The following is a 72089-nucleotide window of genomic DNA, read 5'->3' as shown; positions in this document are numbered from 1 at the left end:
TTTGTGTATTGTTTTATTCAGTATGAGAGAATCAGAACCGGATCCAGAACAGGGAAAGGAAACTCCAGTGGGAAACTTTGTCTGTCTACTACATTGCTGCCACAGCTAAACCACAAAAAGCAGCATCAAACCATACCATCATATTTTAATGGTTGACTAAGAAAAACCCTTTAGACCATGACCTTTACCCTTTGAAATCATGCCATTTGTCTGTTTGCACCTGAATTTTGATGGTGTGATTTTCTGGAGCCTGGGGTAGGGTCACAAAAATAATTTGGTGAGGTACATTCATCAAAGACTTAAATATTGCTGCTTTGGAAATGTATCACCATAAAAATCAGGATTCTGCAGGCCAATTATAGGTTGGTATATATTGATACATTATATATGTATTTATTTAGATGTTATTTAGAGGTCACTTGGACTCACAGCTAAATAAGTGTGCGTAGGGATTGTAGCTTTGATATCATGGTTAAATGTCTTGGAACACTTGGCACTACCTTGTTAAAGACTAGTGTCTAAGCAGGGTTCTTCCAAAAGGAGTCTGGGTTATGTGTCATTAAGAAAACATATTTCCTGCTAGTAGGTCAGATATCTTTGTATGAGCAGCATATAGCTATACTGGCTTAGGAAGAAAGGTACATTGCAAACTAAAGAAACATCTCCACACCTTCCAATGCTATCCAAAGGTGAGATGACAGTTAGGCTGAACAGAACACATTGTCACAGTAATTAAGAAGAGCCCAATATGTTCCCTAAAAACTCAATTCACAACCTCTATGGCATTCATTGGAAAGCTCTCAGTGTCCTATTCACCAAGAAGTGAATAAAAGCTTAAACTGCACTGATTCAGGTGGCAGTATTAATGTCATTAAGTTCAAGAAAAAGACAAGATGAGTGAATTGACATTCTACACAGCATATCAATGGGTTGCAGAAGAATGAAAAAAAGTGCAATTATGAGAAATGTGCCTAGAGAGGTCATTTAGTGGTGACACTTTCAATGCTGTGATCAGAATGAACAAGAAAGGGTGATAACCAAGCCCTTCTAAAACATTCATTAATCCAGAGGTTATCTCCTCTCTTGCTATTGCACTTAAGCAGAGTCGGTGTCTGAATTTTAAATACAGACCTTCTTAACTACTTGTTCACTAGGCAGTATTCAATGAATAAATCATAACATTGATACAAATATGTGAATTAAATAAAAAACAAGAGGTTAAACAAAACAGGAGAAGGAGAAAAGGGGAGGTAGCAGATTCTGCTGTCAAATATATGTCTCAAGAGTTTAATTTATCTTTCAGGATAAATACTATCAAAGACTCAATATCTTCAACTATTGAGATCATCTCTGGAGGCAGTGGGCATTACCAAAGCTCCACTGTATTTGAAACGCAGGTCACTGACCAGTCAGAAGCATAAAAACAGTATGTTTCTTCCATTGATGTATAACAGAAACTGCTGCTTCTTTGAAGCAGATATAAGAAAATCTCTTGCTCTTGATGCCATCATACTGTTGTTTCCTGAATTCTGTCTCATTTTCACCCGATTCTTGATTCCTATTAGGCTTTGGACCTTTTTTGGCAATCTCACCTGTAAGTTTTCATTTGATTTCGGTCTATTTTTAAGAATCTTTGAGACCAACTGAAAGAAAGAAATTGTCAGCATGAGCTTTTGTAGACTTCAGTCTACTTCCTCAGATGCATTTAAATGCATCCGAGGAAGTAGACTGAAGTCTATGAAATCTCATACTGATAATTTCTTTCTTTCAGTTAGTCTCAAAGGTGCTACAAGATCTCTGTATGTACTGATTCTACAGATGAACATGGCTATATCTTTGAATTCTATTTTTAAGAATGTATTCTTTCTTTATTTGTTTTTAAGTTGCGTATTTTGATATTACTCTTCCACACTTCTTTGACTAAATGCTGTTTTCACACATTTCTCTTTTTTTTAAAAAAAAAAATCTTTTTAATTTCACATTTTTAAATCAAGTACATGATTTTGTGCAGACTTCATCTCTCCAGCATCCACTGCAAGTGTCACAACTGCATGTATATTGCCTTCAAATTAAGTGCACTTAATCACTCACCTTCATCGTTGTCTCAGGAGGTGTGAAACTGATGCTTTTGCCCAAATCATTTACCATTCCATTTGTCATCACAACTAGTTCCTTAAGCATCAACTGTGAGTAGTAGTGAAAGTGGAAGGGATTAATTGTTGGTTTACATGACATATATATTCTCAGATTCATCCACTCACATCAGCAGCATGAGGAGCATGTATGTTACAAAACAGGTGAAAAAAGCTTTTACCATAAGCATGTGCCTGCACAGCAGTTTCTCCCAGTTCAGTCAAAGAAGTCCCCTGTTGCAAAGATAAGATACAATGTGTAGCTGACAGCTTTTGATGTGGAAAGCACAGCCTCTCTCATCAAACTAAATATCCATAACTACTTCACAAGATTGTGTTCCAGGGCAGGGGATTATTTGACATATGAACAAAGGATGAAGATTGGTAAATTCACCTGAATCTTTACATGTCTTGCTTCCCACCTTGAGAGTTCATCTTCCTCTGAAGATAAAGCAAACTTACCTCAGCTGAACAGATGTCTGATAGTTCTCCTTGCATTCAGTGAGGGCTAGAAGAAAGATCCCCTCAGCCTCAGAGAAAGGCAACAACTCCAGTGTCTTGGACAGATCCTTCCCTGCCAGCACAGTGAAAGGCTACATGCTCATAGCTGTGAAACAATCTCCTTAAATGCTATCTGCTATGTAGTCATTGGCTGAACTGGCTGTTTTTTAAAACGAAGCATCTCTTCAACTCTGGAAAAACTATAAAACTGCACATCCCAGTATTCTGGGGGATGGAGTCATGAAAACTAAAGTGGTGTCAAACTGCATTATTTATTCTGTGTATGTGTGCTGACTTTAGGGGAAATGATCAGAGCACAGTATTATTTTTCATACCATATAAAGAACCCTGTAAAATAACATTTTTTCCTGTACTAGGAAAAGTTAACAAGGCTTGTTGCAGAATTTATTGTATTCTTCCTGTTCTATCCTGCCTTATTTATTTATTTATTTATTTATTTATTTATTTATTTTCTATATTGAAAGGTCAAATAAAAGCTAAAACATTTGTTCCGAAGTTTTGTTGGCAGAGGCAACATTAACATTCTTGCAGAAAATAAGGAATACCTTTTTGAGTACTCATACACATTTCTCCTCCTTTCTGTTATTCAACCCAGATTTCTCAAACCAGGATAATTGGTCTAGGGAAAAAAGTGTGACTTCTGCTGTCAGAGAGGGGAAAGAAATTGTTGTTCTGCATGAACAAATATGCACAAAAGTGCCAAGGTGCGTATAACTGTACTAGAAAAACTAAAAGACAGAATCAGAAGGGAACAAAATGAGTTGCAGACAGGCTGAGATGCTGTACCTGAATTGCTGAACTGTGATTACTAAAATAGCTTGCATTATAGATAACAAGAAATTCAGATGCCCTTCATCTCTTCATTTCAGGTGAGGTTCCAATGTGTTTTTAACATCATTCAGTGGTGTTAGAGGATCTTCCTTTCTCGTACAAATTGTCATTTCAGTGAAGGTACTTTTTAAGATGAGGACCACTGAGCTAGGTGGAGGGTAATCCACTACACATCATGCTTGATGCAAGTTAGGCCATATGTGATATGAATCATTGCAGGAATGTGAGAAACAAGGTGCCAGATGTCAGCACATCAGAGGAGAGGAAGATGAGGCAATACCACCACTATTGGGAAGAGAAAGGGCCTTTTGGCTTCTGTTGTCTCTATCTCCCAGGATCTCTGGTAATCATTCCCAGGACTGGTGCTAGGAAATTGTCCAGAGTAGCACATGTCCCATCTTTGAAAGGCAGTATAAGCTGGCCTACTGAAGCAGTGGACATGCCTCCATAAAGGAGTTTATCACATGAAGGAAATCAGAAGTTTATCCCATGAATATCCTGGAAAAATGGAGTAATTACGCATAACGATTTCATATGAGCCACCATTAAAGTGGTCATAAAGAAGCATTAATGTGTAGCTTTTTTCTTTGGGGATTTCAACAACAATGCATTTCCAATATCACTTTATTTGTGCAATTACATGTGATAATCATTCATACAACTACTCACCATTTCCGCTTCATTTGTCGGACATTAAAAGACCTATACCTTCATCTCAGACCCCGACTCCAAGGTTGCTAATCTATTCACACTAGATTTAACTCTACCTTCTCCGTATGGGATATACTGTTACCACATGCTCCCAGAATCTTAATAACCTGCATTCATTACCTGCAGTTTTCTCCTACCTATGATAGTGCCAATAAAGCATTGAGCATCAGCCATACAACCCTGTACACATACAGTTTTGACCAAGTTGAGTTGGGTTTAATAGGACTTTGATGGAAGATCATCAAGGATTACCACAGATCTCTTGAAAGTGCTGAAAAGAAAAAATACTGATAGTCTGTGCTAAAATACTGAGTGAGAGGAACCTATGGTCCAACTCAGTATAAGAACATTTTCTGTGTTCCTAATATTACCAGATTTCCCAGGCAGAGCACTGCAGAAACGTTTACATGAACATTAGACTAACAACAAAGACATATGAGGAGGTAGATTTAACTCTACAAAAGCTCATGCTGAACTCATGCTCACCCCATCAGTTTGAAGCAGAAGCAGTGTCACTTCCTAGGTGCTGGTGTGGAAGGAAGACACAGAACTTGCAACCATCTGCCTGCTTGATATATTATCTTAGCCATTATCTCAGACTTTTGAATCCATTTATGTTACTGTGATCTCACTGCTAGCCTATCATCAAAAGTGAGAATAATATTGAAGAATCGGAACTATTTAATTAATAGCTTGGTACAAGAGGGAACTCCACTGACTCTTGGGAGCCTTTCTTGCATCTGCTTATGCCAGTTCTAGCCTCAGATAAGTCACACAATACAGCAACATGAAATCATAACAATTAATAGAGCTAATCTTTAGTTTTTGATCAGGGAGGAAGAACACCAATGAAAAGTTCCAGTCCATAGAACACTGTAGAAAATAAATATGTCTACCCATTTGCAGGGAGATCCTGTAGTTCTTTCAGTGCCCTCAGTAACACATTTATTTTATTTTCTCCTCTTGGCTCAGCTTCATGGGAGCACAACAAATAAGATGGGCTAATCTGAGAGGATAATAAATGGATGTTGGAGAGATATTTGGCTCTGGCTGTGCATTGAAATTCAACAGGGAAAGATACAGAAAGTTTATCCGCTGTCTGTATGCCTTTCAATTATCAGAGCTGAGTCCAGCTGCTACTTTGTATCAGATCAGACAGAGTAATGCTAATATCTAGATACAATCATTCCATATTCTTGCAGTGTCCCCCTTCTCCAAAATGAAAATTGTGTAGATGATGGGCTCTTTTTTTGTTGCTGAAGGTTTTTTATTGCTTCTTTCTGTTTATGATAACACTGTATGTTAACCTCTTCATAGCTTCTTGAACATAAAGACAGCATGAAATAACATTAGAGATATCTAAACTGTTACTGTATGTATTCATGCAAACACACTCTGCACCATTTATCTACTGAATATTTTACATTTTTTGCCCACGTACATTTAAGGCAAATTTATAGAAACACACACCTCCATGGACATCTATGCTAATTCACAATAGTAATAGTACACATGAAAACTGCTCTTACAGTAGTCTATAAAGATATTCACCAAATAAGCATATTTCAAATTGCTGAATATTTTAAAAATGCAAGGTTAATGAATGCCTCACTGTTTCCTTAGTTGAAATGAATGGTGCTTTCAGAGATTTAAATGGTCTTTTAGCCTTCAAAGAAACTTCTTCTTTTTCTCTTAACACATCTCTGTTCCAAGAAATTACAGGTCAGTTAACATAATGTCTATGTCAGGTAAATTGTTAAAAAGCTTTTTAAAGATAAAATTATCAAACAGAATAATAGAATAATAAGTATTGCTGAATAGGGAACTGAAGAGTACTTGTTAATATATTTTTTTTCGTCAATGAACAAAGATACTTCAGACACCACATTGGGGAAAAGGAGAATGTACAATTTTGGTCACTGTTCTTCAAAAGTTCATAGTGTGAAGAGAGTAGACAGAGAGATTCCTCCCTACTCCCAACCCACCACTATGGGTTGCAATGTTGGGAGATTGGGTAGATAGAAAATTCAAACTATTACATAGTTTTGTTCCATGATTAAGCTATTTGTGACTTCAAATGAAGGCTATCAATTTAGATAGTTTTAAATAGGATTAGACAAATTCATGTAAGATAAAACTGTTAATGGATGCTAGTCATGCTATCTTCATGGGTTTATGCTACTTCCAGAATCAGAGGCTATATGTGTCTCAATAGAATTGCTAAGAAACAATACAGAACAGCAAAACAACAATGGCCCTCATTTGCTGCTTTAGGACAAATCATAAATATCAGGTTGCCAAGCACCTACTACACCAGACAGCATTTAGGGTGACCTAGCAAGGCTTGTATGCTTATGTTGCGAAACAATTAAGATGAGTAACCTACAATATGTGGCTACTGGAGATAACATTTACCAAGTGCTGACTTGCTATGTAGGTTCTGGACATCTGTTGAAAATAGTTTTTTGCAATTTCTCTGAAGATGCCAGCCACAGCTGCTGGTGAAACATCAGGAAAAACTCTTCTAGAACATGGTCACATAGCCTGAAAACCCCACAAAAAACTATGGATGCCAGCCATGAAATTAGTAACTTACATTGACACAGTGTGGGGAAGTAAAAGATGAGAGATGCAATAGTACCATTAAAAAAAGAAAGAAAGAGAAAATAATTATATTTATATCTTACTGGAGTAGCAATTTTCAATATAATATTGAATTATTCACTTTATTCTGCCTTTTGTAAGAGAAAATTGAATAACAATAAATTGACAGTGACAAATGGGAGATGAGTTTCTTGTCTCATTCTGACTATATAGGAAAACAGCAAATTCTCAATAGATGTGCTGGCATATGCTAGTATGCACTGAAAAAATACTGACACAGATAGTTAGCTAGGATTGACAGCATGTTAAAAGTGGGTCATCAGCAAGAAATCTCTTCCTCTAGCGTTTATATTATCTTCATGAAATCTGTCCATCTTTGTGTGCCCAACGATTGTAGAAAATGGGCATGAGACAGGAGTCAGGAAGAACACAAAAGGTTGTTTCCTGCCAGGAGAAACTTCTGTTCTTCTTAAATAATAAACCAAATCCCCATTTTGTTCTCCCCACTTTCAAAAGGGGTCCTTGAATTAAGTACTCCCAAGACATTGTAGGAAGATAGCAAGGGTCAGTGATCTTTGGCCCTCTAGATTATTTGACTTGCAACCCTGTCAGATCACAGAGCACTCTGGTCAAGAAAATGTCATAGATGTGGCCACAGGAGGGACTGGGACAAGGTTACCAGGGTTCAAGTGGCAGCCATCATGAGACAGCAGTTGGGAATCCCTTAGTCATAGAAAGCTGATGACACAGAGACAGAAGGTGAAACCAGCAGGCTTCAGTTTTGCAGTCACAGCTGTCAGGTGACAGGAAACTGGATGACATCCCAGGAGGGGGAAGGGCTGAAATCCCAAGAGGGAATAAGGGAGAGGGATGAATGCTCTGTGTGGTGGAGTTTGTATATGGGCATCTGGCGGAGCTGTTTGATGGTATATCTTGTTAATATTGAGCCTGACAAATAAAAGCCTCTTCATGAGAAAACTGGCTGTCCAGCAGCGTCTTTATCAAGGCAGCAGCAGTCTCTGCGTAGGAGGAAGTTTCCTGTGCAGCCTGGAGCTGTTCTTCACAGCAGAACCTTCGGTTGGCATTTCCTGGTCTATGTACATGTCTTCTGCATGTTTGCATGTTAGATTCCTGATTCTACATGCCCCAACAAACTCTCTGATGCCCCATCTAGCATGGCAAGTAGAAAGTGATATATGCAGTTGCAGTCCAATACTTCTGAAGTGTGAAGTGCCAAAGATTTTTCACTTCTGCCTTATAGATAAACTAGGGAAGGTTTCAGTATTTGCTGGATTGTTCTAACTCCTAGGGTAAATAAGTTATGTAAGGCTCGAGACAGATGGGCTTACAGTGGCATGGCGGCAGCGATACTAGGGCTCTGGACCACACAGCAACTGCCCGGTCTGGAACCCCAATGTGTAATAGCAGTGGACTAATGGCGGCATCCTGTCCACACGGGTGCCACCATATTGACGTAAGGGACGTGCAGCGTCTGCACATCGCTGCACATTGCTTATGTCATGAGTGTGCCAGTCACACACTCACGATGTAACCCGGGTGCCACAAAAAGAATCTGGAAGAACCTGGTTCTTTTTACTCCGGAGGAACATCATGCGGTTTGGTGGCTGTGGCATCCCTCCACCCTCCGGTGGCCTGCAGACCACCATTTTTGGGTGGTCTGTCTCAGCCCTAAGTTAAATATTTCGAGACAAAGAAAGACAGAAAGAGAGACTCAGCCAACTGAGATCTGCCTTTATTACATTCTTCCTAACTCAGTACATTATCATAGTACTTGGATTTGTTTGTTTTTCCTTTTTCCTCCTGTCTGTTTCCTCTTTCATGTCATCTTTACTATAGGCCATTACATTCAGTTGGCAATTGCTTTAGATGTATTGTTATAGACACAAGATAAAAACGCTGTTAATAACTGCATGCATATGTACATTTCGAAACTGAAATATGCACCTGATAGCAAAGAAAGAGAAAACATTTACAGGTGGGGTGGAAATGTTACCACGAGGGGAGGCAAATAACGGGGAGGAATATCCTGGTTGCTAGACACATCTGGAAATTAATAGTAAAGTTAACTATCATGCATAAATGGTTTGGGCATTTTTAAAAAATGCATTTCTTTTTAACTTCAATAAAAATTAAAAAAATATGCATTTCTTTTAGCAGCTAAGGTGGTTTATTACTGTTTAGGTAAAAGCTGATAATTCATGTCAGCACCAGTTCAGCAACCTCAAATGTTGCATCATAATGTTTCAGGCCATCATATATCCAAATGTACTGAACAGGACTACTTCTCACTGGTAAAAACTGCTTTGTGTCAGAGTACATAATATAATGCAGTAACAAGGGAAATTTGTCAAGTAGTTTTGTGAGACTTGGATTGCAGGTAAAATTTCTCCTACCTTTTAAATAGCAAGTCTTCTGGGAATATTTATTTTGCTTTGAGAATCTGTTCGAAGGCAATTTATGTTCATTAGTGTCCTGGGAAATCCTATTCATTTTCAAAAGCCATGCATAAGAATTGAATGGCTTGCATGAATTTTATTGCAAACATTTTTAATCAATGGAATTGCAGATCCTTTATATGATAATGTGCAGCTAAAGCCTTTTCCCCAAAGCAGAAAAGATCCATTGATACAAAGAAATAGGCTTATGTAAGTAAGAAGAAACGCAATATGGAAGTCTTTGTACATTGAACATTTTGGGCCTACCTGGAAATGGATTAGACTGTCTATAGAGGATTAAGAACAGTCCTCTGAAAGAAAAGACAAAAATTCATAGTAAAGGGAGGAAATATGCAAAATGTAGGGAGATGAAAAAGGAAATACAAAACCTCTGTAACTTAACTTTGTGGGTGAAAACACCAAGTTAGTAGAATGATCAATTTGCTTCAAATGATTATGGCATTTTTAATAGTTTCTCTCTCTCTCTCTCTCTCTCTCTCTCTCTCTCACACACACACACACACACACACGCTTGAAATTGCAGTGCTATAAGTATTAAGTCTGACTCATGACTAAAAGTCAATGGTTGTAGTTTATGTTGCATTTTTGTTAAGTTTGACACAGATGCTGGAGTGTTTCTGAGAGGCTGTACAGTCCACCCCCAAGGGGCTGCCTGTAGCCATCTCTTTCTTCACCAGATCAGAGCTACAGCAACCACACATCATGGCCCCAATCTGGCCTTTCCAGTGCAAAAAAGAACACTGTGACACCGCCTGCCATGTGGTGGAGCACGTGGCTTCACATCAGCATGGGGACGGAGTTGGAGCATGTGTTGTGTGGATGCCACCCCCCACTCCACCCCCAGTATCTTAAAAACTAACAAATTTATTATAGTATAAGGCAAAGGAGGGCCAGTGCATCAGGTCTGGCATCACACTTGCTCAATTTGCCACTCTCTTATTTTGTAATAGGCCACAGTCACCCTTTGTTCTGAACAGGAAGTAAGTAGTAGTTCCCTAAATAATTGGGAGTTTAGGGGGATCTGACCTGGAATTGCTCAAATGACCTCTAGGGCTGAAATGATATTTATGGGTCATCCCTACTATAAAATATGATGGATTGCTATCCAATTCACCAGTTATTCTCAAATATTATGCATAGGTGCTGCTGTATGGAAAGTGATAGCAGTGGAATTAGAAAGAAATTAAATGCAAGCAGGACAATTCACCTAAAGCTTAAATGTATGCAAAATAAGCATAATTATAGTTCACAGTAGCAGTAATTAATGACAAACCACCAACCTTAAATTGCTAAAATGGTAGGATCAGCAGGCAGATAGAAATCCATTAAAATAACCCTAAAATGTTTTCAAATTCAAAATTAAAAGTGGTATCAAAATTTGATCCAACATTAAATCCAGAGACAACAAAAATGAATTTATTGATAAATTGCAATTTAGCAGTTTTGTGTACAACATTTGATCAAGAATGGCCACTTCCATATCAGCAATTAGACCTAAAGAAAGAGTTTGATCCTACTGATTAGTGAATATTGCAGTTTCCAGTATCATATACATGAATTGTTTCTATTTAAAAAGTTGAGCCATTAACAACTAATGTCATGGATTCTGTTTCTTAGGATTCCTCCAAATGAGTGCAGAAGAGATAAATTTAAAAAAAGAGATAAATAAAACTCCTACTTTTTCTATCTTATAGAATTTTTACATGAGAAAATAAATCTTCTCATGGAAAGCACCTTTGACATTTTACAGAAAACAGCTCATTATCTGCAAACAGAAATAATGAGAGAGAATGAGAGTGAGAAATCAAAAGTGAGAGGCATGTGGACATAGCCACGGAAGAACACAGCAGAACTAATAAGACACAGTCATGATCCAGAAACAAACATTGAAAGACAGAACATACCCCAGAGAGTGCTAGACTTCCTAACAGATGTTGCTTTGTTACTTATTTAGGTTATATGCATCGTGAAACAAGGGAGCACAGATTTTGGTTATGTTCAGCAGCTGTACAGCCATTACCATGGCTGTCGTTTAAAGTGCATTTGTGAACCTGGCAACCTTGCAATATGTTCACCACAGATGCTCAACCATAAGGCACACGGCAATCATGGAGGAGACAAGAACCATAAAACCAATGAAGACAAGATTATCCTTCCCAAAATACACAAGGAGAAGTACTTGTAAATTCTGTGAGGGGAAAGAACACATCATACTGCAAGTCTGGATAAACTTATCAATTTGTATGTGAAAGTACTATCAATGTTGATGCAAATGAAATAAGACATCTTGATTTTCTTTTAACACCCATTATCACAACAGACATTGAAAATATCACCCGCTGTATATTTCACAACATCTTAGCTTTCATACCCTTGCCTTCACTTCAAGAGTTTGTATCCTAGATTATATGATGTAAAAGAAAATCTTTCATGGTTAAGTCTTGTAAACAGTTACAAACAAAACAAGAGACAAATGCTCCACTAATATAGTGTTAGACTTACATATGCAATAAGGCAAATAAGGAGCTACAAAGAAGTCAATATGGTGATGTAGTTGGAGTGTTGGACTGCAGGAGACCAGAGTTAATTTCCCAGCCTAGCCATGAAACCCACCAGGTCACATACTCTCAGCCTCAGGAGAAGGCAATGAAAAACCTCCTCTGAACAAATTTTGCCAAGAAACCCCTATGATACATCCACCTTGGGGTTGCTATAAGTTGGAAATGACTTGAAGGCACATGACAGAAACAATAAGCAGCTACCAAAGTCTGGGGCTGCATTGGCCTCCTGCAGGAATATGGAAGCCTGCACATACAAAGCATTGTGCACTGTGCCTCCACTCCACCCTTCTCTCTCAGGATTCTAAAAAACATGAATAAAAAAGAAACCCATAAAAACCAAGAAATCACCCCTATGCCTCCTAATGCTTTTTTTTTGGGGGGGGGGGGGAGGATTTTATTAAAGGTTTAAAAGAGTACATCAATGAAACATAGGTTGTAAAATTACTAAAAGATATTGGCATAAAAATTATGATCTGGTAAAGAAGATTTTGAAATGCCTCCTAATGAATTTGAGAGTGATTTCACTGTGTTTCACCCTTCTTTGGCTATTTTAAACCCAGAAGAGGCCTTTATTTAGCCAGGAAGTAAACTACTGATTTCTTGGGGGGGGGGGAGTAGAAAAACTGTATTTTCCTGTCTTTTTTGTGTGGAGGGGACTATGGAAGTTTTTGGAGTACTGTGAGTCATAATTTTCCTTAACTTCACAGGAAGGCATATTAACAACGAAAGTTTCAGCATGCATAATTACTAGCTTCTGATCCAAGATGCTAAAGTGCCTGCAGTGTTCTCATGCAGAGGCTGCCAATTACCCACATGCCAGCTCTTCCAGGGCTCCCAAGTCAATCAGTGCCCATTCGGGTCTGGGAAGATGCAGAGCTGTACCAGGAATAGTCCAGATGGCAATGCACATCCCGGATTTTAAAAAGCTGCAGAAGGAGGTACTGATACCTCCTTGCTCACCATCTGTAAAAGTACATGCTGTGGTGTAACTGCCAATCACTTACACGTGTATATGTCTTGAATAATTTATCAGTATTATTTATTCCATATCCTTATGGATTTTTATACATTCTTATCAATAATAAGCCAAAAAAAAAGGGAGTACAGCTATGTCTAGCATAGGAAAAGTCCCCTGCTTGTCCAGTTAAAGTGAGGACTCTTTAAGGGGGGGAAACTGCAACCTTAAATCAGCAATATAAACCTTATGGGGCACACAAGGATTCAAACCAGACTTTTAACAGCTAAGCAATTAAAGTCCACCACTTTTGGTTGGTTGGTTTTGATTTAGACTTCAAACTCAATTATTTTCATCAAAGGAATTTGAAAATGTTGCAAAATTACTATTTTTTTTAAAAAAAGGACAAAATTTTCATCTATCTCTACATAGATAGATGAAACATACAGACCTTCCATTCCATCCATGTAAGCCCAGTTCTCCACCTGTAATGAAAGTACCATGCATAATATATGACTGACAAGCTGAATTTTGCTTGGTACTATGGGCTTGTCTACAATGGGGAAAATGCCACAGTCAACCTGAAGTCAGTGCTAGCAGTCCCCACAGTGTATGGCTACTTCTGGGGCGATATCATGATTTTGGGCCCTTATGATTTTGCCCTTAACTAAGCAAAATTGAGAAGAACTCTGATGTTTCTCAGAAATCCTGTGGACCAGCTCTGCCCTGTATCGTGTATGTTTGTATATACACAGTAACAGTGACATAGGGGTTGTGCAGACCGGCCATTAAGGCCGGCCTGGGGGTGGTGTTGGAGCATGGCGTCCACACGATACATGCCCTGACTCTGTCCCCATGGTGGCATGATGCCAGGCACCACGCCACATGGCGTGCAGCATTAGGGCGCTTCTCTCCTGCTGCATTTACATGACACAATACCAAAGGAGCACCTTAAAGCCACGGCTCTGGAAAGGCCAGATTGGGACTGCAGCCCCGATCTGGTGCACTTGAAGGAGGATGCAGGCCACCCCTTAGGGGCAGTCTGCACAGCCTCATAATCTCTCTACTAAATCATAACCTCACTTTCACACCAAGCCTCTTCTCCCATGGAGGGATGTCTTACTTGGTTTGTTCCTATTTTTAAAATATATTAGTTGTGAAACCTGCATCTTTGTTTATTACATTTAAATCCTACCTTTCCTCCAATGATCTTAAAACAGCATACATGGCTTCCCTCACCCCCTTTAAACCTACACCTAAACTTAGGAGGCTAAGGGAGAGAGAGAGAGTTACTAGCTTGGAGACACTATTTATGTTTAACCGTTTAGTGGGAATCTGAATTTGTTCTCCTTGGTCTCAGCCAAAACTCTAACCTTTGCCTCACAAGTGTCTCTCAAAGCATTCAAGGTCAGTAGTAACAACTAAGAAGCTTTATGATTTATAAACTCATATTTGGTAAATTCTAGCTGTACTTTTCACTCGATTTCTGTTTTTCATACCAGACTTTGATGCTTCTTGATTTTGTTCATCTAGTCATCTTAAGCAAAGATGGTTTGTTGTGGTGTCACACTTGTGATAGAATAGAAACCTTTGCCTTTACATTTGCTTCATTGCACATTTTGCTTCTTTTGATCGTTAATTTAGTAAAGCTTTTCTCTAGTGCATTTGCACTGACTGTTTCCTTGGCTGTGATCAACAAACTAGTCAGTATATATACACTGCAAATTTAAGTGTGTTGTGTCCCAGGTGAACCTAAAATTGTTTTAAAATCAAGGTCTATAGCTGTTTGAAGACTGACTGTAGAGTTTGGCTTTTGTTTGTTTCTGCTTTAAATGGTTCTGTCAACTTGTCACTGGCTGTAATTCTCACTGAAGGAAATCAAAGGCACACAGGGGAGCAGGCTTAATATTTTCCTAGAAGACCATCAGAGATAGGATTTATGTTCTGAACTTCTTTCTGCCTATACAGCCACCTAGCTAGTTTCACAGCTGAATGGGGATCTAAACAGGGACAGAGTTTTCCATTCTCCTTTCTCTCATGCAGAGACTCCCAAAATGGCATTTTTAAAATGGTACTTAGAACTTCTGTGACTAACATTTTCATTTTATAACAATTTTTCTCCTGGATGATTTTCAACAACTTTGTCTAATGAAGAATTCAGGGGAGCTTTGAAAGCCAGCTACATGTACAATGTGTATTTGGGTTGGCCAAATAAAGTTATCATTAGCTCCATACAGACAGGCCAAAATAAAGCTGCTTCTAGTCACTTTGGAGTAAATGATGCATGCGTCCTAAGAGTCCAGAAGCTGCACCAAAGCTGCACTCCAGACCTTAGGACTGGAGCGTGCCTTTGGCACGGCTTCTGGCCTCTTAGGAAGCATGCATCTTTAAACATCATACTTCCAAAGTGACCCAAAGCAGCTTTCTTTTGGCCTGTTTGCATGGGGCCATTGTTTTGAATGTTATTGTATTAGAACAGAATCTTTACTATAGTCATAGTTCAGCACAGTATTTTGGTGTAGGGCCTACATGGCAACCTGAATATTTTTCATGAACCATTTGTAAGTCACCTTGGATGCCTTCACTGAATTGAGACACGGAGTTATTAAGTAAGGGTTCGTATAATAATGAAATGCCAGTCCCTTTTAGGTTAGTAAGGCCCCACCTCTGTCAACTAAATACTAATTTGGAATTGCCTTCTTTTCATGATTTCACAGGTAATTTTGCCTTGTTTTAATTTGTTATGTTTTTTAAATGTTCAGATGTTTGTAATCGTATTGTAATCAGCTATCATATACTGGCCTATTACCACAATAAAACATTTACTTACTTACTAGGAGACACATAAATCAAATAATTATTTCAAGGTGTGGGTGGTTTCAGGGTTGGACTAGGATGCTGGTGGCCAGAATTCAAATCCAGCTTGGCCATGGAAACCCACTGGGTTCCTCTCAGCCTCAGAGGATGGCCGTGCCAAACCCAGTCTGAACAAATTTTGCCAAGAAAACCCCATGATTTGCCTTAGGGTTGCCATAAGTCAGAAACACTTTGAAGGCACACAACAACAATAACAAACAAGGTGACACATAAATAAAATAATTATTTCGGTAGGCATGTGTGTAGAAACCACTATTTCTGAACTCTCCAGGTGCCTGTTCCCAGGAGAAGTAAACCTAAGCTTGCAGCTGAGCCGCACCATCCTAATACTTGGATGCCAGTCCCAGCCAGTTGAAGGCAAGCACACCTGCAGAGTGGGAAGTCAGCCCTGCTTTCTCTACATGCTTTTTGAGTGCCGTAGTGGTTGAGTGTTGGCCTATGACTCTGGAGACCAGGGTTCAGTTCCCCCCTTGGTCTTGGATTCAATGGGTGACCTTGGACAAGTCACACTCTCTCAGCCTCGGGGGAGGGCCATGGCAAACCTATTCTGAACAAATCTCATAGAAGCATAGAGCTGGAAGAGACCTCAAGGGCCATTATTACATCTAGTCCAACCCCCTGCCATGCAGGAAGACATGAACAAAGCACTCCTGACTGATGGCCATCCAACGTCTGGTTAACAAGGCTGTTAGAAAAAAAGATTATTCACACTAAAGATGATGTGGATCTTTTTTTAAAACTCGGGGGTTATTCACACTGTGAAAATAATCCAGGAGGAATCTGAGTTGAATCTCCATTGTTCACTCGCATCCTGAACACACTAGATTAAGTTGGGCTGGGGCTACCAAAACCCCCACTTTATCCAGATAATGAATATTGGGTTTCCCTCTGAGGATTTTTTCCTAAAGCTCCACATCATCATTAGTGTGAATAACTGATGCAAACGGACCTGAACAGACCTGGGATAAAACTCTGCATCACTGTTTGGTGGATTGTTTGAATTTACTACCCCTGTGAGTCATATGGATGGAGATCTTGTGGCACCGTTTGAGACTGACTGAAAGAAAGCAGTTGGCAGCATGAGCTTTCCCAGGCTTTCCTTTGGATGTATTTGGTGGAGTGGAAAACCAGGGATAGGCCTATACAACACCGCGTGGGGGAAAGCAATGGCATGCGTGCTCATGGCATGTGCACTGCACCACACCGTGAGCTCACGCCCCATTATTTTCAATGGGGCTTCAGCACACACACTTTTTCTCTTACTCAGGGGACCGGAACAGATCCCCCATGTAAGAGAAGGCCCCCCTAATAATAATAATAATAATAACAACAACTGGAACTCCATTTTAACAGACCAGTCTGTTTCTGTAACAGAAAGGGTGGTAAACAAAGACGAAAATTAGTAAATAAACATGTCCTTTAAAAGTCTTCACTGATGTTAATATCCATCCATTTATGTTTTTGGCGATGAATGACTGTGCTTATAAAAATTAAAAATTTGGTATATCAGCAGTAATAGTTCATTAGACCCATCAGTGCAGTTGTGGCAAATCGGATGTCTATATCAGGCCTGCACAACATACGGCCCCTAAGGGTCCTATAGGCCGGCCCTTTTTGGCCATGCAGGAATCCATAGGATCTGAGAGCTGGAAGTTACTACTAAGGGTCATATAGACCAACCCTCTTCGGTCGTACAGGAATACATAGGATCCAAGAGCTGGAAGTTACTACTAAGGGTTATATAGGCCATCCCTCTATGGCTGTGTAGGAATACATAGGGTCGGAGAACTGGAAGTTACTACTAAGGGCCATATAGGGCGACCCTCTTCAGCTGTGCAGGTATACATAGGATCCTAGACCTGGAAGTTACTACTAAGGGGCATATAGGCTGACCCTCTTAGGCCGTGCAAGGAATACATAGGATCCTAGAGCTGAAAGTTACTACTAAGGGCCATATAGGCCGACTCTCTTCGGCTGTGCAGGAATACATAGGATCCTAGAGCTGGAAGTTACTACTAAGAGGCATATAGGCCAACCCTCTTTGGCTGTGCAGGAATACATAGGATCCTACAGCTGAAAATTACTACTAAGGGTGATATAAGCCAACCCTCTTTGGCCATGCAGGAATACAGATAATTCAAGACAGTGGGAAAGGAAAGGATTAATTGGGATAATTGGGGAGTTTGCAATGGAAGGAAGCTGAGGATGAAGGGGAAAAGGGAAAGAGAAACTGGCACATTATTAAAAGCAGCTGAGAAATTGGGAGGTCAGAAGGTCTGAAGAAAAAACACAGCAAAGTGCATGAACACACAAATCACTATTTAACATAACCATTTTTTATTATAAAATAACCATACTAGAACTGTCTTTCGCCAGCCTTTTTGGACTCTCTGCTGCTGGTTTTGCCTCTTTGGCCTGCTGCTGGGCTCATCAACAGGGAGCTGGTTCATCATCACCCTCCCATTCTCAGCTGCAGATGGCAGGCAGACAGACAGACGGAAGGAAGGGAAAAAGGAGATTTCCCCCTGAGACTGGAGCTGCCTCCTGGACAGAGAGGAGGATGGCAGCAGCAGAAGGGCTATGCCAGTCTCAGGCACCAGCAGAGATCCATCATCATCCTCTGCCTCTGGCTCCCAGAGTCTAGTTCTGGGTTATTGGGAGCCCTGCTCTTTCATGGGAAGGGAGGGAGGGGGAGGGGAAGGGGAAAAGGGGAAGAAGGGAAGGAAGGAGGGGAAGGGAAAGTAGGGAAGGAAGGAGGTATGAGGGAAGGAAGGAAGGAAGGAAGGAAGGAAGGAAGGAAGGACAAAAAGAAGTGAGGGAGGGAAAGAGGGAGGGAGCAGAAAGAGAGGAAGTAGAAAAAAGAAAAGAAAGAAAGAGGGAAGGAGGTAGAAAGAAAGGGAAGGGAAGGGGGAGGAAAGAAGAGAGGAAGAAAGGGTGGGAGGAAAGAAAGAAAGAAAGAACAAAAGAAAGAAAGGAAGGAAGGAAGGAAGGAAGGAAGGAAGGAAGGAAGGAAGGAAGGGATTAAAGAAGGAGAAATGAAAGGAGAGAGGGAGGGAGTAGAAAAGGAGGAAAGGAGGGAGGGAGGGAGGGAGGAGGGAAGGAAGGAAGGAAGGAAGGAAGGAAGGGAGTAGAACTTCTTTTTGGATGGTATGGATATCTATTTTATACTAAATTAAATTCTAAGAAGCAATTAAGAGTATTGGTTGAATATTAAACCTAAATGTAGCCTAGTCCTTCCGAAATGGGCATCCATAAAGGAAGCGTTTTGTAACTGGGTCCAGATAAGCCAAGAAAAATGGGTAAGGTATGAAGATCTGATTGATCAAAAAGGCAAAAGGCATACAAATAAAGTCACAAAGCAATTGATATCAGAAGGTCTTAGCTGTACCTGGTTTACTTATAGACAGATTAGGGAAAGGTTTATAATGGATGTTAAGATTTTAGCAATTGGCAAAGCGGATATGGAATAGGAAAAAAATGTTCAATAAGAAGATAATGATAGAATCAACATTTTTAATAAAATGTTATTAAAAATTGAATTAGAGAATGAACGTGTCAAAACCCAGATGGTGAAATGGGAGCAAAATTTCGGACAAAATATAGATTTTGATCAGTGGGAGAAACCAGGAGTGAAGAGATTAAAGTATACTTTAAGTGTTAATGACAAAGAAAATTATTGTAAGATATATTTACGTTGGTATAGCCCCTTTGAAAAGGCAAAAATGTTGAAAAACACAAAGAAAATTTGTTGGAAATGTGAGAAAAAAACACGGTACGCTATTTCATATGTTCTGGGAATGTGCTGAAACTAAAAAATACTGGATGAAATACATAAGTCAATACAAATTATATTAGAAGAAAAGATAGAAAAAGACCCCAAAATGTATTTACTTAAAATTATCTCTGATGATAAATTAGAACAAAAATATGGGAAACTACTATTTTATATGATTTCAGCTGGCAGAATGGTTTACACTCAGAAATGGAAAATGAAGACAATACCTAATATAAAGGACCGGTTGATAAAATTGTATGATGTTATAGAAACTGATGAATTAAGACATTTATTAAAGAAGAATTCAATGAATACGTCTGAAAAGCAATGGGAGCCTTTGATAAAAATTTTAAAAACAGAATGAGGAAAAGACTTTACTTTTGGAAAGGAGTGATAAAAATATTTGTGAAATAGTTACTGTACTTTAAAGCAACCCCAAATAGATGGACTTTACAATCATGTATGCGATTGTAGATACTTCTTGAAAATGGAGTATGTTTACTTTTAGATTGTAAGTAATATATTTCACTGTTAATAATGTCTGGAGACCTCATTTAATACTAGAAGGCAGGAGATCTCAAGTAAAAAGAAGGAAGAGTTGATATGGTTTAGACATATAATTAGATTTCTCTGTGGTTTGTTATAAAAGAAAATGAATTGTATGTGTGTGTTTAAATTTTATATATTATTTCTTTTTAAAATTTTAATAACGAATATATTTTTAAAAAAGAAAGGAAGGAAGAAGATGATGAAGGAGAAGAAGAAAGAGGAGGAAGGAAAGCAAGAGGAGGAAGAAGAGGAAGGAGGAGGAAGGAGAGAAAAGAAGATAAAATAGAGGAAAGAGGAGGAAGGAGATGAAGGGAAGGAAAGAGGGAGAGGAAAGAGGAAAAGGAAAGAGGGAGAGGAAAGAGGGAGAGGAAGGAGGGAGAGGAAAGAGGGAGAGGAAAGAGGGAGAGGAAAGAGGGAGAGGAAAGAGGAGGAAGGGGTGGAAGGAAGGAAGGAAAGAAGAGAGAACTGTATCTCCCAGCAGCCCCTGCCCACCATGCCCTTCCATCCTGCCACTGCTGGTCAGTTGGCTGGGCTCCACTAAGCGCCAGCCAACTGATCAGCAGTGGCAGGATGGAAGGGCATAGTGGGCAGGGGCTGCTGGGAGATACAGTTCTCTCTTCCTTCCTTCCTTCCACCCCTTCCTCCTCTTCATTACTTACTTCGTTGGTTAAGCTGAGGTTTGAATCCAGCCAGCGCTCAAAGCACCTGGCTGGACTCTGAGAGTTGAAGCCCCAGAGTTCAATCCAGACCTGGGTTTCGGTGCTAGCCCTCCCCTCGTCTTTCCCATTGGTGCAGAGCTGCATCCGGTCACTTGAACCCAGCAAAGGCAGCTCGACCTGGATGGCACATTTTAAGCTTAGGTGGAACCAGTGGGATTGTCCTGCCCCAAATGGAGAAATGTCCACACCCAATGTCCGAGTGGCACAGCTTGGAAAGGCATGATAGCATCCTTCTCCTGACATGCTCTCCTGCTGTTGCCTGGCCTCTGCTGCCTTCTGTGCCCCTGGTGGAGTTGGGGGAAGAGGGAAGGCTTGCTTCTGGCTTGGCTGCAGGTCTTCCTGAGGGCTGGAGGAGTGGCCTTTAAAGCTTACCAATTCTGCCAGGCATCCTGCTGCTGCCTGGCCTCTTCTGCCTTCTGTGCCCCTGGTGGAGTTGGGGGAAAAGGGAAGGCTTGCTTCTGGCTTGGCTGCTGGTCTTCCAGAGGGATGGAGGAGTGGCTTTTCAAGCTTACCACTCCTGCCATGCCCTCCCGCTGCTGCCTGGCCTCTGATGCCTTCTGTACCCTTGGTGGAGTTGGGGGAAGAGGGAAGGCATGCTTCTGGCTTGGCTGCTGGTCTTCCTGAGGGCTGGAGGAGTGGCTTTTGAAGCTTACCACTCCTGCCACACCCTCCTGCTGCTCCCTGGCTTCTGCTGCACTCTATGCCCCTGTTGAAGTTGGGGGAAGAGGGAAGGCTTGCTTCTGGCTTGGCTGCAGGTCTTCCTGAGGGCTGGAGGAGTGGCCTTTAAAGCTTACCAATTCTGCCAGGCTCTCCTGCTGCTGCCTGGCCTCTTCTGCCTTCTGTGCCCCTGGTGGAGTTGGGGGAAGAGGGAAGACTTGCTTCTGGCTTGGCTGCTGGTCTTCTTGAGGGCTGCTGGAGTGACTTTTGAAGCTTCCCACTCCTGCGATGCCCTCCTGCTGCTGCCTGGCCTCTGCTGCCTTCTGTGCCCCTGGTGGAGTTGCCAGAAGAGAGAAGGCTTGCTTCTGGCTTGGCTGCTGGTCTTCCTGAAGGCTGGAGGAATGGCTTTTGAAGCTTACCACTCCTGCCATGTCCTCCTGCTGCTGCCTGGCCTCTGCTGCCTTCTTTTCCCTTGGTGGAGTTGGGAGAAGAGGGAAGGATTGCCTCTTGATTGGCTGCTGGTCTTCCTGAGGGATGGAGGAGTTTTGAAGCTTCCCTCTCCTGCCATGCCCTCCTGCTGCTGCTTGGCCTCTGCTGCCTTCTGTGCCCCTTGTGGAGTTGGGGGAAGAGGGAAGGCTTGCTTCTGGCTTGGCTGCTGATCTTCCTGAGGGCTGGAGCAGTGGCTTTTGAAGCTTCCCACTCCTGCCATGCCCTCCTGCTGCTGCCTGCCCTCTGCTGCCTTTTATGCCCTTGGTGGAGTTGGGGGAAGAGGGAAGGCTTGCCTCTTGATGGGCTGCTGGTCTTCCTGAGGGATGGAGGAATGGCTTTTAAAGCTTACCACTCCTGCTATGCCCTCCTGCTGCTGCCTGGCCTCTGCTGCCTTCTGGATTATTGGGAGCCCTCTTCTTTCATGGGAAGTGAGGGAGGGAGAGGGGAAGGGGAAGAAGGGAAGGAATGAGGGTAAGGGGAAGAAAGGAAGGAAAGCGGGGAAGGGGGAAGGAGTGCAGGTAGGAGGGGAAGTGGGAAGGAGGGAAGGAAGGAAGGAAAGGGATGTAGGAAAGGAAGGAAAGAAAAAAGAGGGAAGAAGGAAGGAAGGAAGGACAGAGGGAATGAATGACAGAAAGAAAAACTGAAGGAGGGAATGAATAGGAAGAAAGGAAGGAAGAAGGAAATAAAGAAAGAAGGAATAATAGATGTTAAGACTTTAGCAATTGGCGAAGCAGATATGGAATAGGAAAAACATTCAATCAGAAGATAATCATAGAATCAATATTTTTTATAAAATGTTATTAAAAATTGAATTAGAGAATGAACAAGTCAAAACCCAGATGGTGAAATGGGTGCAAAATTTGGGACCAAATATAGATTTTGATCAGTGGGAGAAAACAGGAGTGAAGAGATTAAAGTATACTTTAAGTGTTAATGACAAAGAAAATTATTGTAAGATATATTTACGTTGGTATAGCCCCTTTGAAAAGGCAAAAATGTTGAAAAACACAAAGAAAATTTGTTGGAAATGTGAGAAGAAAAAAACGGTACGCTATTTCATATGTGCTGGGAATGTGCTGAAACTAAAAAATACTGGGATGAAATACAGAAGTCAATACAAATTATATTAGAAGAAAAGATAGAAAAAGACCCTAAAATGTATTTACTTAAAATTATCTCTGATGATAAATTAGAACAAAAATATGGGAAACTACTATTTTATATGATTTCAGCTGGCAGAATGGTTTACACTCAGAAATGGAAAATGAAGACAATACCTAATGTAAAGGACCGGTTGATAAAATTGTATGATGTTATAGAAACTGATGAATTAAGACATTTATTAAAGAAGAATTCAATGAATACGTCTGAAAAGCAATGGGAGCCTTTGATAAAAAATTAAAAAACAGAATGAGGAAAAGACTTTACTTTTGGACTGGAGTGATAAAAATATTTGTAAAATAGTTACTGTAGTTTAAAGCAACCCCAAATAGATGGACTTTACAATCATGTATGCGATTGTAGATACTTCTTGAAAATGGAGTATGTTTACTTTTAGATTGTAAGTAATATATTTCAATGTTAATAATGTCTGGAGACCTCATTTAATACTAGGAGGCAGGAAATCGCAAGCAAAAAGAAGGAAGAGTTGATATGGTTTAGACATAGAATTAGATTTCTCTGTGGTTTGTAATGAAAGAAAATGAATTGTATGTGTGTGTTTAAATTTTATATATTATTTCTTTTTAAAAATTTAATAACGAATATATTTTTAAAAAAGAAAGGAAGGAAGAAGATGATGAAGGAGAAGAGGAAAGAGGAGGAAGGAAAGCAAGAGGAAGAAGATGATGAAGGAGGAGTAAGGAGAGAAAAGAGGAGAAAGAAGAGGAAAGAGGAGGAAGGAGATGAAGGGAAGGAAAGAGGGAGAGGAAAGAGGAAAAGGAAAGAGGGAGAGGAAAGAGGGAGAGGAAAGAGGGAGAGGAAGGAGGGAGAGGAAAGAGGGAGAGGAAAGAGGGAGAGGAAAGAGGAGGAAGGGGTGGAAGGAAGGAAGGAAAGAAGAGAGAACTATATCTCCCAGCAGCCCCTGCCCACCATGCCCTTCCATCCTGCCACTGCTGGTCAGTTGGCTGGGCTCCCCTAAGCGCCAGCCAACTGACCAGCAGTGGCAGGATGGAAGGACATAGTAGGCAGGAGCTGCTGGGAGATATAGTTCTCTCTTCCTTCCTTCCTTCCACCGCTTCCTCCTCTTCGTTACTTCCTTCTTTGGTTAAGCTAAGGTTTGAATCCAGCCAGCGCTCAAAGCACCCGGATGGACTCTGAGAGTTGAAGCCCCAGAGTTCAATCCAGACCCGGGTTTCGGTGCTAGCCCTCCCCTCGTCTTTCCCATTGGTGCAGAGCTGCATCCGGTCACTTGAACCCGACAAAGGAAGCTCGACGTGGATGGCACATTTTAAGCTTATTTGGAACCAGTGGGATTGTCTTGCCAGAAATGGAGAAATGTTCACACCCAAAGTCCGAGTGGAACAGCTTGGAAAGGAATGATGGCATCCTTCTCCTGCCACGCTATCCTGCTGCTGCCTGGTCTCTGCTGCCTTCTGTGCCCCTGGTGTAGTTGGGGGAAGAGGGAAGGCTTGCTTCTGGCTTGGCTGCTGGTTGGCTGCTGGTCTTTCTAAGAGGTGGAGGATTGGCTTTTCAAGCTTACCACTCCTGCCATGCCCTCCTGCTCCTGCCTGGCGTCTGCTGCCTTCTGTGCCCCTGGTGGAGTTCAGGGAAGAGGGAAGGCTTGCTTCTGGCTTTGCTGCTGGTCTTCCCGAGGGATGGAGGGATGGCCTTTGAAGCTTACCACTCCTGCCATGCCCTGCTGCTGCTGCCTGGCCTCTGCTGCCTTCTGTGCCTCCGGTGGAGTTCAGGGAAGAGGGAAGGCTTGCTTCTGGCTTGGCTCCTGGTCTTCCTGAGGGATGGAGGAATGGCTTTTGAAACTTACCACTCCTGCCATGCCCACCTGCTGTTGCATGGCCTCTGCTGCCTTCTGTGCCTTTGGTGGATTTGTTGGAAGAGGGAAGGCTTGCTTCTGACTTGGCTGCTGGTCTTCCAGAGGGATGGAGGGCTTTTAAAGCTTCCCACTCCTGCCATGCCCTCCTGCTGTTGCCTGGCCTCTGCTGCCTTCTGTGCCTCTGCTGGAGATGGGGGAAGAGGGAAGGCTTGCTTCTGGCTTGGCTTTTCGTCTTCCTGAGGGATGGAGGAGTGGCTTTTGAAGCTTACCACTCCTCCCACACCCTCCTGCTTCTCCCTGGCTTCTTCTGCCTTCTGTGCCCATGATGGAGTTCGGGGAAGAGGGTAGGCTTACTTCTGGCTTGGCTGCTGGTCTTCCAGATGGATGGAGGGCTTTTGAAGCTTCTGTCTCCTGCCATGCCCTCCTGATGTTGCCTGGCCTCTGCTGCCTTCTGTGCCTCTGTGGAGATGGGGAAAGAGGGAAGGCTTGCTTCTGGCTTGGCTTCTCGTCTTCCTGAGGGCTGGAGGAGTGGCTTTTGAAGCTTACCACTCCTCCCACACCCTCCTGCTTCTCCCTGGCTTCTTCTGCCTTCTGTGCCCATGATGGAGTTGGGGGAAGAGGGAAGGCTTGCTTCTGGCTTGGCTGCTGGTCTTCCAGAGGGATGGAGGGCTTTTGAAGCTTCCCTCTCCTGCCATGCCCTCCTGCTGTTGCCTGGCCTCTGCTGCCTTCTGTGCCTCTGCTGGAGTTGGGGGAAGAGGGAAGGCTTGCTTCTGACTTGGCTGCTGGTCTTTCTGAGGGCTGGAGCAGTGGCTTTTAAAGCTTACAACTCCTGCCATGCCCTCCTGACCCTTCCTGGCCTCTGCTGCTTTCTTTGCCACTGTTGGAGTTGGGGGAAGAGGGTAGGCTTGCTTCTGGCTTGGCTGCTCGTCTTCTTGAGGGCCGGAGGAGTGGCTTTTGAAGCTTCTCACTCCTGCTATGCCCTCCTGCTGCTGCCTGGCCTCTGCTGCCCTCCCTGCCTCTGGTGGATTTGGGGGAAGAGGGAAGGCTTGCTTCTGGCTTGGCTGCTGGTCTTCCTGAGGGATGGAGGGATGGCCTTTGAAGCTTACCACTCCTCCCACGCCCTCCTGCTTCTGCCTGGCTTCTGCTGCCTTCTGTGCCCATGATGGAGTTGGGGGAAGAGGGTAGGCTTGCTTCTGGCTTGGCTGCTCGTCTTCTTGAGGGCCGGAGGAGTGGCTTTTGAAACTTCCCACTCCTGCTATGCTCTCCTGCTGCTGCCTGGCCTCTGCTGCCCTCCCTGCCTCTGGTGGATTTGGGGGAAGAGGGAAGGCTTGCTTCTGGCTTGGCTGCTGGTCTTCCAGAGGGATGGAGAGCTTTTGAAGCTTCCATCTCTTGCCATGCCCTCCTGCTGTTGCCTGGCCTCTGCTGCCTTCTGTGCCTCTACGTGAGATGGGGGAAGAGGGAAGGCTTGCTTCTGGCTTGGCTTCTCGTCCTCCTGAGGGCTGGAGGAGTGGCTTTTGAAGCTTACCACTCCTTCCATGCCCTCCTGCTTCTGCCTGGCTTCTGCTGCCTTCTGTGCCCATGATGGAGTTGGGGGAAGAGGGTAGGCTTGCTTCTGGCTTGGCTGCTGGTCTTCCTGAGGGATGGAGGAATGGCCTTTGAAGCTTACCACTCCTGCCATACCCTACTGATGCTGCCTGGCCTCTGCTGCCTTCTGTTCCTTGGGTCGAGTTCGGGGAAGAGGGAAGGCTTGCTTCAGCCTTCGCTCCTGGTCTTCCTGAGGGATGGAGGAATGGCTTTTGAATCTTCCCACTCCTTCCATGCCCTCCTGCTGTTGCCTGGCCTCTGTGCCTCTGCTGGAGTTGGGGGAAGAGGGAAGGCTTGCTTCTGACTTGGCTGCTGGTCTTCCTGAGGCCTGGAGAAGTGGCTTTTAACGCTTCCCACTCCTGCCATGCCCTCCTGCTGCTTCCTGCCCTCTGCTGCCTTCTGTGCCTCTGCTGGAGTTGGCAGAAGAGGGAAGGCTTGCTTCTGGCTTGGCTGCTCGTCTTCCTGAGGGATGGAGGAGTGGCTTTTGAAGCTTACCACTCCTGCAATGCCCTCCCGATCCTGACTGGCCTATGCTGTTTTCTTTGCCCCTGTTGGAGATGGTGGAATAGGGAAGGCTGGCTTCTGGCTTGGCTGCTGGTCTTCCTGAGGGCTGGAGGAATGGCTTTTGAAGCTTACCACTCCTTCCACGCCCTCCTGCACTGCCTGGTGTCTGCTGTCTTCTGTGCCCCTGGTGGAGCTGGCGGACGAGGGAAGGCTTGCTTCTGGCATGGCTCCTGGTCTTCCTGAGAGCTGAAGACTCAAGGGCCCTATGGCAGATCTGTAGATGGAAAGATTCTTCTAATACACTGGGGTCTTCTTGACCTCTCATGCTGAAGACCAACAACAGAAGAATCAGGAGAGGAAGCAGACTGGATCCAGCCATGTTGAGTTCTCAAACCCAAGTGGCCAAGTGGATGCATTCTGGAATCTTTTCAGCCATGTAGCTGAGCTCCCATTGTGACTTCATAAGACCTCAGGGTTCTGCTGTGGTGTCATGGTTGACTCAAAGATATATGCCCTTGTTACTCTGTAAAATCAGTGTCTCGCATTACCTTTGAGACTGAAAGAGAGAATTTGGCAGGAGGAGCTTTCCTAAAGTCCAATTACATGAGGCCACTAGGACCACAATGTGGATATCTGGTCTTACAGTATAAGACCGTAACGTCTGTTTTATTGTATTGATAAAATCAGTTCCCCCTCCTTCTCCATGGATTCTCCCAAACAAACTAACTTATTTTTATTTTTATGTGTTTACGGTATTTCTAGCCTGCTTTTCTCCTGGGTCAGGCTATTGGTTACAAAGGGCTGATCGGAGTCAGAGAATATGGGAAACTCTCTTTCTCTGCATCCATCGGGGTCACAAGATGGGAGCCCCTTGCCATTTATCGGGATTTGTGGTATTATCAACAGCATCCTTCCTCCAGAGTTTAAAGCAGAGCACTCCTTAACACTGTGTCTACATCACACGACATCCCATTATTAGATCAGTTTCATACCAGCTGAGCCTCCATCCTATGGAATCCTGGGATTTGCAGTTTTGTATGATAATTTAGGCTTCTCTCTCAGAGAGTTCTGGTGCCACAGCAAACTACTGCACATCCCAGGATTTCTATCAGATGGAGCCACAGAACTGTCAAGCTGCATTATTTCTACAGAGCAGACGCACCCAAAGTTAAACCTACACTGGAAACGTGGGCTGTATCTACACTGTGGAAATGAATGCAGTTTGACGCTGCTTCAAGCACCGTGGCTCAGCAGGTAACAGGACCCATAATAATAATAATAATAATAATAATAATAATAATAATAATACCAACCCCATTGTATTTAATTGGACTTGAGCATCCAAAGCAGGCCATGTTTTGTATTAGCTGAAGTTTCCAGGCTTGGTACAAGGGTTGCCCATGTAGAGCGCATTACAGAAAGCTAAGCGAGAGGTTACCAGAGCATGTACCACAGTTTCAAGGTCCCTTTGGCCCAGGTAGGGTCGCAGCTGGCGTATCAACCAAAGTTGATAGCAAGCACTTCTGACCGTTGCATCTACTTGAGATGTCAATTGCATAGACGAGTCCAGAAGTACTCCTAGACTGTGAACTTCGTCCTTCAGGGGAAGTGTGACCCCCATTCAGGACAGGTGGATAAACTTCCTTCCCCGGGCCTGGGGAACCTATCACTAGCACTTCCGTTTTCTCTGGATTCAAACTGACATGCTGACATAATTGTAATGCCATTCTTATCATTTGTTCTTGTTTTCTCCACATCTTGGGCTCTTCTCACAGGAGTTATGAGACTTTTCAATCAGAGAATAGTCCAATGATTAGACTCATATAATTTTATTGAGAAGTGCTCTTTCATCCTAAGTGCACACACTTTAACAAGATAATACAAATCCAGCTAGGAGCAAACATGGATAAACCTCTTAAGTTTTGCTTTATTTCAGCCCTGAATTTTAAATAAAATTACTTTTTTTTATTCTAAGAAAGAAAGAATAAATGTTTATAATTTGGTTAGTAGTCATTTATTCACTGAACTACAAGACAATATAAAAATATTTGTAGATGATGAAAAAACATTTTGCGGGGGGGAGGCACACAAAGATTTGTAAAATTAACATGCCCAATCAGATAGCGTCATAAGAATAGTCAGTCCATGTGTGAAACCAATGAATGGAGAGGGCCTTATGTGCCCAGAATAAACACCTTTTTGGGGAGTGAACTGTGTTACTTTCTTCATGTTTTTAAGATATGGAAGAGAGGCTACTAATATTCATCAAACTATCTTCAATGCTCTCCTGCTATTTATGTGGGCACAAATAAATACATAGACAATGGAATTGTTAATGCTTCCCCAGAGAACATGAAATTGTGGCTAGGAAAATGGAAGAGACAGAGTCACAAGTGTCATCTTCATCCATCTTGTCAAATGCTTTCAGAAGGGTTTCTATAGTCAGAATCATAAATATCAATATAGGATGTACATTATATACTATGTCATGGAGACAAACAGATATGCTATTCCTTTGCATTTGTTCTTAGGGTTTTGCTGATGAAAGCACAATTCATAGTTGCATTCTAAAAATGATCCCAGGGATGAGGAAGCAAGAGCCAATTATCCCAGGTACAATCAACCTTTATTTTCCTCAAGTTCTACTTCTCTTTCCGCTTCTCTTTCAATTATAAGTATACATTGGCTGGGGCAACATTCAGCCTGGAATCATTGTATACTGGTTCCAAACACAGAATTCCAGAGGCAATTCCAAATAAAGTTTCTTAGGGGCTGTACAGACTGGCATGAAAGGGGCAGGTCTGTGCCACCCATGGAAGCACAGGATTGGGGCCACAGTCACCGCATGCACAGCTCTGTTGCCCCAATCCGGCATTTTTCTGGGCCAAAGAGAAGCAACAAAATGCTGCTTCTCTTCATCCCGGAAAAGGCTTGCCTTTGCGGCTTCATGCCCACCTGCACCCCGATCCTAAAGAGGAGAAAAGGGCAACCCCTTTCTCCTCTGTATCATTGGTGCGGCTGTGTGGTTGCCATGCAGCTCCTTTCCACACCATTGGTAAGGCGCCATAAGCACCCTTCAGCAGCGTCGTGACATGTCCTGTGTGACATGCCATTTGGACGCATCACACAAAACATGTCATAGATGAGTGCCCCGTTTGTGCGGGGCCACGCAATCATGGTGGCGCCCACACATACGAGGGTTAGGGAGCGTGCGGTTACCGCACGCTCTCTAACCCTAGTATTGGCTGCGGCACACCACTTTCTGCCCATGTGTACCAGCCCTTAGTTTTATTTGTGAAATAATCAACATGCGCATGTACACAGACTCTCTTGTGCACACACAAGAAATAGCAAGCAAAGGCAGAAAAAATAGTGCCTTTGAGGGTTGCTAAGAGGCGATCTGGGGCATCTGAAATAGAAATGGCTCAATAGCCACCATGGCAAGTGAGAGTGGCTGACCTATTAAAGAATCTGATAGAAGTTAGACAGAGGCTCTGGCCTTCAAACTAGACCAAATTGCTAGTGCCAAAGCAACCTAATTTATTCTCAAAATCATATCCCAGGGCAGTATTCTCAGGGTGAATAGATGACCTCATTGCCAAATGGGTTTCCCAGAGGAGAAGAATGGTTGGGCTATGCAATAACAATTGGACAATTAGTGTATATGTTCTCAGATTAAAAGAGTTTCATTCCCAGGAGGAAACTCCCTTGTCTGGGATATTACAGCAATCTTCCAGTATAGCTCAATATCACTTCTCCATGGTCTGAGGATTATGCTGATTCTGTTGTTGAGAAATCCCATCATGTCCTGAGTGTCTTGGGCTTCTCCAAAGCTGGGCTTTCCAGTTCATCCTGGCATAACTGGCTTCCTATGCAAAGAAGCCTCAGTTTAGGCAACTTGCCTAAAACATCCCTTCTGATATTAAATTGATATCAGGGTTACAGAGAGGTGATGGAGTGCTGTTTCTTGTGTTACACTGGTAAATGAAAACTAATTATTCAAAGACAGCTCCTGCTCAAGAAAGGGGAAGAGCCTTTGCGTAAACTGGATTGTACCCAGGGATCTTTGAGGGGAAAAACCAGCAACATTATCTTCCACTTGCTGGAATGCTGGCTGAGTCTTACCTAATTCCCTGTATTTGTCATGCCCTTCCTAAAATGCCTGTGAAAGAAAGAAAGTGCTATATTTGTTTAGCCTAATGATAAGTTTGAATCTTAAATCAAAGGGAGGGACTATATAACTGGTGCATACACAAAATTTTCTGGATTCTTCTCATCTTACTTTTGTTCCTTTCCCTTTTTATATTCTAGCTTCTGCTGTTTCCTGGCCATACAAGCACAGAGGAAACTGAGCAAAATTGTTGTGCTGGGAATGAGATTGCCTCTTTTCCTATGTTTTTCTGGTAAAGTAGACAAGAAGGAACCATGCCTGGCTTCACTGCATTGAGGCAGATGCTCAATGATCTTCCTGCTGTTAGCAGGACAGGATACAGCCATCTTGCACTGCATTCTTAGCTTTAAGTCTCTTTTGCCTTAATGTCTGGCAATTCAGAGGATATGAAAGTAAGACCCAAGTCCATACCTTCCTGTGAAAGAATGAGTGCAGCTGGCAGAAGCTTAACCAACTGCATAGAGACAGCTTTCATAGTTTGCCACATATGGACAGTTGTTACAGATGAGAAGGAAGTTGCAAGTCAGAGAGAGTGAGAAGTCCAAAACACACTGCAGAAATAATCTAGTTTGGGACTGTTTTAACTTGCCTTGGCTCAGTGATAGGGAATCTTGGGAATTGTAGTCTATTGTGGCACCAGAGCTCTCTGACAGAGAAGGCTAAATATCTCACAAAACTATAATTCTGAAAATTCCTTTGCATTCAACCATGGCTGTTAAAGAAGTCTCAAACTGGATTATTTTTGCAGTGTGATTTGGACTAGCGATTCAACATGCTAAAATATGTTGTAATGACAGCATGTTGTTTTGCAACTTCTGCATTTTCTTCTTGTTAACTGCTCTTGAGTCAACTCCAACTCATGGCAACCCTGTGAATAAGACATCTCCAAGACCACCTCCACTGCTCTGCTTAGGTTCTGTAAATTAAGTGCCATGACCTCTCTGACTGAGTCTATTTTCTCATCTATTACAAAGTGTCATCATTTTATATAAGGGACACCATTCTACTATGACATTGGATATAATGGGACCTGAGCATCCACAGATTTTGGTATCCACAAAATGGAGTCAGGGGGCTAGAATCAAACCCAAAGGACCACTGTTTGCATAAGCTGATTTTTTTTCCTTCAAATTTAATGCAGCAGTTATAAATGTGGACACTATCAAAAGTTATGAGATAACTTGTACTTCAGAAATGTATGACAAGAAAAACATAACTGTCTTCTTCTAGTGCCACATAAGGGCTGGGCAACTGTTGGAGTGCAGGGGACCACATTAGCTTCCCAGAAGACATTGGAAGGTAACACTCCTGCCATAGCCCTTCATGAAAAATGGCCTGCAATTACCCTACGAGAGGCCCAGGATAATTTTTTTAAACATTTTGCACTTTAGGTCTAGGAAGGGAGCTTTCTACAACAGAGAGTGATTCAAAACATGGCAGAAATTTCTCTGCAGCCCCAGAGGTCATTTGAAAGAATTTGGGGAGCAATCATAGGGAAAAAAATGTTTTAACCTCTTGGGTCCCTGGGAGCAACAAAATGGTGCAGGGGGCTGTACATAGTTCTCAGTCCTGACTTTGTCAGTCTCTGTGCTAGAGAAAGGAACAGTAAGGAGAGAGCTTATCAGAGACCTCAATGTTGCATCTATTTGTGTGATTATTTCATTAGTTATAATGTCCACATTAGCTCAAGGCAATGTACACAATTATCTCCCCCCCCCCCCCCAAACACACATATTTAATTCCTACATCCACCCAGTTTTATATCTTAGTGGAAGCATGAACCTGGGTCTCTCAAGTCTCACTCCATTGCACTAAAGTATAGGGGAGGACTATGTAGCGCTCCAGAGTTGTTCAATAAGAGCTATCACTAGTCCTCACACTGGTTTTGTTGCATAGCACTTCTGGGTGACCAAAAATATCAGGAGAATCACATGACTCCCACCTGTTCTCTAAACACTACATCACTGAAAATACACTTTTCTAGTGATGAAACCAGAATTCAGAACTTAAAGAGTCAAGCATACCCATCTTTCCATCTACTGGAAAGAAAAGGGCTGTTTCAGAATGCAACTTGGGACTTCCGCTGACCTCTTCTTCTTCCAAAACAAAAACAAAAACCTATATTTTTGCTGATCCAGAGGGAAAGATGGAAAATCCAATGCATTGTTCTCACCTTGAAAAGAAACAGGGATGTAAAAAGCATGTTTTCATGATGTAACTGAAACAGAGCATTGTTACAAAATTGTCTATGCTTCAGTTCTGTGTGAAACAAATGTATATGCATATAATTCAGGGTGGCTCTTTCTTTTATTCTCCTCTGAAATCTTTAGCCCAACATTTTCCACCTGCCTGAAAGAAACAATTATCCTGCCTCTGTCTTTTTTTATTCTTTTCCCCCTCAGAGACACACAACTAAATTATAACTGGTTCAAGCAGTGCTGTTTCATTCTAGCTTTTGCTTGTCCTTTGCAGCCACTGGCTGAAATGAACCTCAGCCCAATGCCTAACCCACACAGTAGACTTAACAACTCTCACAGTAACCTTAACAACTGATGTGGAGAGCCCATCAGTGGTCTGCAATAGAAAACCATTAGCACTTTCCTAGCAGAACAGTGTGAATCATCTGCAACCTTGGAGGTCATGTTCTTGCACAAATAGAAATACTCCAGATGGTATCTCTGTGCACTTAATAGAGTGGCAGCAGCCACTGTGCTTTTAAAAACTAAAACATTATATTTGTGCCCATACAGCTTCCATCTGTAGAGAAGCATGAGACATGGGAGATTCGGGTTCAAGTTCCCACTGAGCTATGAATCTCATCTTGGTCTAGTTATTTTTTCTAAGCCTGACCTACCTCTCAGGGCTGTTCTATTCTGAACTAATTTGAGAAAAATGTGGGTTATAAATTAACCAAGATATAAAAATAAGAAATAAACATCCACAAAAGTGGACCAATGTTTTGAAACCTTGATTTTAATACAAGACCTGGAGAAGGGGTAGGAAACCTTATAGTTTTAAAGCTTGCATTATTACTCCCATAATTCCTGACTGTGGGCAATACTGTTAGAAGTTTATGGTCCAAAACAGCTGGAGAGCAGTAGGACTAACATTTCAATGAGTCTCTGTTCATGTGTTTGACTCCAACTATCATCTATCTATCTATCTATCTATCTATCTATCTATCTATCTATCTATCTATCATTTTATTTATTTATTTATTTACATACAAACTTTCCACTAAAAATAGTGCAAAGCGTCACAATAATCTAAAAACATCAAATATTTTAAAAGACCAATGTGAAATGAAGTATGTTTACATACATTAAAAAGAGAGAGTGATGCTGATTGCAGCAGTTGAAGAAGGGCTCCCCAGAACCAAGAATAAGCTTTGCTCTGTCCTTGATATTTCCAGAAATCCTGAGATTTGCCCCAGTCTGAAAGTTGCACTGAGATAAAGATCTGGATACTGTGTTGTTGGTAAACAATTTGGCCACAACTTTAATGCAAGACGTATCAGAAATTTGTTACATTTATAAGTACAGTGGACCCTTATTATACGCTGGGGTTTGTTTCCAAGATCCCCGTGGATAACAAAATCCGTGGATGTTCAAGTCCCATTAAATATAATGACCTAGCAAAATGGTGTCCCCTATAAAATACGGAAAATCAAGGTTTGATATTTGAAATTTATACTTTTTTTGAACATTTTCAAACAGTGGATGCTTGAATCTGTGTATAAAAAAATCTGTGTATAAGAAGGGCTGACTGTAATATCTTTCTTGGGTTGAAAAAGTATAGACAAATTGAGGTTGAGGAGACAAAGGACACAATGATTTGAAGACCTGCAAATATCTGAGCAGGGCTGTCAAATGTACCAACTAGTAAAAATCAGGGTAGGGCATTTATTCCAACCAGTCGATGTCCTTGCCCAAACATTTGGCTGGATGAAGGGTCACTTGTGTGTCCACTCATACTGAAAGTTTCACCTTAGTACTCCCCTCCCTCAATTTAGTGTGTGCCCTTCTCTCTTCCTTTCCATACCTACCAGTTATGATGAAGCAGTGTTAGTAACCAACATGGCCACAACAAGATAATCAAATATACAAAGTAAAAGCAACCATAGGAATCAACATAGTAATAATCACATCTCTAACATGACACAACAATTACAGGAATCAAGGACCAAGAAATGTAAAGAAAAAAAAATCTAGGTAAACTAAAAAAAAGGGCCATGCTCCAATAATATGTGAAAATTAAGCCTGGGAGTCCACTCAATGCAACAAAGAGTAGACAGGTAGGTCACACAGAAGGTCTGATCAAAAATGGCTGGCCGCTATATGCACAGCATATATATGCATGAACAATCTTGTACAAAGACTCACATGATTTCTGGTCCTCCAAGACATCCCCTGAGACCTGGCTCAAGGTTTGTGCCAATTCCCACTTGAAACCTCATGATGTGACTGCCATTGGAAGACCATGAATGATGCCAACTTCAAACAGCCACTCAGAGCATCCAGTAGTCATGGTGGCTGGCAGAGGAAGGCTTGACACAACAGCACCCTTCTGGGAAGCATCAGGATAAGTCTTTTATTAAATCACTAGCAGCATTTTGCTGAAGAAAACAGATCATTTTATGTGGTAATGAGCTTGTGTAAAGATGAATAGAAATGCTAAAGCAGAATATATTTTCTGTTTTTAATATAGTCATAAAGAATATTAATTGCATTTTTTTATCATTAGCAAGGAAAGGTGTGTCTACACATTGAGATGTTCTAGTGAAAATGCCACCCACACTAAGGTTTTTCTACTTCAGTTTAGGGGTATATTTCACTAATTTTCTTCTCAAAGGAAGTAATGAGTAATCTTAGAATTTTTTTTCCCTATGCAAGAAAATCTCCAAAAAAACAAACAAACACACGCACACACAGGTTTTAAACCATTTTTACAATTCAGGACCTATTCTGTGCAAAATTTGTATGTGGGTTCTTTTAAACAGAAAACAACACTTTTTTCTGCATTGAAAACAATTTTTAGGCATATAACATAATATTTCTGTGCAAACCTGGGAGAACAGCATTTCTAGACAGATTTAGGAGTTTATCACACGGGGAAATCCCATGAAAAATGGGAGTTTAAACTGGAAAAAACCTGCAAAAGCAGGTTGATTTTCACACAACATTATTGTTAAACTAATGTTAACCTGAACAGAAAGTGGAAGGAAAGTAGACAAAAGCTGCTCCTTTTTACTTTCAGAAAATCCTGAAATAAAAAGGAGAGGCTTTTGTTTACTATCCATTCGGGTTAACAAAAGTTTAATGACATGTGTGAAAATAACCCACTTTTACAGGTTTTTTCTACCTTTTAAATCCCGTTTTTGTATGGGATTTCCCCATGAGAAGAACTCCTTAGAATAATATTTCTATGTAAACCTGGGAGATCTAAATGCTATTTTGTGAACAGAAAATGTTGTTTCCTGTGCAAACCCGCCACATGAAAATTTTGTAGAAATAAGTTTCACACGGTAAAGATTTCCTCAGCCCAGGACTTCTTTCAGTAGTTTCCTTATACAAAATAATAAAATAAAAAATAAAATCTTTTGAATTTACTTTCTCTCCCTACCCCTGCATGAAATGTGGAGAACTTCCCTCATTTTTCTGCAATTTGTACAATAAATAAAACACACAAACTAGCAGAAGGACAGGACAATAGATGCTTTAAGGAGAAAACATACAACCCATCTAATATTTGTAGTTTTCCAAAATCCAGGCAAGAAGATAGTAACAGTTGTAATTCATGCAGCAATTGCTAGCACAGTTTGCCCACAGGTTAACTTCCAGTTATGAGCACTTTGCAAAAATGCATGAGAGCCTCTCACCATCTCTGCCAGTGATAATACTTTTCTTGGTTTTTCTTCTTCCCTCTCATGAGAATGAGCTAAGTGGGGTTTGCATTCCAAGAATCTATTTAAAAACAGAAATATCATCTCTCTTTCATTCATTCAACCATGGTTGCTTAGCCCTGTTTTGTCCATTCATTTTTCCTTGTTCAACAGATGCATAAACCAACAGCTATGATTAGTGAATGTGCCATCACAGATTAATCATTTGAGAGAAACTGTGCCAATAGCACCAGCTCTACATACTTTTCACTGAGATTGGTTAACATATTCAGTAGACAGTTATCTCTAATGTTATTAAGTTAGGTATACAAAAGTCACACATGTACGAGTTTAATGCCAAACAGCAAATACCTAGTGAATCATCTTGTTCAGCATCCTGAACAGAACAATTAGGAAGTATTCCTAAAATAGAGGCTCCCTAAACTCCAGTGCTACCTATTCTATCCCTGAACAGCTATCATAGCTTGGAAAGTTGTCCTTGTTTTTCAACCTATTGCAAAAATTTTGTTTTACAAAGGGGATGAATTTTTATTCCATCCTCCATTAACCCCAGTAGAGGGTAAACCTTTTTCCTTTTCTTATATGACAAAACTTTTAAATGAATGTTAGGATTTCTAGAAGGAACACATTTCTGGAATAAATAAAAAATAGGAGAAAGTTTCTATAACTTTTGAAACTAACCCTTCAATTGCAGACAGTTATCAGGAACAGTTCAGCCTAGTTTGCAATAGCCAAGTTGAGTGAAGCCATCCAGTTACCAAGGACTTGGTAAACCTAATTTTCTCCTCCCTGCATGCCTAGTATTGTAGTAACCATTACTGAACCCCAAGTGGGTCAATGTATACTACTTTAGGTTGCATTTAATCTGTTTATCGCAAGTTGTGCAGGCCTACAATAGACTACTGCTGTCTCCTCTCTATGTGAAATTGATATACAGAAACTTGTGTATCTAGCATTGAGCGAAAGACATTGATTGGTACCAAAAACATGCCCTCAGGAGAACTAGTTAGTGGTCTTATTCAATAAAATGACAGTCTCACCATGAATCCAGGGACTAATTTTATGATCTTTATGATCTTCAGGCACTATAGTCTTCATGCCTACCCTTGGGGCTATACAGAAAATTTTAAAGTCTAAAAATCAAGTTAATGTGAAACTTGATTTTTATTTTAGTGTGGAATGTATTACTATAAAACACAGGCACATACCATACTACCTTGAATGTAACAAATCTTGACTAAGTTGGGAATCTGCATAGTGCCAGGCCTAGAGAGAACTTGCATGGGAGACCACCAGGGAATACCAGGAATGTCCAGATAGTGCTGGAAAAGAATCCCACCTGAAACCCTTAGGAAGCTTTGCTTCCAATCAAAGTTGACAGTACAGCACTAAACAGACACAACATCTGAGTCAGTACAAGACATCTTCTTTTGTCCCACATCCTTGTACTATGAAGCAGCAGCACTTGTTCATTTTCTTCACAATCACTTCAGCAGTCACTGGGAAGCGATAATTGTTTCTTGGATTGGGGATGATCACAGTCATGACATTCTGCCTTAAAATTTCCTCTGATGACCCTGTTCATCAGTTTATAGTTCCACCCACAGCCTGTGCTTGTCAATCATGAAATCAATAATTTGTGAATCAGATGAAGCCCTTGAAATGTCCTTGAAAGCTATCATGCCACGACATCCTGTAATGTGGTGCAGATGTCTTTAGTGGTTTTGAATCAATGAATTTCTTGTAAAGATCATCTACAAGGCAGACAAACCTGGGCATTTCTACTTCAGGAACTGTGGCCTAGAATTATGAAAAGTTATCAAGCTCATTGGTAATAGTCCCTGATTGCTCCTGTAGCATACACACAGTTTGGTGGAAGTGCCTGGAAATGATCCCTTTCCAACAGGACTTTTCCTGGTTTCTGGTAGACTGCTGGCTGGCAATAGCACTTATGTCTTATTCTTCTCTGTGTGTGCATGCATATGTGTGCATTAGTACTGAAGTAGTAGGGTTCTCACCATAAACATTTATTCTGCGCTCATGAACTTTGTAGAGGGTACTGCATCTCGGGATGTGAGAGTGGACAGTTAAGAAACAAGATAGGAAGAAAATCCATTCAGTTGAGATATGATGCTGGAGAAGAGTGCTGAGGATTCCATGGACAGTCAAATGGACAAACAGATGGGTCCTAGAGCAGATCAAGCTAGAAATCTCCCTGAAAACCAGGATGAACAAACTGAGGCTGTTGTACTTCAGACACATCATGAGAAGGAAGTACTCATTGGAAAAGATAATAATGCTGGGAAAGGTGGAGGGAAGTAGGAAGAAGGAAGGCCACATGCTGGATGGACGGATTCTATTAAGGAGATCACGGGTATGGGGTTGCAGGAATTAAGCAGAGCAGTGGAGGACAGGGGGTCTTGGAGATGTCTCATCTATGGGGTTGCCATGAGTTGAGATTGACTTGAGGGCAGAACAACAACAACAACTACATCTCATGTCCAGATGTATAGATGTTATATCAATGTGCCATATATAGAGAATTAGGGGTCATTTAAACACTCTGCATGAGTTTTTTAGTTAGTTAGGCCCTGTACAGACCGGCCTGAAAGGCCGGCATGGGGGCAGAGTTGGGGCATAGCATCCTCATGACTCATGCCCAACTCCGCCCTCAAGGTGCCTGATGCCACATGCCACTCCACACAGTGTGTGATGTCATGGTGTGCCTCTGGTGCTGTGTCCATATGGCGCAGTACCAAAGGAGTGCCATATAGCAGTGCCGCCATGGCTATGGTGCCCTTTCGAGGGCGCAAAAAGGACCTGTCTTTTGTTGCTCCTTTTTGCTGCTTTGAAATGCTGGATTGGGGCTGCAGCATGAGGATGCCACAGCCCCAATCTGAGTAGGGAAGGGGCGGTGTCCCACTGTCCCTTAGGGGTGGTCTGCCAAGTGCCTTATTTATGTTATAGTGTGGCTGGTCAGCTATGTGGAAATCTGGTCTTTCATTTTTTGGGGTGAGGGAGTAAAATGGATTAACACTGGGAGACCATTTATCAGAGCATTCTAACCTTCCTGAAATGTTCAGATCAGGAGACCACTGAGTTTTTGATTTTGTTCCTTTGCTGTTTTTTTTTAAAGCCTCGTGGTGTTTTTTGGATGTCTGGGAAAGATAACCTTGGGGGGGGGGGGGGGGAAGAAGAAAAAGAAAAAGAAAAAAATATTTAACAGCAGAAGAAAGCCTATGGGAATATACTTTCTCCCCATTAAAATGGTTTGCTTCACATGTAACATTCACTGAACAAAACAGCTGCTATCAGAAGAGCTTAAGGGCTGCTATAATAGGTCAAAACCACAACATAGCAAAAGTTCAGGCATTTTCATTGAACAGATTGTAGCAGAAATAACTAGAAATGGTAATGTAAGAGAATTAGGCTATATTTTCCAGGAATGATATTTGGCATTGCTTTTCCCAGTGCATTCAAATTACTGAACAGTTTGAGTGTTCTAATATAGCAATGGAGATCTAGTTCAGTGGGGGACAGCATTCATGCCCCTAGCTTGATGAGGAACCACATAGAATCATAGAACTGGAAGAGACTACAAGGGTCATTCAGTCTAACCCCCTGCCATGCAGGAACACACAATCAAAGTACCTCCAACAAATGGCCATCTAGCCTCTGTTTAAAAACCTCCAAAGAAGAGGACTTCACCACTCTCCAAGGGAATGTGTTCCATTGTTGAACAGCTGTTACTGTTAGGAAATTCATCCTAATGTTGAGGCTGAATCAATTGCTTGTAGTTTGAATTCATTGCTCCGGGTCCTATTCACTGGAGCAGCAGAAAACAAGCTTGCTCTATCCTCAATATGACTTCCCTTCAAATATTTAAACATGACTATCATATCACCCCTTAACCTTATCTTCTCCAGGCTAAACATACCCAGCATCCTAAGTCTCTCCTCATAAGGCATGATTTCCAGACCCTTCAACATTTGGACACAGTCCAGCTTCTCAATATCCTTTTTTGAATTGTGGTGCCCAGAGTTGGACACAGTATTTCAGGTGAGGCTTGACCAAAGCACAATATAGTGGTACTATTACTTCCCTTGATCTAGACACTATACTTCTATTGATGCAGTCTAGAATTGCACTGGCTTTTTTAGCTGCCAGATCACACTGTTCACTCAATGTTCAACTTGTGGTCTACTAGGACTCCTAGATCTCTTTCACATTTAGAGTCTTGTTAAACCAGGTGGCCTCCATCATATATATATGCATTTCATTTTTTCTGCCTAAGTACAGTACATTACATTGCTCTATGTTGAAATTCATTTTGTTAGATTAGGCTCAGCTTTCTAATTAAGGGCTGGTACACACTGGCATCGAAACGCCGGCTCTCTTTGTTCAGTAGCATTGCTGCAGCAATCAAAACCATGGGGCAACACTGCACAGCAAAAAAGAAGCTGCCTAGAGAGGCTTCTTTTTTGCGGCACCATAAGGGCTGCAACACAGCCCTATGACATTGGTTCCTGTAAGAGATGTGTTGGCACTCAGAATAAACTGAATTACCTTCATATGGCACTGAAAAGATTACATGGGATGAAGCTCTCAGTGAGTATTGTTCTATAAACATGGTGTGACATGAAGAAAAACATCTTCTGACAGTTTCTGAACACTTTTAATAGAATCACCTTAACACTGGAACTCACGTTCAAAATACACTGCAGAAATAATCCAGTTTGAGACAGCTTTAACTGCCCTGCCTCAATGCTAGGGAATTCTAGGAGTTGTAGTTTTTTGAGATATTTAGCTTCCTCTGTCAGAGAGCTCTGGTGCCACAATAAACCACAATTCCCAGGATTCCCTAGAAAGTTAGAGTGTTAGGCACACAAAGGAAGAAGAGGAGGAGGAGGAGGAGGAGGAGGAGGAGGACATCTAGAAATGGGAGGACATCGAACTTGTGCCTCTTGCCAACAAATGAGGAATGATGACATGTCCAGGACACATAACTTTTTTTTATTTTTGTGGAATGTTTCCTGTTGGAAAACAAGATGTAACATACTATGAAGACAAAAATGGAAGACCTGTTGCCTAGACAACTAGACATCTTGAGCTGATTCCAATTGTGTGCTGTATTCTGTCATGCATGCATGCATGCATGCATGCATGCATACATACATACATTTCATGCATACATACTTACATTTGAAATCAATGTGCAGGGGACTTTTTACATTTTATAGCGTACAACTAGAATACTTGAATAACTTCTGACCAATAGATGTAAAACAAAACAAAACAAAACAACACAACACAACAACAACATAAAATGTTCCATAATCAACTCTGAAAAGGTTATTGCTGGCCTGGAGAGCAGAAAACAAGCATTCAAAACTAGGGAGGAGTGAGAAATTTGTTCTGTGAAAGGTGATGTTCATTTTATTAGTATTACTACTGTTATTCATCCAATTTGCACTTCACAAGCTTTTGGACACAGCAAGAAACAGTAATATATCAGAATCCACACTTTTGTGAGTTTTCTGAAACAGGTATACACAAGCCAGGTTTGATTTCTGTGTCCATACGTGCCTCCAGTCCATTCCTGACATGTTGTTATCTCTGGAAGTATAACAGTCATCCCTCTGTATCCACAGATCCCTTATCTATGGATTCAACCACCCACAGATTGAAAATATTTAAATATGTTTGTGTGTGTGCAGCCTTGTCAACTGAGTTGTGTGCATGACATATGCCCCTGGGAACAAAGTGACATCAGGTCCCACAGATTTTCCTGTCCATGGGGCAGGGGGTCTGGAACAGAACCTCCATGGCTATGAAGAGCCAACTGTATCAGATATTCCACTTCCATTTGGTTTTTTAATAACCAGAAAATCTTTGGAAGTCAGAAACTGTGAAGAAAGGAACAAACAAACAAAGAAACAAGACAAAGATTACTAGAGATCTTTTCTCAAAGCATACAAGAGAGAGAAATGCAGTTATTACTAATTTTCCTCCTAGGAAAAATTATAGAAACATTTGGAAATAGTGTCCTTCTCATGTGAAATATTTGTGTCTCTAGTCTGAACATCTTTACTTTCAAAGTTAAAACAATATTTGTCTTGAGAGCTGAAAGGAAGGACTTCAAGGAAGTGAATTACTATTGTAATTCGACAGGGTTGAGGACACAGTTGAAGAATATGGTATCATAGCATTCACTTTTAGAAAGAAATTTCCAGATGTGGGAAGCTAATGGAAGAGAAAGTGCAAGCAACTAAGGATATTATCAGATGGGGGGGGGGAGGACAAAATATTCTGTCCTTTTCCTGTTCTCATAGCATGATCAAAAGAAGATTTTCATACAATGTTATGCTTAACCAAATGTTATCCCATCCAGAAAGCGTGACTGATCACAATTGGCTGAAATGATGCTGTGCAGATCTCATAATTGTCCCATCATTGAAGTGGTATTGCCCAGTATTTTACATGAACAGGATTTTGCATTAATGCAAAGCCACTTCAATGACAATAGCACTGTGATCTGAAGGCATCATTGATTTTGTAATGATTTATGCCTTCTCATGATTTGGCCAAGGTATGCAACCTCAATTTGAGCCGAAAACAGATGGTCCTAAAGGAGCGGCTCTGCACCACCCCTTTGCTTGCCACATTGGGGCTGTGGCAACCACACGGCATGGACCCAATCTGACATTTTTCCAGCCCCAAGAAGCGGCAAAATGTCACTCCTTTCGGGGACAGAAAAATATGTCCTTGCTGCCACTGCTGTGGCTCTCCCAAGTTTCTTCAGTGCAGCATGTGTAAACGCTGCACCACAGAAACATTATGATGCCACCCCTGTCTGGGCAGGTGGGCAGGAGGTGTGATGTCACTTTGGGGGCAGAGTCAGGCTGGGTGCTGGGCAGTCGCCACACTCTCACTCCATCCCGACGTCGGCAATTCATGCCATTCTGTACAGCTCTTTAGTTATCCTGGCTTCCTAGGAGAGCTCAGGCTTAATCTGCTCTACAGTGTGCCCGCGTTATACGCGGCTTGAGTATATGTGCTAAAGCCGTGTAGGAGCGTGCGGGGCGCAAGGGGCGGCACATCCCATTCAAATGAATGGGGCATGCACCTCTGGTGCATGCGCATGAGCCCCATTCACTTGAATAGGGCTTGAGCATAGGTGGAATTCACCTTACGCAAGGCGTCTGGAATGGATCCCCGGCCACGTAAGGTGAGGTTCCACTGTAGAAGCCTTTTGTTTCTCTTGGCTGTCCATGGCATTCTCAGCACTCTTCTCCAGCACCACATCTAAAATGAATGAGTTGATTTTCTTTCTATTGTCATTCTTCATTGTCCAGGTCTCACATCTAGACATGGTGATGGGGAATACAATGGCTTGGGCATTCCTCACTTTTGTGTTCAGTATATTGTTACACTTTAGGAACCTTTCAAGTTCCTTTGTAACGGCCCTTCTCATTCTTATTCTTCTTCTAATTTCTAAAGTCTTCTTCCCCCGATGTTGAATTGTCAGCCTTCTGCGTGGTCTCCAATGCTAGACTCTGCTTCCCCCTCCAGGCAAATCCCTATGGTCAGCTCTCTTCCAATCTTCCAAGTGCATGCTAGAGCCTTGATGAGGACCTGCCTAGAGGCAGAGAGCATGTGTAGCTTCTTGGAAGAAGAAAACTCTTCCACTCTTTGTCACTCCCTGCTTGTCTTCGATTTCGCAGCTAACGCACCAATTTATGTTACAGAAATCTCAGGAACCAAGACTTTCTCTCACTAAGCCACTAGTCTAACAAAGCAAGGTGACAAGAGGACCCAGAAAATGTGCTGAGAATTAAAAGTTTATTCCAACTGCTGGCAAAGGAAAAATGTCCACAGTGGAATTCAAAGTTCCAAAAACTGAGGCCCAGAACCAAAGAAAATGGCTGTTCATGTATGTAATTCCAACAATGAGGTCCCTAACAATGTATTCTATTGGCTGGTTCAAAGTGCAAACGTACAAAAACTTTCATTCAATCAGGACACAGAATTGTGAATACATTAAAATACATTTTTGACTCATTTGGAATCTTCAATCACTCTATCACTCTGTGTGTTATTTCCCCCATCCAAGGATGTTCTTTCTAATTGTTTTGGCTTTCAAAGCAAGCTAGTTGCCTGAATGCTTGCAAAGGTCAACTTGTTCTCTAAACATCTTACTGCAAATCCTGTTCAGCAATTTTCTCTCTCTCGCACACACACACACACACACACACACAATCTTGACTCCAGAAAGCTCTTTTCTATATCCATCGTACAGCCATTTCTATAAATCTATAGTAGGAATTTTAATATTAAAAATTCATCTATCTCACAGTCTCCATTTTGATCAGTATTTGATCCAAGATATGGGAATTCATTGACTATTTCAATTTTTTCATTATCTAGGAGGAATTCTTGTAGATCTTCCATGGTTATTGTTTTTTCTTTCTTAATATTCAGTGTTATTCCTACCTTGGTGCTTTGCTCCTTGACCTTCCTTTAGTAATTGTTTCAGGTCTTTGTTTGTTTCTGCTAGTAGTATCATATTGTCTGCATATCTTAAGCTGTTAATGTTCCTTCCTCTCTTCACTCCTCTTTACTCTGAGTCTAAGCCTGTTCTGCATATGATATTTTCTTCATACAGGTTGACTATATAGGGTAATAGTAGGCAGCCTTGCATTACCCCTTTGCTGATTGTTACAGTTACAGTTACAGACCAGTAAATATGATGTAGAATACTGGCAAATATAACTTTGCACCTCTACCAGTAAAAGAGATAAGAACAGCTTCTTATGGCATCTCTCAACTGTGAAAAATGTGTAAGAGTTGTCTGGATGCACTAGAAACAGAGTACACAAAGGAGTGTTTTTGTTTGTTTGTTTGCTTGTTCTTCAGTTTTATTCACTTTAGACCTGGTACTTTTCCAACATTCCTTATCAAGATAGAAAGTTTATCTTTCATATTCAAGTTCTGTCTTCCATTCAACCATAATAGCAATCTGAATTGAGAATATTGTTATCTGTTTCTTTTTCCTTGAACTTCCTTACAACTGTCAGTGCACTGATCCTAAAAATAAAATACAGTGGTCACCATGGCAAGAAATGTTATTTTCTGGTGGGAGTTCTTTGAGTATAAAAATATTTATCTTGGAACATCTTATCAGACAAAATATATTTTGGCTGCTTTCTTCCATGCGTAACACTGATCATCCCCACGATCAAGAAAAACACTCCTGCCATGCTGCCAAATTGTTCTTCACAGCTTTTTGCTATCTCTCCAGGGTTTCAGCAACAGATTTAAGGAATGAAAAACCTTTACATGCTCTGCCTCAAAATTTATATCAAACCTTTGTGATCAATGAGTTGCAACTACTCCTGGTGATAGCATCATCAGCCCAATTGTTGACACAGTAGGTAGACAAGCAAATCTTTGGGATGGTACATGTCAAATGTTGAAATTGGAGCAGTGTGCAGTCTCATGTAGTCTGTATCTTTTGAGGCAAAGTGAACAATTTGTCTACATTTTACCTATCATGTATCGTAATGGCAATCTTGTAGAGATGGATTTCCTCTACACAGTTTCCATATGCTCCTTGGAATATCTCCTCCCTCTTTTTCTTTGTGCACTTGTCATATATTGTAATTAATCCCCATAAAGGAAATTCTACTTAGTGGTGTATTAGCTTTGTACAACCTGATTGTATAGATGGATTAACTGAAAAATATAATCATACTTGTCTTATACATATTGGGGAACCATTGGCTTTCTAGTTATTCTTATTCTCCAGTTTCCATCAGTTCCTCCCACCAGTATCTACAGTGGATGAAATGGTTCACTGATACATGGCAGACCACAGATCCGTCAGTCTTGATGTATAAAGATCTGTTTTTTTTAGTGGTCAAAATTTCTCTCTCTCTCTCTCTCTCTCTCTCTCTCTCTCTCTCTCTCCCCCACTCATATACACACACACACAAACACCATTTCCCAGTAATAAGTGCACAGTGGGCCATCAGTATCCACAGGGGATCCATTCTAGACCACCACCACCCCGCAGATACCAAAATCCATGAATCCTCAAGTCCCATTGTCCTTAATGGCACTGTGGCCTTGTGGCTGTGCCATCATTACAAATAATGGGACAAAAGTCCCTCACCCCCTCTACCCTCCTTCCTCTGCCTTCCCTCCTTCCATCTGCTACTTCCCTCCCCTCTCCCCCCAACCGCCTTCGTTACCTGCTTCCTTACTTCCTCTTCACCCTGGATTGGCTTTGGGCATGGGGTCTGGCTCCCAATCAGCCAGAGGCGGGGTCTGGGCCTAGGCCAGGGCAGGGGCTTCATTCTCGGAACCCCTGTCACGAGGCCCAGCACCCAGGACAGATCCTCTAGGCCCTGAGACCAAAGGCCTGGGCCTGGACCCAACTCATTCCAGCCAACAGGGCTCTGAGGGAGCCAAGGCTGAGGCTTGGCTCTCGGGGCCCAGAGGATCTATCCAAGGTGCTGGGCCTGGGGACAGGGGCTCTGAGACTCAAGCCCCTGCCTTTGCCCCAACCCAGGCTCTGGCCCCAGCTGACTGGGAGCCAGACTCTGCCCCAAAGCCAAGCTGAGGTGAAGAAGAAGGAAGGAAGCAGGTAAAGAAGATGGGTGGGGGGATAGGGGAGTAAAGGAGGGAGGAGGGACTTTTGTCCCCAATGGGGGGGTGGCTGCATCCATGCCGCCATTGGGGACAATTTGGGCTTGCCATTTGCAGATGGTCAAATCTGTGGATGGCAAGTCCATGAATAAGGAGGTCCCACTGTACAACTCTAGAATATATCAATGTTATTATTCCATTAAGTAGATGTGTGTGTGTGTGTGTGTGTGTGTGTGTACATGCACATGCACGTATGCTGATATTAAAAGATTTCCATAGTGTGGACAGAAATTTCTGCAAATGGGACTCCTCTGTTGTTGGTGCTAACTGTAACCTAACTCTTTTGTAACAGCATTAAGTAAGAGATTCTGTAAGTGTGGTTCTCATAGCTAGGTCTTGTGAATGCATTGGATAGTTGGATCGCCAACTGCACACTGTGAGAGTGTAGTACTATAATTAGCCATCCATACTTCCAACCCCCCCCCCCCCCCCCCCCCCCAAAATGACCTAAAGGACATTTCAGACTGTCAGGGTAATTTCTGCAGTGATCATTCAAGATTGTTTTTGTCATAAGTGGAACAGTTTTTAGAAAAATACTGCTGTGCACGACATCTCTATGAATAACATTGGTGGTGTTTATGGTATTGCATAAACTGAGGTTTCATTCAGCAGGCTGCTATAGCAAGTTTTCCAAATATATATCTGTTTATCTCTTTTCCTCTGTCTCCTGATTTGTTCAATAAATGTTTATTTGAGGAGATGAATGCATTAATAACTTGTTTCCTTTAAGAGGTCTTTAATGATCTTTATGATTTGCAAACACTCATTTTCCACACTCATATGAAAGGCACAGCACATAAATAGTTGCATTGTTAAACAGAATGTTTTCTAATCATTGTGGCTTTTTTTAAACCTTTTGGATCAGATAATTTAAATTTTGAATTAGTTCAAAGTGCTTCATTCAAGACAGTAGGGAAGTCCTGCTAATCACTAATTAATTTTTACAATCACACCTGATTGCACTGAGCATCAGATCTTTCCAAAGACACATAGCACAGAAGCTTAACAGAAACATTATGAAAATTCTTGGGATTTATGAACACTACAAAAGAAAAAGAGGGCCACCCACACCATCCCTAAATATGTTGCCTGAGGTGAATGGGAATATGACAGCTACTCTACCCTTAAACCTGTGTACAAAATATTGATCACGGTGGAAATAACGTAACATTCTCCACTGCAATAAAAGACAGAAACCTAGTTGAGAAGATACAAAGCAGACCACAAAGCACATACACCATCCTGTCCATTTTGTTCTCCTCAGCTGCCCCATTTTACCTAATGATAGAGTAGATCATGGATGTAATGCAATATTTCCAATGTCTTCATTTTCATATGGGCAAGAAAATTTAATTTCCATGGAAGGCAACAGCATTCACCACAAAAGGATGGTGTGTGTGTGTGTGTGGGTGGGTGGGTGTGTGTGTTTGCAACATATGTTTGTGCTTATGTGTTAGTGTGTATCTATATCTATTGAGGGAAATCTGCAAATTTCTTCACACATGTAAAGGAAAAGTCTGGCTTCTGCTGGAAATAGAGGACAGGATCTAAAGAATTAAAAAGCTAGTTCCACATGCCCTAGGGAATTTGGAATTGTGTTTTCATAAAGCTGTTCTTAAACTGCATGAAAAACTATTTTTAAAGTGAACCTGATGGACACTTGAGAACTAAATTGTAATATGGAATGAAATTCTGCTTCTCAAAGGATCAGGGAATCTCCTGGGTGAACAAAAGGGCATGGTTGGAGCTAAAATAGCTTCCAGAATCCCGTACAGAGTTCTGGATGTTTCAATGATCCACCAGGCCGCTTTCAGTATTATTGCTGCAAACTTTGGATGTACAAGTAGTGATGGCTTTTATTTTTGACTTGTAACAAAGTATATACTGAACAATTTTACCATGTATCAAGGTTTCTGATCATGGGAGCATAATCACAAAACATGACTCCAGACCTGTGTACATCCTTCCCTCTTAAAGGGAAAATTGCTGGCCACATAATTGATTTTGGTGATGCAGCTTAAGGTGCAAACTCCATGTTCAGCTTGGCTTTATGTTGAAGCATACAAATGCTTGCGTAAGCTATCATCTATCTACCATCTATCCCAAGGGTCTCCAAATTTTTTCAGGTGACTGACCCCTTTCCTCTTGGGTGACAAGCTGACACTTAGTGCCCCTCCCCAACACCTATTTCTTTATACCAGGTCTACTGTTTTTGCTGCAGCCACGTAGACAGCAACATCTACCCCAGCTGTGCCCAGCTTGTCACTGTCTCCTCCTCTGCCTCAGATTGTCATATGTGAATACTGCTAGATAGAGTGAGAGAGAAGAAGAGTGTTATGATTAGGATTGCATATATGCTATACCTTAAGTACATTTTACAAGATGTAACACTAAGCCTTTCTCTTTTACATAAAATGGAGCTTCCAAAACATATTACAAGGATAGCAGCATTCCTGCAACATGCTGTCCCTCAAGGTGTCAGCTTAAGTGTATTTTGGGTACACTGTGAAAAAGTGCATGTAATGAAAATTCTCCACCAACTATTGCTTGTCCCAATATGGCATTTGTAGTGAAAACCTTTGTTGGACTCTGATTACTTCCTTGTTGTCAATGTGTGTGTGCGTGTGTGTGTATGTGTGTGTGTGTGGGGGGGAGATTCTTTAAAAGAGCAGCATTTGAGAAAAGCACTGCATAAAAATGGACTGCCAACACTGGAAACAAGCACAAGTCTTTTTTTCCCCTTCTTAAAACATTTTTTCTCCTAAAGCATTCTTCTTGAGTGCTAAAGTTCACAATTGCTTTCTTCAGCCTCTCCCCTACATCTTTCCACCATATGTTTTGAAACCAATGAACTTGACAGCATGTAGAATAGAGGCTAAAAGATTCAAAGGTATGTGGGATGAGAAAGTCAGTTCCCTGAAGGCCTGGCACTGGAGTCAAGCTTTGGCAGCATTTGAGTAGAGGAGCAATACAACAAAAAACAGTAGACTAAAATGTCTTATGAACAGGTCTCTACATTACAGAACATTTTGTTATTTTTGTGTGTGAGAGAAAGCACTTTGTATCATTAAGAAGTAACTTTGAATGGCTGCATAGCTTTACTTACGATTAAATTGCAATACTATTGGGGTACTTTGAAAAAGAACCTGCATCAAGGAGATTTGGGCTGTACCAAAAATGGCTAAAAGAGGATTTTTAACAGGATTAAAGTATCTCTGGCCAATACTTCTCAGATGATGCTGTGTCCATCTTGCTAACATCCTATTACTGTAGTTCACTTTTTCATTGATGGCCAGAACCTGTCAAGGAGCTTTCAATTTTGCTATTATAGTACAGCTATTCTAGTGTGTACTATTCAGCATTACAGCAGGATGGGGCCTGATTTTTCTCCTTTCTCCTCCCCACACTTCCTTTTACAAAGCATACTAACTCTGTGCCTGTCTGTATTTTTAATTTTTATCTTTGCTATGTTTGCCTACTTATGGCAATAAAATAAAATAAAATAAACATAATTGTTTTTATAGTTTTTGCTGTAATTACACAAACACAACAAAATTAAAAATAAATAAACCAACAGGCACAGAACTAGCCTGCTTTGGAATAGTGAATGGGAGGGTGAAAGTCAGGGAGAGGAGGAGAACTAGGTTCTCTCATGGCACTGACTGCTGTAATGCCAGAATTGAAATGGAGGCTCATCACACCAGGGAAGAGTGTGTGTGTGTGTGTGTGTATACATGCACATGCACGTATGCTGATATTAAAAGATTTCCAAGTAGTGTAGTTGAGTGAAAGAAGTGAAGTGTGATTTTAAAAAAAATCATTTTCAAAGTGGTGTGTTCCTGTTTCCTTTATAATGCAATTGCTATGAGACACGTGGCTGGTGTGATAATGTCCGTAATGTAAAGTGGAACTACTCCATATCTCCTCCACTCCTCCAACTTATCTTTTACCTGCTTCAGTCCCTAAACATGGCCATTTAATGACTAGAGGAGAATAGGGGGAGCACAGAGAAGCATCTGGCTACTTTCCTATAGCTGGATACACAGTGATGGGTCAACATTCAGAACCTCCTGGAGGAAAGCTTTGGAGGTTGTGGAGGATGCTATCAATGTTGTGCATCTGCACTAGATGCTGTGCACAGCTTGCTGCTTCTATAGGCTGTCTACTGGCTAGTAAAAGTCCATGTTGGAGGAAAGGATTGCAGTAGGTAAAAGTGTGCTTGGTAGGGAGTTTGGACATTGTATTTAGACCTCTACAGTGACCAAGAGAGAGAGAGAGACTTGAACACATATTAGTGGCACAGGATTACAGCCTATATTAGTATAAGAATGGTGGTACATTATGAGAATGATTCTATGATTCTAAGTCACACAGGTTTGGTGTACTTAATACAGTTCCACATGGTGGAAACACTGTCCAAAAGGTTACACATTCTCAGAGGTTCTGTGGGTGCATTCCTCAACATATCTACGTCTTCTAGAAGCACACATAACTCTGCCAGTTCATAAGTGGCAGGTATTCGAAATGAAAGGCAAGTATACATTGATATGGCTTTAGAAATAATATTCATGTCTTAACACCAAGCAGTTTAATAAGAATAACAACGAGTAGAGGCGAGGGAGAGGGAGAGGAAGAGGAAAGGATGACAGTATGGACAGAGCTGATCCATGATGGAACAGGATATGCTTCAAACCTCATGGTTTACTAAACATCAGTCCCATGTTCCCTGAACAAAGAAGGACCAAAATGCAGAGATTAGTGTTATCTTCCTCCCTCTGCAATGATCAGACTGTTCCCTGACTTACTGTAGATGTTTCACCCACCAGTCATTCCATGCAAGGAGAGGAGGAGGGATCAGAGAGGCATCTAGTTGTGTCCCCATCTCCATGGGCAAAATGATGACATTATCCACTGATGTTTTCAGAGGATTTTAGCAGATGATGTAATCATTTTGCATCTCACTACAAAGACATAGACAGATGCTTATCCACCCCAACCACTCCAGTAACTTGAGGTAAGTCCAGGACATGGTGAATGTAGCATAGTTCTGGATGTGGAACTATTATGCTATGCTATGCCATACAGAATTTCACCCTATGTGTGCTGCATTCTTATATTTACTATGTATGTTCTATGCACAGCCTGTCCTGTATTGTCTTCTGAAACAAACACCATAACAGCCCACTTCTTCTGAAAGACTTTTTAAAAAGCTTTAAGAATTTTGCAACAGAGTTTATTGTACTCATTATGGCATTTTTATGTGCTAATTTTGGATTTCTTTTTCGCATCTTTCCTGTATAGTCATCATTTTAAAGAAAAAAATGGTTGGATGCTTATGAGAAAAACTAATGATTTGCCTTTGTGTAAACTGGAGACAGATCAAAAGTGTGTGTGTGGGGGGGGGGGGGGAATTCCCAGATACTCATAACCTGGAAAATAGCAACTAATCATGGTAAACAGTGGACAACTAGAGCATATGGGAGCTTCCATGTAGCCACTATGTCTAGTAGTTGAGATAGCAAAACAAGGTAGCCCAATACTCATAGTATGCCATCCCCTGTAATGAGCCTGTTCGTGAATGCAGGAATCAAGCTAGAAAATTAAAGAAACAACAACATGGGGACAAAGCTGAAGAGTTTAACTAAAGCTTTTTTAAAAGAATGAGAGTCAAATAGCTGTGAATTAGAAAAGCATATGTGTTGCTACAGATGATATCTGCATTTGTGTTTGCAATATATCATTTTTTGTGACTGTGATAGAATAAGGTCCTGCTTTCCATTCTTGACTCTACCATCTTTGATACCATCTTCATGTTAATACACCACTTTGTTTTTCCTTTACGCTCTGATGTAAAAGAAAGATGTGATAGAAGACCATGGACAAGCATTATTGTATCTCCATTTTCCAAAGGCAATGTCTATCAGTCCTGAATTGTTTGATAGTGATACTAGGGCAATGTCTCAGAAAGGAAACCAAGGCTCTTCCGAAAACTTTCTTTCAGTCTTAAGAAATCTTTGATGGAGTAGCAAAAATCCATGTAGCTTCTAGCAAACCACTGTTCTCTCAGCCTTTACCCTTCCTGGTTGTTGTAAAGACAGTAAGATATTATAGATAATATGAAATCTGAATGGCCAGATTTCATGTCTAGTTCTAATAATATCTCACTTTGTACTATACAGAGGGGGGGGGATGTATGTTAAACTAATCCTGAACATGTGCAAGAATTTGAGAAAAGTAAAGGGAAAAACGTTGAATATATGCTCTACCTTCTTCCCACCCATTCAGATTCTTCTAGGATTAGTTTCATCATAATACAGTAAGATAATATTACTATGGAGTTTATCAGGATGGTATTGTCCCTTTTTTTGAGATGTGTCTGCAGTTATAGTAGTCCAACACTTAATTTAGCTTGTTGTGGATTGGACTAATTCTAATAAAGGTGTGGCCAGTTTGAATCCAAATTAATGTCTTGGGTCTTCACTCTGTCTTGGGGTTTTGCAGCAACAAGGTATTTAGGGTTGTCACGGAGTTCCACCTACAGTAAAATCTCGAGTTTGAACATTCCCTATTTTTCTTTGGAAAAATATCTTAAAATGCTAAAAATGTACAGATGAGACACTGGGAAGGTCCATGCATTCCTTTCATTTGGATTGACCAAAAAAAAAAATCCTAAAAATGGAAAGGAAAGGGTAATTACAGTTCCTGGTGTTTACAATAAAAATCTGTTGTTATTATGGACATCATTAGAACATACTGAATCACACAGCAACTGTGTGATTACATATAACTGAAACATCATTAGAAGTAATATAGACATTTTCTCATTTGTGGCTTTAAGATTAGTGCATAAATTCATCTGATCAAGTCAGAATTAAATTTGATAAATCAATCTGTTCTCAGCTCCCCAAAGTTAGAAATAGCTTGATTCTAGGGTTTGGACTGTTTTGCTGAATCCTTTCTTGCATAAAATAACAAAGAATTTAAAATGTTTGTAGTTTGTGAGATATTTAGCCTTCTCTGTCAGAGAGTTCTGGTGCCACAAACTACAAATCCCAGGATTCCATAGCACTGAGACATACCGGTTAAAACAGTATCAAACTGCATTAATTCTGCAGTATGATAGCAGACTGATGCTTAGAATGCTTGCAAAACAGCATGCCAGAAAAGAGGATAAAGAAAAGGAGAAGAGAAACCTTGAGACTGATTTTTCACTGCCACCACTGTCATTGTCTTTAACATTATCAAAAATCTATTTTGGAATACTAATACACACCAGGAAGATGACAAATCTGTGTTCTGGAGCAAATATTTCTGGGTTTCCGCAACATCGCTATTTCAGATGTAGCTGTTCAATTATACTGACCCAGAAAGGAGATCTGTGCATGAAGTTAAGTACTATGTAAAGGAATTTCTGTATCATTAAGTCAGTTCAATGAACTTGACTGATACTTCTTTAAAATGTGGATCTTAGCTATCAGTTAGAAGAACCATGATGAGTGTCGCAAGACATACAAACTTGAGCAGAATGGGATCACTTCTCTGTAACTCATGTCCATTGCTCTTAGCACATTATTTTGAACTACCTTGATATAACTCCAGAATTTGTTTAAAATGCTATTTTAATCCACCACCACTTCATTACATTTGTATTCTTATGATGATGCATGAAATATATTATTTCTTTTTGCTTCCTGTAAATAGTGGATTTTGTTCTTCTGGACAATTCAAGAATGGGCAATTTTAATAAAGAACTGGAAGTTGGGGACTATTACTTGCCTCAAGCAAATAATGGTAAGTTACTCAGCTGTTTTGATGCTTTTTAAAAGTTTGAGAATTTACAAGTATATTTATTATTCACAAATTCTAAAAAAAAGTGCTGCATGATGGGGTGAGCTCTTATCACTAGTCACAGCTTTTGCCAACCTAGCAGTTTGAAAGCATACAAATGCAAGTAGATAAATAGGTACCACTCTGGTGAGAAGGTAAACAGTGTTCTGTGCAATCATGCTGGCCACATAATCACAGAGTAGTCTCTGACAACACTGATTCTGCGGCTTAGTAACAGAGATGAGCACCGCCACCTATGGTCGGACACGACTTGACAACCTTGTCAACGGGGAATACCTTTACCTTTACCATTTTAAAAAGAAAGAGTATTATGAAATTGTATATACAATATTAAATGTGCTGAATGGTACTCACTCTATAGCTGGGGTCTTGTAAGCAGGGAGTCCATCCAGACTCAGCCACAGAAGAGATAATGGACTATTTTCATGGAACACCTGAAAAGGATGGGTTGGCAGCTTTAACATTAACTTGTTCCCAGAACCATCTGCAGCAACCTCTGTCCCTTCTTCATTTTTTAATAGAACTCTGCTATATAATATTAATTGTTATGCACTGATATATACTGCCATGACCAAAAATCTGTAATACCTTGTACTTTTGCATGGATTTTCATTAGATGCTGTTATATAAGCCAGTCCCAATTCCTGATGGAAAACTGGGGTATAAGAGGAAAAGAGACAAACATGTCTCTGCACTGAGTAGAAGGAATTGCAGTCAATCCCAGTTGTCTGATAAATCCACTTGTATGATATATGAGTTTTCAAAACCTATTTGTTGTATTCATATCTTACATTTTACAGTGTTTGCTTAAAATATTAAAGTTGTTCTTCTGCATGCATAATGTCTGAAGAGGACTTCAATTAATGTATGCCCTACTTTTACATTTTCCAGCAATATCATAATGGCAACAAAATAGCAACAGGATTTTTTCATCATGATGAGCTGGTTTGCAAAAGCTGAAGAGCTGGAGAGGGGATAAACCCTTTTAAAGTGTCTTAAATTTCTTTGCAAAAATGCCAGGTACTATCTCAGGAATTTGGGTTGAAAGTTCACTATTGGCAGAAAGATATACCTCTTTTACTCCACATAATACAACAACATCCCAGCCCCCTTATAGTGCTATAGTATTTATCTGTTTACAAGGCCTCATTCTTAATTATGGGTAAAGAAGATTATAAATCATCCCATTGAAGACTTATCAATGAGGTGATTAAACTTATCAAGGATGACTTTTCTTTCTAGACAGATAGCATTTGGTTGTGATGGAAAGCCTACTGTGTAAACTGCTAAAATGCAATGTAGGTTTTCATTTCAGGTGATCAGGAGTGCAAGTGATACTGGCAGTTCTGCCAATATATATTAACATTTATAACAAGGTTTACTTACAAGTCTTAGAGGAATTCTCTTCTTTTAACCAAAAAGAAGCCTGCAATTATGGTTTGATTTCTCAGGTGTTAGTCTATAATTTCTTCAACTTTAGCGAGGAAAGGGAAATCTTGAAATATGTTGGAGATTACTTGATCTAAGGTAGATTTTTAAGAATTCTGTGTTTTACTCACAGCTTTGGCGATCTGATGACCAATGATAGATTGGAAGTACTTCACAATTCTAGGTGGAAGACAAATGATCTGTTTGTTGCTGTATACTGAGAAAGTATATGAACATTATGTTCCACATGTATTAATCTCTTTCCAAAGCTAGATTCTTACTTTGTGAAAGATCTTTGCCTACCAGCAATGCTAATAACAATTAACTTCAGAGACACTGCATGGCCCCAAATTGATATGGGTATATCTCAATGATGCAGATGTCTTCCTGAGCTTTACGTCAAGAGAAACTTTGATATCAGAGGTAGAAATAACATGTAAAGAACTGGGATAGGTACCTACATCACAAAACAGAAAATCAGTTCAATACGTTTCAGCAAATATTTTATTGAAAACCAACATTATGCACATATGAAATGAAACAGCTAAGTAGTTAAGCCTTGCATAAGTAAACAAAAACATTTTGCGTTTTCTAAAAAACTTCTTTCAAAATGCATCATGGGATGAATTTTTCTTTCTTTCATCAGCCTCCACTTTTCTTATTATTTTCATTTTGGTGATGTAACTTACAGATCTATGTCCCCCCCCCCCCCCGTATGTAGTGGGGTGAGCTTATCTGCTTTTCACAAAATTTATTTCTGTTTTGCTCTTCACACATACTTAGTAAGTGATTCTGAAGCAGTTTGCCTTCTGTATTGTACATAAGGTCACGCAGCTGCAGTAAGAGTTTACCTAGATTAGAATCCCATTCTTTCCGAGGTCAAGCTTTATCTCTTTTGTTTACTGCAGAGATGCTGCTGCAACTCAACATTGAGAGTCTGTCTTTCTCCAGCCCACCATCACATTCCTCCCAATGCCAATGCTACCAAAACAAAACAACAACAACCCCTTCACCTAGATAGAAAACAAGAAAAGAGGGGGCTGGGCTTGGCTCCCTTAAAAGAACTCTGTAAAACAGAGCTGCTTTGTCTGAGGTTTTGCTAACTGAGATATGCCTGTACACATATATGATGTGACAGGTCAGAAAAGCTGCAGTAGGAACACACCAAATATTGCAAACTGCAGTACACAATCCTAAGGGAAAGGAAGAAACCAATGGTGCATGGACAGGTGTATCCTGATTTACAGGGACAATAGATGATTTCTGGGATCAGGCTTCTGAATTGGTGTTAGAAAGGATTCAGCCATTTGGGTTTCCATATTGAGAGCAGAGTAGGACAGAAGCCTAATCAAAGAAATAAAAATAAATGTGTAAGTCAGGGTGATTCAGTGATGTAACCCTGAATCTAACAGGTTATATTCTCTCATAAGTTTGCCCATATTTTGAGATCTCCTGGGAGGCCCTTCTCTTTCTCCTACCACCTCACATGTATGTTTGGTAGGAACATGGGGCATTCATGGTGGCTTCTCTGAGGCCCTATAACTCCTTGGTGTCTTTCCACAGAAGGCCTTTGATGATGGATTGCTCAAGGCTAACATACTATGCTTTATTGACTATTTATTGTTTTCTTTTTAATGGCTAAATATTTGACTCTTTTAAATTGTGTCACTAGTTTAATGGCATTTTAAACTTTTGCGTGAGGTGATTTTTTTAAGTATTAACAGTCCTGGGCTGGGGAAAAAAGGATGGTGGCAGAAGAAGAGCAGGAGACTATATTATAATGTTCTGTCTTGAACATTGGAATGCCATGTGGACCAAAAAGTTATATGTGCTTCTTCCCCCAGCTATTTTTCTCAGCCCTGGTGGACAACTTTCTGTATCAGGATACATGTTTGCCACTGTTGGAAATCAGAGGAGAGAATTTTTAAAATATATTACTGCCACATTCCCTTTCCTGCCCCTCCATACAAATTTATTTCATTTCTGAAGGGGGAAAAGGTTGACTGAAGCCATGCCTGGAGCCATTCTTTGATGCAAGGAAGCATCCTGTCCCCTTCCTAGATAACAGAAAGCCACGAAATCAGCTGCTGAAATTTGACAGCAACATTAGTTGATGTAAGTGGCTTCCATTAAATACCTCATGTATCCTGATACAGAAAGTTGTCCATCCCTGAAGCAGACCCATTAAATAATCAGAACAGATTGTAAGAGCTGACGGTATTTTATGATTACTCTGACTATAGAGTTACTTCCATGGTGCACTTTCATGCTGTGGTTTTATGCCACACTGAAATAGGGGGTGTACAGACCAGCCATTAAGGCCAGCCTGGGTGTGGAGTTGGGGCAGGGTGTCTGCACAACTCATGCGCCTACTTCACCCCCAGGCCAGTGTGATGCTGCATACCTCATCACATGGTGTGCGGCGTCACAGTGTTCCTTTGGTGCTGCATTTACATGATGCAGTGCCAAAGGAGTGCCAAAAAAGCCACACCCTTTCTGGGATGCAAAAAAGAAGCCACTTTTTGCAGCTCCTTTTTGCACCATGGAAAGGTGAGATCGGGGCCGTGGCATGCAGTTGCCGTGGCCCTGATCTGGCATTAAAAGGGGTGGCTGCAGGCCACCCCTTAGAGGTAGTGTGTATAGTCCCTTAGTTAATCTAACTGAACTGGCTGTTTTTAACAGTCTTTTCAGTAACACATGTAGGTAGCCTGCTGAAAATGTATACAGTCAGCCCTTCTAATACATGGATTTTTTATACATGGATTCAAGCATCCACGGGTTGAAAATGTTCAAAAAAAAGTATAAATTTCAAATATCAAACCTTGATTTTCCATTTTTTATAAGGGACACCATTTTGCTATGTCATTATATTTAATGGGACTTGGAGCATCCACGGATTTTGTTATCCACGAGGGATCTTGGAACCAAACCCCAGCGTATAACAAGGGTGCACTGTACCAGCCTTCCTTTCTGCTTCCTTCGTGGCATTCCTCATATTTTCATGTGTTGAGGGAGAAACAAGAGGGAAAAGCTAGTTTTATGGTCTTCTGAGGAAACAGTCTATGAAAAGAGAATGCTCATTAAATGCATCTTGCTCTGAACTGGCATAGAAATGGTTAGGTTTGGGAGCTCCATGTCTTAAAATAAAAAGGAAGGAAGGAAAAGAAAGATTGGTCTAGGAATTCTAGTTCTGCACACTGTTCACTCCAATAACTCTTTCACAGTCTTCATGTAATTATATTGATCCTGCTTATGTGGCTGCACTTGAGACCCCATATTTATATACAGGATCATGTCGGAGGATCATGTTAAGACCTAAGCTATTTAGTATTTAGGGCATTCAATGAGCTTTGTACTAGCAGGAAAAAGTTGTCCTGCTATGTGGCTGTATTACAGGAATATCACTTGAACAAGTTTCTGCTGAAGAAAAGTAACTTGTATGAAAAAGTAGGTTTATTAGGTGTGAAATGGGATTTCAGTTCCTAAGATACAATGTATTTCAACCATTTCCCATTAATGCGATTAAGAGCAGTAGCTGTTTGGGTGAAGAATTTAATGACTCATGTTTGAACAGATAAATCTGGAAGAGTCTCTTGTAATTGTTGGGAAAGATTTCAATTTGTTTTGGTCTGATTAAATTTGGAAAAATTGGTCAGTTTTTATTTATTTATTTTCCCTGAAAATACATTCACTCAAAACCCACGTTAAAGTAGTCATTTATATATGGAAAGTTGTATTGACACCCCCCCCCCACCTCCATATGATACCCAGGAACTGTCCACAAATTAAAATTCCTTCTCAAATGAGTGTCATTTCCTCTTTTCCCATGAGGACAAAATCCCGTCCTCTGAGTAAAAATATGTTGACAACCGCCTGTCTTTCTGAGATAATGTGGTTTTCTGTGTTCTACCAGGCAGGGGAAACAAAGAACAATGTGTTCTTTTTATGGGCAGTGATATGGAAACTCCAATTAGCTCAGTCCCTTACTGTTTTTGTTTTTGTTTTTTGCAAGACTCAGATGGTTTATTTGTAGAAAATAGAATATGCCAGTGGAAATGCTGCATCATCATCAAAATCTACATAAGAGTAGGATGGGAATCCTGCAGCTTTCCAGATGTTGTTAGACACATCCCTCACCAGACTGCTGGCTATGCTGCCTAAATTTGCAAGCCAGCAACATCTGGAAGGGCACATGATTCCCCCAATGTAGAGTGATGGCTTCATCCTGACCTTATATCGATTTGACATTTTGACATCACCACATAACAAAATCTTATTTGATTTCTGAGGGGCAGAGATGTTGCCAAGCTTGAAGTCCAAATGTTTTGCACTTGCAATGCATCTAAAGGCCATGAGTCATGAGAGGAAGAAATTTCATTAGTCTTAATAATCTCAATGCAGCTATCATTTTCATGTCTCCCAAGACTGGTTGAAAGACTTGGGAATGTTCACTTTGAGCATTCACATATTCATGTAGCTGACACAAACATGTTCAGGTAATAAAGTATAGTACACACTAAACAATGCATACTTTTAAAAATATGAATGGCTCAAACACACATAATGCGAAACAATTATGAATAAACATGTTTTAGATGGTGGTGAAATGTGAAAATTGTGAAAATTTTCTTAAATAAATACTCAAATGAGGAAGAATGTGTTTGAAATGCAGAAACGTAAGTGCAAAGAAGAAAATTGAAATCTTACACAAAGTACAAAGCAAAATGAAAATAAAATTCATGCAAACCTTGAACTATTTTTTTTAACTACAACTGCCCATATCCTCCATCCAATATGGCCAGTGACCATGCTGGCTGTGACATTCTGGAAAGTTATTCCATTTTTTAAAATAAATGTAAGATTAATTTGAAAAATGTGACAGAACGGAATTACTGCAAGTTATTGAAAATACCCAGAGTGCTAGAATACATTGATTTGATGTTTTTCTGTTTTATAGATGCTTTTCAAAATGTTTGATCTTGTAGAAAGGCTTGTTAGAGGTGGGGGTGGGTGCAGACTGTGCTGCTGAAATAAAGAGAATATGATGGAGTACACTGTTGTTTTTACAAACCATTTTCAGTAATGAGCCCAAAGCTTGAGAGCTTTATAATTCCAGCTCTTTTTCAAGATAAAACACAATTGTCTGGAGATGAAACTTAAATGGACAACATAAAAACATCTAATTAATCTCTCCAAGAACACCTGACATTTATGAAGAAATGTGGCCTTGTCTGCTCTCCAAAGTGGCTTATCACATGATTTATTTTCCTGGGCTAGAGATGTTCATATATTTTCAGCTAGAATGGCTACAGCAGTGGCATTATAACTTATCTTTAGCAAATAGCCAGAATTGTTCACTTGTTTCCCCTTATCAGTAGCAATTTGTCTAGAAGAGTCACTCAATTAAATATTTCTTTGTTAATTTTTGAAAATCAATTTACAAGAAATGTGTCCAGATGGCAAGCAGGACTTGTACCATTACAAAAGATAGTAGAGATAGGCTGTATCCAAACTGCAGAAATAATGTGGTTTGATACCACTTTAACTGTCATGGGTCAATGCTAGGAAATTCTGGAAACTGTAGAGTATTGTGGCACCAGAGCTCTCTGACAAAGAAGGCTAATATGTCTCACAAAACTACAATTCCCACAATCCCATAACATGGAACCTGGTATCAAACTGCATTATTTCTGCAATGCAGATGCAGTCGTAGTGAAGAAAATATAAGTTGAAATGTTATGATAATCTTATTCCACCAGGCCTTCAGCTGGGAGTGGTTTTATCTCCATCTTGATACTATTGATGCTGCTGTATCATGCACAGCTAAAAATCTCAAGGCAGCTGACCTCCCAGGAGGATCCAATTTTGGCTCCAGAATGTCCTTCAAGGGCTGTGGAAGGTATTCTCACACGCCTGGAGCCACCCGCCAGCGGTTAAAATGCATTTTTAAAAAGTGCTCAGAAATACTTCAAACTACTCTAGAAGATATGAAGGGTGTTTTCATTATGCTTTGCTCCCCATCAAACTAATTTAGACCCACAGATTTTTTAAATCAGGAAATGAACTATTGTTTTTTGTGGGTTTTCCGGGCTATGTGGCCATGTTCGAGAAGAGTTCCTTCCTGACATTTCACCAGTATCTGTGGCTGGCATCTTCACAGAATGAATTGGATGTGATTTTCACTCACTAAAATTGCCCACAAAGCCCCCAAAACATGGTGAAAATGCACTCATGTCCTTAGAGGATGTCTGGGTCATTTGGTGCAAAATGTGTCATTTAGGGGTTTTGTTTTGTTTTGTTTTGTTCCCCTCTCCCAGAAGCAGTTGGGGGGGGTAGCTTTCCAAAGCTTCCTTGGGGGTTAATGCATCCCTTACCCTTCCACACTTGCCCACCCTTGATTTAAAACTATGTGGCCTAGGCCACAACTTCTTTCTCAGCAAGCAACCCCAGGCCCCTTCCCATATTATATTATGGCCTTTTGAGCTCTCTCTCTCTCTCTCTCTCTCTTTCTCTGTAGAATGGCCTACGACAAAGCTTTTTTTACCTAACATATGCTGTATTAAGTTTGTGTACTAATTTTTTGGGGGGAGGGGGGCTGCTTGAGATCATCTACTGTCACAACAGGTTGGGTATGTTTCACCTCCCTGTATCCCTCATTGGTTTATGTACTTTAGCCTTTAGCTTCCTTTTTACCTGTTAAGATCCCTGATCTCTTCTTCAAGAAGTTAATCTCTTTGGTCCCTTTGCCTACAAAAGGAACAGTCATGAGTTCCAACTCCAATAATTGCCACTAACTTAACCCTACACATGATAGCCCACTTTTAGGGATTCTTGTAAACAAATATAAGCTATGTTCTTTTGTCCATCACTTTTTTAAAGTTAAGATGGATTTCCTGAAACAGTAAATTCAAAGTTATATTTTACCTTACAAGAGCATCCCAAATAATTATTCCTTCCTTTACCAGAAGCACATATTGTACAAGTTTGGCTGCTTAATGCCAAATATTTCTACATCATTTCAAATTCCTGTTGCGCACCAAATCTATGGCTTTTATTATACCTATACTGTTCTTTACTATTGTCTTTCAAGCTGGGATATGTTTAAAGGATGGGTCTATTGCCACCAGTAACAGCTAGTCACTCTCATATCAGTGTGGGAGTGAATCCATGCCCACCTTTAGTCCAATTTAAGGGAACTATGGTATTTTTCTTTGCAACCCCCAATGTAACCACACAAAGACCTAAATACCCTAAGGCACCAGATCCCAGAGCGTCAGTTAGTACTTGGATGGGAGATCACCAGCAAATATCAGCTATATTTCCAAGGAAAGAACTGCCAAAATTACCTCTGAATTTTCCTTGCCTAAGAAAACACTATGTAATTCACAGAGTTTCCATAAGTTGACAGGCAATGTGAAGGGACACACACACAATAAATAACATACTGCAACATGTTTAAAATCCTCAAAATCATGCAGTAGCAAAGACACAGAAATAGAACTAGGATGAAAAGAATGAGAGGGGAAGTAAGTGAATACTTTCCAAATATTTACTGTAGGTCCTTGGACCACTCAGTCTAATATCAAACTATGCTAGAACTGTGGGATGCCATCTGGTAGTTATAAGTTGTAAGGAAAGTGAATAAAAAAGGCATCCCTTATTTTGCAAAGCTTGTTTTGCCATGAACAAGTGCCATTTCTAAGGCAAATTGGCCTTGTTTGATTTTCAAAATGATCCAAAAAATCTCTAACTAGTGATTGTTTACACAATCTGTCTTAATGTTGTTTAATCTAAATGTTCACACACTGATCACATGGTCTCACAATGTGGCACAAATGAATAAAAGCAAAAACCCCTCTTCTGATTTCAAGAAATGTGCTTTCAATTTCTGTGCAAAGCAAGTACACAGTACTTAATTTTGGATAGTTCATGCCCTATGTTTTTATATATTTGTCCTTGTGAAGTCTCATCCCTCACAGTCTTTCACGGTCACCTTTCCTTGGATTCTTCTAACAGATTTCCTTTACATTAGTTTAATTATCCAAGCTATCAGTCATTTTTATTTTTTTCTTTGATCAAGTTATTTTGGTTCTATTCCTCACCAGGTGTTTGTATGGCATGCTGTGTTCACATTCTTTCAACATCTCCCCCCAGCATCTTGTATCCACTGTACTGACCTTTTTTTAATTGTGGACGTCATCATTTTTTTTTACATTTAAAATATTTTTGAGGGATTTAAAATTATCTCAAAAGAATGCTATTTATGTATTGTATTATCGAGGCAAGGGAGGGGAAAGCAACCATCAAAAAGTCCCTATATTGCATCCGAAACAACTGTTTCTGAAGGTGGTGGTACTGAGATAAGGTCCCATTTTAGGACTGCACAGCCTGTGTAGGCTCATGTGTAAAGATATGGTAGGTTGGGTAAGATGAAAATGGACTTAAGCCATATAGGGATTTATAAATCATAACCAGCATTTTGAATTATGTCTAGAAACTGAATAGCAGCCAGTGGAGCTTTTGTAGCAATGGAGTTGTATAGTAATCCAGTTATCCTCATTCAATGATTTGTCTTTCAATTGACAAGGAGAATCTCTGTATTCCCCAGATTAAGCTCCATTAAAAACAAACAAACAAACAAAAAACCTTCATCCAATCCATTATTGTGATGATCCCTGTGGTCCAAGCAACCCAAACAGTGGCCCTGCTTTGGCACTTAGTCCCAGCAGATCCTTTATTTCCCCCCGAATCTCTTGTCCTCAGTTCACACTCCCTGCAAAGTTGAATGAGACTCTTGGAGAACTTTGAATCATGCTGCCACCACCCAGTGAATTTATGATAACCCTTCCTTAACACACACTGGGACTTGTTAAGGATTTATAGTTCCCTTCTCTTTCTAAACTAAGCAAGTGATAACCGAACTAAGGCATGTGTAAAGAAGTGTAGGAATAGTAGATACTTTTTAAAAAAATATTTATTCTATTAACAAAAATAATATAAATCATACAAGATCTTTTGACCCTGCAGGTACAATACATATGATTATCAGATATTCATTTCAAGCAAGCCAACAGAAACAAAATTAATAAGGCCTAACCATTCTATCTGACACATTCCCAAGTAACTGATACAGAGATGGACTCTTTGGCCTAGATGGGGTTGAGATGTAGTTACTGGCCTTGGCCTAGCACAAACTATCTCCCTGAAGTATGCCTTTTGACACAGGCTCAAGAAACTCTCGCTCCTGTTCACTGATTGGCCAGGTAGGCCTTCCGTCAATTGCGATGTAATTACTCATTTGCATGTACCTCCCTCCCAGCTTAACTCTTTATTGCCTCACAAAAGTCCTCAAAAGACTGGAGGCCCAGTCATTACAATTGTCAAAGCCAAACAACCCATGGTTTTGAACTTCCCTAGGTTTTTGGTGTATGGGGAAATAGAGTTGGGCATCACCAACACACTTGTGGCATCAGACTTTAAATCTCTACACAACACTCAACAGTTTCATATTTGGGGGGGGGGGTTGTTTACAGAGCCCTGAGAGACTCCACAGGCCACCAGCCAAAGCGGTAAAAAAAATCTCTCAGCACTACCCTCTGGATTTTTTATTGTTTGTCTCATGCAACGATCAGTTGTCTGAGAACAAGATAATATTTCCTGTACAGAAAGGTTCACCACACAATTTGTTTTGCTAATTTTGCATTGTATGGAGAACTTAGATGGATAGAAGAGACTTATTTTAAGTCATCACACATAAAGAGCAAGGACAGAGGTTGCAGGGCTATCATATTCCCTCTATTTTACCTAGGGCAGGAGCACATGGACGGGAAAGAGTGGCCCAAGTACACTCTGCTGCAAGTGGATTGGGACTGCACTTTCCTCACGGTCTGCTGTAAAAGTGAGCAGCAGCCACAGGACCCAGCCCACATAGCCAGGAGCCAGATCATCCTAGCTCCTTTTTGTTCAGGTCCAAAGGACCACAGCACAACTTCAGCGTGGTTTTGGGCTGCTTTGGAGGCATGTGTTATTTGAACACCATGCCTCCAAAGTGTCCAGAAGCTGCTTCATTTGGCTTGTCTGTTCTGGGCCCTAGATAACATTCCATCTGCATAGGGCTAATACGTTACTCCAGTACAGGTACCTATTTTCCACAGTAAATTCCTCTTTTTGTTTATTTGCTTCAAAATCTCGGACAATTTTTCATATTTCCTCTAAGATACTGTAACTATTTCCCCACTGCCATAGAAGGATCTAGCAATATACAGTTTCCCAAAATACAAAGAGTGCATTTTGTGGAGATTGTCTCTACCCTGATAGAGCACTGTATGAAGCAGTTAATGAAATTTAGAAAGATTGGGTCTGGTTAGTGTATAAACAAGCTATAATGTAAATAAACATTATACAATCATATAGTAGATACCCTCTGTGTTTTGGTTAATTCAGGTTTTGAGCAAAGAATAAGGCATCTTACATCTGTAAAGGACACTGAACTCAGTGTTATTGGATCTGTTTCACTTAGAAGTTTCCCATGAGAGATTATACCAAGTTCAAGTTGGCTCATTGCTTTATCATAACAGTTGTTTTTTTGCCAGAGAGAAATATTTATTTTTCTAATGATAACAGCTAGAATGATATGGTTAAGTGGCTTAAAGTGAACTGTGAATATTTCAGCTGTTCAGATGCCATGCAGATTTATTCTTTAGGTCCATTGTAGCCCAATTTATCTGTTTTGGCCAATACATTTGATAATCCTGTATTCAAGGTTGTTTGGCATAATATCTTTGTTTTACCCCTAGTAAATATTTTCTTCCAGTACTGAAATAAGATTCAGTGGTCAGTCCAGACTGCTTTTTGTGCATGTGATATGTGTATGAGAGAGAAAGAGAACACTTGTTGTGCGGCTTCAGGCAGTAGAAATACTTTGGATAGGTTCTGAGCAACTTCAGCTGGACTGAATTTTTACCTTCTCTGTCCCTGATTTTTGCTGGCTATTTAGAATGGGGAAAATAAGGAGTGTGTGGGTGCACCTAGAAAGTCATAGTACATGGCCAGTAGTAGTTTGTATTTGGTCTGGGTGATCTCTCTTATGCAAAGTTTAAAAAAAGGAGGAAGAGGGGAAAAATGGCTACATGTCCAGACTTAACTGAGGCTTAAAACAGTTCTTCAACTAGGCCTTCCAAACAAGAGGTCCAGAGCAATTCCTACCTGGTCTGCTAGGAACACATGTCTTTGGAAACTTTGCACTTGTAAACTACCTTCAGTGTTCCTTTTGCAGCAGAAATTGTTGTTGCTGCTGCTGCTTTACTATTGTTGTTTTATTATCAATACTGTTGTGCTCAAAAACCATACCCTGCATCAAAAGATGTAGGTCTGTTACGTAGTTACATCTCAGTAGCTACTTCATATGATGCTACCCTCCAAAAGCTATCCTTGTAAATAGGGTTGCCATTCGTCAGGACCTCCAAACCGGGACAAATGTAGGATCATTTTTTTGTGTCCTACACTTGAATAGGAGCCTCTCTCCCGTAGGATAGGCTTTCTCTCCCATCCTGGGCCCCGGCCTCGCCGCAGCAGCGGAGCCCAAGCAGGGAGGGAATCTTCCATTCAGGGAGGCTTTCCCTCCCGGCCTGGGCCCCAGCCTCGCCGCAGCAGCGGCAGAGCCCAAGCGGGGAGGGAATCCTCCCTTCAGGGAGGCTTTCCCTCCCGGCCTGGGCCCCGGCCTCACCGCTGCGGCGGTGGAGCCCAAGCGGGGAGGGAATCCTCCCTTCAGGGAAGCTTTCCCTCCCGGCCTGGGCCCCGGCCTCGCCGCAGCGGCGGCAGAGCCTCAAGGGGGAGGGAATCCTCCCTTCAGGGAGGCTTTCCCTCCCGGCCTGGGCCCCGGCCTCGCTGCTGCGGTGGCGGAGCCCAAGCGGGGAGGGAATCCTCCCCTCAGCCCGGGGGCGGGGGAAATCCCGGGGGCGGGGCCAAACCGGGGCGGGACCATGCGGACCCGCCCAAAACCGGGAAAGTCCCACCCACAGGCGGGATATGGCAACCCTACTTGTAAACAGTGCATCCCTGCCCCCGTATTATCATTTCCATGTTGTCAAAGATCATGGAGATGAGTAAGTCTGCATCCAGAAATATTTCTGTAGCTGGTAACTCAGTGATAGGCATCTTCAGAGACTTCAGAGACTGGGGTCCTTTAAACCTCTCTACAGATGACATTTTTGGAGGGTGTCCAGCTACAGGAAAATAACTGGACACATCTCTGTTCTTTCTCTCACTCCATGACAACAGACAAAGGACCATGTTGTGGGGCTGCTGTGCTTACAAGGTAGGTTTAGAAGTAATTTTCATTGTTTCATGGTCAGAATGGAATTTCAACCTAATTTTGTTTTCCAGACCCCATTAAAAAGTAAGCTATGATGGTATAAGTTATGCTATTTTAATTCACACACAGGATGCTAGTCAGAATTTCTCATTTGCACCTTTACAGTTTGCATTCTAAGAATGAAAAGCAAAGCAAATGTAGTTGGAGAGCAGGGCTTCTGGTCTGAATTCCATGTACATGATCACAGTGATGACATATCTTACTGTACAATTCTGTTGCATTTGAAAATTCAAATATTTCAAAATTTATATTTCTTTTGTTATAATGATGGCAGATTTTGATTTTTCCTAAGCGTATTACTAGCAACAAAAAAGTAAGTAAGATGTACGCTTCACTGTTATTTACACATATTGTAAGAAGTTTGTATAATGACTACTAATTATAACCTTGAGAGATCCAGATTCTAATCCTTACTGAGCCACAAAACTCATTGAGTGACTTCTCACTGATGGCCACTTTGATCTACCTCTCAGAGCTTTTGTGAAGGTGAAGGATGATGGAAAGCAGGTATGATGCCTTGACCTTATTCAGGGTAAGGTGGGATAAACATGTAAGCAATTGGTTAAATAACTAAGGTGGGATACAGACTGCCCCTTTGGGGCGGCCTGCACCCACCCCTTTCCCCGACGGATCAGGGCCTGAGCTGCCACAGCGGCAGCCCCAGAGGCCCCGATCCACCGCTTTTCCTGGCCTCAGGGAAGTGGCAAAACGCCGCTTCCCCGCGGCCTGGAAAGGGGTGTCCTTGGGGCTTCATGCCCCAAGGACACCCTGACAGTGGTGGGGAGGCAGAGGAAGGGGCCGCTTGGCCCCTTTCTCTTTAGTAACACTGGTGTGGAAAGAGCTCCATTTTGGAGCTCCTTTGGGTGCTGCTGAAAGGGCACCACAAGCGCCCTTCAGCGGTGCCAAGACGTAATGGCCACGCGCTTGCCGTTTGGATGAAACGTGGCCGTTACGTCAAAATGGAGGTGCCCATGTAGACAGGGTGCTGCCATTTTTATGTACTCAGTACATACTAGGGTTAGGGAGTGTCTAAAAAGGACGCTCCCAGGCAACCCTAGCAGGTACTGAGTATGGGCTTAATGGCCCATCTAAACAGGGCCTAAATAATTAAATAACATTTACAAGGGCTAGTTTATTGTAGTCACTAGAGATATAAAGGGATGATAATGTCTAATGGGTCTGAAGAATATGATTGATTCATTGATCATTAATACTGCTGCTGTATCTGGTAAAATAGTTTCCGTAGTTTGTTTCATTTTTGAAAACCTATTGGGTTTTGAAGGAAATTTCAGGGAAGAATCTTCTCTCATATCCATTGTCCTCAGAGGCACAGTTGGTGGGAACTGGAGATGTGAGAAAAGGTTTTCCAATATGCATTTTGATTATCATTACGCTGACTGTGATTATATGCTCCAATACGTATACAATACGTATACAGATTCAGAAAGTATAGATATGGTAAGCACTTATCCACATGTAAATGACACTGACTACTTCCCAGCTCTACTCTGAAGTTGCTAGGTAACCTTAAACATATACTGGATCAGTCTCTCTGTTCCACTTCCCTCATCTCCAATATGAAAATAATGATACTGACTTTATTTACAAGTTTGCTTTAAATATTATAATTGTTACCTTCTTACTACACTATGAAGTTCTACATAAATCACAGGCACCTCATTTTGTCACATTTTACAACAGAGATGGACCATTTCCTAGGGGTTTGGAACTAGTTTGCTCCTCTAGTGTCTTGCAGGGACCACACACTTCCTAGGATAGCAGTTATAAGACTGAGCATAAAATAGTTTTTCTGGATAAATCTTAGCCATAAATTATACACACTTCTGGACAAAAGGGAAATGTCTTCTTTAGGAGTATATAATTGTCAGGGTTGGGGAGGCAAATAATATAATATCCGATATTTCTCACAGTACAGAACCCAAGATAGTTTGCAACATGAATTAAATAAATCTTTATGTATTGTGTGCCTTCGAGTTGTTTCTGAATTATTGTGACCCTATCATGGGATTTTTGTAGCAAGATTTCTTCAGAGGAGGTTTGCCAATGCCTTTCCCCTGAGGCTGAGAGAGTGTGATTATGCCAAGGTCACCCAGTGTGTTCCATGGTCAAGCTGGGAATTGAACCCTGTTCTCCAGAGTTGTAGTCCAGCCCTCAAACCACTACACCATGCTGGCTACCGGGGGGGGGGGGGGAGTGGGGCTTGTATTAAATTAAATAAATTATCTGATAAAAACAGCACCAGATTTAAAGCATAACTGATGAGAAACAAGTGCAGAAACAGTGATGTTTATCACACTATGCTCTTAAAGAGCTACTATTCCAGTGTGACTCCTCTAGCAGCCTCCTGTTGCATGCTGGGATTGGCAGTTTTAAGGAGCTGAACTTCTCTGCCTGAGAATTCTAAATACCCCTCCTTAAAACTGCCAATCCCAGCATGCAACAGGAGGCAGCTAGAGGAGTCACACTGGAATAGTACCTCTTTAAGAGCATAGTGTGATAAACATCAATGTATTAAGAACCCTGAAAAGCCTGTCTAAAAGGGGTGAGTGGGTGGCTGGATGGAATAGTTTTTGCATGCCATCAGAAGTAAAGCAGAGAGGGAACTAAACCAGCCTCCCTTGGGATGGAGTTCAGCAGTCAGGGATCAGCCAGTCAAAAGGCCCTCCTGTGTCCTCACCAAGCATGCTTGTGAGAGTG

This window comes from Sceloporus occidentalis, unplaced genomic scaffold, assembly GCF_023333645.1.
Source record: "Sceloporus occidentalis isolate IW3139 unplaced genomic scaffold, rSceOcc1.0.p SCAF_194, whole genome shotgun sequence".
Lineage (NCBI taxonomy): Eukaryota > Metazoa > Chordata > Lepidosauria > Squamata > Phrynosomatidae > Sceloporus > Sceloporus occidentalis.
The sequence above is the reverse complement of the archived record's forward strand: the minus strand, read 5'-3'. Positions refer to the sequence as shown.